Source organism: Desmodus rotundus, chromosome 3, assembly GCF_022682495.2.
Source record: "Desmodus rotundus isolate HL8 chromosome 3, HLdesRot8A.1, whole genome shotgun sequence".
In the NCBI taxonomy this organism is placed as follows: domain Eukaryota; kingdom Metazoa; phylum Chordata; class Mammalia; order Chiroptera; family Phyllostomidae; genus Desmodus; species Desmodus rotundus.
In genome coordinates, this window is record NC_071389.1 from 124710521 (window position 1) to 124782609 (window position 72089).

Sequence of the window (72089 nt, forward strand, 5' to 3'; positions counted from 1 at the left end):
ACAAAGAGTTTTAATATGCATTAATGATCCTTGCCTGAATCAGTTAGTTATATTGGTGGTTAAAAAATGGTGTCTTTTTAATTCTATCCTTCCATCTAATTTATTAATTCTATTATTCTATAATTCATTCTATTCATTATTCTTTTGACTTTTCAAACTGTCCTACACTTGGACAGTATGAGTCTAGAATGGGGCCTACCCCTTTTCATGTGATCCCATTCACCTGTAGGTTCATCTTTGGTTTCTGGCATAATAATATATTTCAAATTCACCCTATTGTTTCCCTGCCCCAAACTTGAAATCATTAATTTCATCTTGCTGCACTGTTTACTTTTAGTGGACATGGATTTTATTTTTTATTATTATTACCTTGTTACTCTATTATAGTTGTCCTAATTTTTCCCCCTTTGCCCTCTTCTGCCCAACCCACACCTCCCCTCCCACTGTCAGTCCCCACCCTGTTGTCCATGTCCATGGGTCACTCGTACATGTTCTTTGTCTAGTCCCTTCCCCTTTTTACCCCATTATCCCCCTCCCCCCACCCTGTGCTCACTCAGTTTATTCTTTATTTCAATGTCTCTGGTTCTATTTTGCTCGCTTGTTTGTTTTATTGATTAGGTTCCTCATAGGTGAGGTTATGTGGTATTTCTTTCATCAACTGGCTTATTTCACTTAGCATAATGCTCTCCAGTTCCATCCATGCTGTCATGAAGGATAGGAGCTCCTCTTTCTTTCTGCTGTGTAGTACTAAATTGTGTAAATGTACCACAGTTTTTTAGTCCATTCATCTACAGATGGGCATTTGAGCTGTTTCCAACTCTTAGCTATTATAAATAGCACTGTTATGAACATTGGGGTGCATAAGTTCTTTTGAATTGTTGTTTCGGGATTCTCAGGGTATATTCCCAGCAGTGGAATTGCTGGGTCAAAAGGCAGTTCCATTTTTAACTTTTTGAGGAAATTCCATGCTGTTTTCCACAGTGGCTGCACCAGTCTGCATTCCCACCAATAGTGCACTAGGGTTCCCTTTTCCCCACATCCTTGCCAGCACTTGTTGTTTGCTGATTTGTTAATAATCATCATACTGACAGGTGATATCTCGTTGTGGTTTTAATTTGTATCTCTCTGATGGAGATGATGTTTAGCATTTTCTCATATGTCTGTGGGCTCCTTTGCATGTCCTCCTCAGAGAAGTGTCTGTTTAGGTCTCTCTTCCATTTTTCAAATTTGTCTCCTTGGCATTGAGTCATATGAGTTCTTCATATATTTTGGAGATTAAACCATTGCCAGATGTATCATTAGCAAATATGTTCCCCTCTATAGTTGGTTCCCTTTCCATTTTGATGATGGTTTCTTTAGCTGTGCTGAAGCTTCTTAATTTGATGTAGTCCCATTTGTTTATTTTTTCCATGTTTTCCCTTGCCAAAGGAGATATATTGGCAAAAGTATTGCTATGTGGGATATCATAAATTTTACTGCCTATGTTTTTATCTAGGACTTTATGGTATCATGATATATTTAAGTCTTTTATTCATTTTTAGTTTATTCTGGTGTATGGTGTAAGTTGGTGGTCTAGTTTCTTTCTTTCTTTTTTTTCTTTCTTTTTTTTTTTTTTTTTTTGCATGTACCAGTCCAGTTCTCCCAACACCAATTACTGAAGAGGCTCTTTTTACTCCATTGTATGCTTGTGCTCCTTTTGTCAAATATTAATTGACCATAAAAGCATGGGTTTATTTCTGTCCTCTCTATTCTGTTCCATTGATCTATGTGTCTGTTCTTATGCCAGTACCAGACTGTATTGATTACATTGGCCTTGTAGTATAGTTTGATATCAGATATTGTGATCCCTTTAACTTTGTTCTTTTATCTCAAAATTGTTGAGGCTACTGGGCTCTTTTTAGTTTCATATACATTTTTGAAATATTTGTTCTAGATCTGTGAAATGTGCCATTGGTATTTTAATAGGAATTGCATTGAAGCTATAGATTGCTTTCGGTAGTATGGACATTATAATGGTGTTAATTCTTCCAATCCATGAACACAGCACGTGCTTCTATTTATTTATATCTTCCTCAATTTCTTTCTTCAGTATTTTATAGTTTTCTAAGTACAGGTCTTTTACCTCTCTGGTTAAGTTTATTTATAGGTACTTTATTTTTCTTGTTGCCATAGTAAATGGGATTTTCCCCCTAGTTTCTCTTCTTGATACTTCATTGTTGGTGTATGAAAATGCCACTGATTTCTGAATACTGACTTTGTATTCTACCATTTTGCCAAATTCACTTATTAGGTTGAATAGGGTTTTTGTTGTTGTTTTTGTTGTTTTGTAGTGTGTTTTTTTGTGGAGACTATAGGGTTTTCTATGTATACTATCATGTCATCTGCAATTAATGATAGTTTTACTTCCTCCTTTCCAGTTTGGATGTCTTTTATTTCTTTTTCTTGCCTGTGGCTAGAAATTCCAGTACTATGTTGAGTAGAAATGGTGAAAGCAGACACACTTGTCTTATTCCTGATCTTAAAGGGAAAGCTTTTAGCTTTTGCCCATTGAGTATGACGTTGGCAGTAGGTTTCTCGCATATGGTCTTTAATACGTTGAGTTATATTCCCTCTGTTTCCACTTTGCTGAGTGTTTTCATCATAAATGGGTGCTGGATTTTATCAATGATTTTTCAGTCATTTATTGATATGATCATATGAATTTTGTCCTTCATTTTTTATGTGGTGTATTACATTTATTGATTTGCAAATATTGTATCATCCTTGCATCCTTGGGATAAATTCCACTTGATCATGGCATATGATCTTTTTAATGTGTAGCTGGATCCAGATTACCAATATTTTTATTGAGGATTTTAGCATCTATGTTCATCAGTGATATTGGCTTGTAATTTTCTTTCTTTGTTGGGTCTTTATATGGTTTTGGAATTAGGATAATACTGGCCTTGTTAAAAGAGTTTGGGAGACTTTCCTCTTCTTCAGTTTTTTTTGGAATAGTTTAAGAAGGATAGGTGTTAGTTCTTCTTTGAATATTTGGTAAAATTCACCTCTGCAGACTTCCAGTCCAGGCTTCTGTGTGCCAGGAGTTTTTTGATTACCACTCCAATTTCACTAGTTGTTATTGGTCTATTCAGGCTTTGTGCTTCTTCTTGATTTAGTTTTAGTAGATTGTATGTTTCTAGAAATTCATCCATTCTGCCAGGTTGTCAAATTTCTTACAATATAGTTGTCCATAGTAATTTCTTACATTCCATTGCATTTCTGTAGTACGGATTGTAACTTCTCCTTTATTTCTGATTTTATTTACTTTGGTCCTCTCTCTTTTTCTCTGGATGAATCTGGTTAAATAGTTGTCAATTTTGTTTCAGGACTTGCATGACCTCTTCCCTCATCAAGTTAGGGAAGTTTTCTGTCTTTATTTTTCCAAATAGGTTTCCTACCCCTTGCTCCCTTTCTTCTCTCCTTCCAGTACCCCTACAATGCGAATGTTGTTACATTTCATGTTGTCCTGAAGCTCCCTTAAACTATTTTTGAGTCTTTGTTTTGTTGCTCTGAGTGGGTGTTTTTTTCTACTTTATCTTCCAACTCACTGATTTGATCCTCTGCTTTTGTCTATCCTGCTTTTAATTCCTTCTAATGAATTCTTCATTTCAGACATTGTATTCTTCATTTCCTCCTAACTCTTATTCATAGTTTCTATGTCTTTTTTTCACGCTGATATAGTTTCCAATAAGTTCCTTGTAGCTCTCATAAAGTTCCTTGTAGTTCTCACTGAGTTCCTTGAGCATTCTTATAACCATTATTTTGAACTCTATGTCTGATAGATTGTTTGCCTCATTTTCACTTAGCATTCTTCTTGTGGATTCCTCCTTTCCTTTTGATTGGGGATTGTTTCTTTGTCTCCCCATTTGAGGAAATTCTTTTGTTTCTTTCTGATATGATTGATCTGCTTTGATTCCCTGTCTTCATAGGTGGACTTCTGTGACCTGTGAGACTCGGTGGTACACTGTCCTTCACCTCCTGAGCTGGATGACCTTAGGATGCCTTTCATGCTATTTACGAGGGCTCTCTTGTTGTAACTAGCTTTTGGTGGTTGTGGGGTCATTCTTTGTTGGGTTCTTCCCTGTAGCTGGCTTACTGACAGTCACACCGCCCACTACATCCTGTATGCTGTTTTACAGGTGCAGGCAGTGCAAAGCATCCTCTGTGCTCCTTGGATTCAAAAATTCACATCAGCTGAGATTCCATTAATTGTTCAGGTCACTTGTCTGAAGATCAGCCAAATATCTATGCTGGGCGCATAGACAAGCGGGCTCAGTTTCTGGACATGTACTATAGAAACTAAGATCTGGAACTGGGGTAGTCTTTGCTATTTTATATTATATTATTTCATTGCTTTTATATCCTTTTGTGAATAGAGCTAGGAATTATGTATTTATATGTATATGTATACATACATAATTTATATATATGTAATTTTCTGTATATAATTATAAAATATATAAATTTATAAAATATGAGTTCATATTTATAGTTACATATGTAAATATATATATATATATACTATACATACATATATATATATATATATATATATATATATATATATATATACTATACATATATATATATATATGTGAGTTCATACTTACAGGTCCATCACCATGAATTTCATTCTCAAATTCCCCCTTTCCAAATGTGCATTTCCCTTTTCCCACTTGAAAATACTGGTTTACGACAGTATCTATATATTTACTCATTTGCTGTAACCTGTAACTCATCAGAAATTACTTAGTAACCACTATACCAATGCTGCTGCAAACACACACTTTCTAAATAAAGTTTAGTATCTCTGTGAATTTGTGTGTGCATGTGTTTGTAATCAAAACACTATATTGAGAAACCAGCTAAATTAATATTTTTCTTCTGAATGATAATGTTATCAATCTGAAATAATGTCATCTTCATTTGTTTTTGGTTTTTAGATTTTCTTGATCTATTTAGTTTTTTATTAGCTATTGTATTAGTTTATGTAATATAGAAAATGTTTGCATTGTTCAAAACCAAAACTTTATTTTTAAAAAACAGTTTGTTTAAAGAAGTCTCATCTCCTTTTTCTTTCCCTTCCACTTTCTCTTCATTCATTTCAGGTTTCCTGTCTGAATTTCATTTTTGCAATAATAAAAGCTAGGCATAGTTGTGTGATTCTTGATCATTTACACTTTATTTGTTTGAGTGTTTATTTTATTTTTAAAAGATACCAATCTTAAAAAAATTATTACATGTATATAATGATCTAATGTGCTTTTATTTGTCTTGTTTAGAAAATAAAGTAAATAAAAGTAAAATTAGAATACATTGTTTTGACGTTTGTATTCTAACACAGTATTTGTAACGCTTCACATGTTTATTTATACAACCAAAGCAAACTTTCTTACACAATCATCTCCTAACTGTTGTTCAAATGCCGTGAAACTTCTGAAGGAAATCCAAATAATCCACTTTGAAAAATAGTCTAAAAATATTTTGACTCATAAACAGCCTCTTTATACTTATTTTATTGTTATAAAATAACAATTTTACTTTTTCCATTTGAATAGATAGTAAGGTCACCTAGCTAGTAAGCTTCCTCAGGACTGAGATGATGACTTACACAACCTCCGTGGGCCCAACTGGGCCTGGTATAATTATGCATGGATGGAAAACCTTTCTGAAGGTATTTTAAGAATGAAGAAGTAAATTAATGAATTTTAGAATGAAGTCTGTCAAAGGCTGACAAATTTATATTCTTTAACAAATTATATCTATAATTATCTCATCTCTTTTCTTTAAAGGTATTTACATCATCAATTACATAATTAATCAGTCCGTAGACAATTCTGTCCGATAAGGGTAATTAAATGCATGTTTATTTGAATTGTTCAGTTGCCTGATGGACTGATTGGTTCTGGCAGTTATTTTAGCACCAAGTAGACACAACTTTATGCAAATAAACTCATAAATTTGGGTGAATTTTCAAAGTATTATTGTATGATTTCAGAATTCAAATCCTTTAGATTGCAGAAATTTGTACATTTTTACCCACAAGATGGTGCTATTTTCCCAGCAGAAAATGTATAAATAGTTAAGCAGGATCTATATACAGCTACAGAATGCACTAACTACATAGGATTGAGGGGAAAATAGCTTCCTATTTGAACTGAAATCACATTAATGTCTCTAAAACTGCTTTGAATGTCTGCTTTCCCAAATATTCTTTTACTAGAAGTCTATTTCCTAATATTTTAGCTTCATGTATCCAAGTAACTTACTCAATGTTCCATCTAAGTGTGTAAGTCATCTCAAACACAAGTCCACACTCAACCCTTGGCCTCCACCATTGCCGTCACCCAAACCTGTTTCACACAACAACTGTATCTCCCCCACTGCTTGGGCCAAAAACCTTGGAATCATAGACACTCCTCTGGTCTCTCGTTCTCTCTCTCTCTCTCTCCACCCCCTGCCCCTTGGTCTGCCTGTTGACTCTGCATTCAGAATCTAACCATTTCTCACCCCAACTGCTCTTGTTAGCCTGTTCTCACCCACCATCACCTCAAAACCGATCTTGCTTCAGTCCTTGCATCTCTACAGTTTATTCTGCTATTGATCTAGCAGCTGGTGATTCTTTTAATCACCATTCAGATCATGTCACTCTCCTGTTCAAAACTTGCACACTCTCCCTATTTCACTCAGAGCAAAAGTCAAAGTCCTGGTTTGCTCTTAGGCTGCAGGCCTCAGCTCCTACAGTCCCTCTCTTCTCTAACTCAGTTCAAGCCACACTGGCCTCCTTGCTTTGCTTTCCATTTTTTATTGAATTTATTAGTGTTACATGGGTTAATAAAATTGTGTAGGTTTCAGGTGTACAATTCTATAATTCATCATTTGTATATTGTATGTTTACCACTCCAAGCCACGCCTCCATCCACTGCCATTTATTCCCTCTTTACCCTTCTATTGCCACCACCCCCCACCCCGATTTTCCTCCAGTAATGGCCATACTGTTGTTTGTCTATGAGGGTTTTGTTTGTTTTTTGTTTATTTTTGTTTAATATCTTCACCCCTTTCATCCAGCCCCCATACCCCGGACAGCTATAAGCTTATTTCTACCTTGTTTGTTAGTTTATTTTATTTTTCTGCAAACACAGGAGATACACACCAGTCAGGGGCCTCTTCTTTAGCTCTTCCCTTCACTTGAAATGCTGTTCTACAAATTATCACTCAGCTACTGCCATGGCATTTTCAAGTTTTTATTCCACAGTGCCTTCTCAATGAGACCTCACCTGCACCATATGCCTCTGAGAACTTCCATGACATTTATTTCCTAGTGCATCTATACATGACCAATTTACAAGGATAACATCTATTTCCCCTATTCCATGAAGGGAATCAATGATCTAGAATAACAGCATTAGTATGTGCTCAGTAAATGCTGGAATGAATTATACTCTAGACATTAGCAATGAGTGATCAGTCAAAGCAGATTTGATTTGCAGTTTACAGAGCATTTTCCACATAGAAATACAAAAAAAAAAAAAAAAAGAATGTGGTTGTATCATATAATTGGTGTCAATCTCCATTCAAAAGATAATTACTAAAAAACCCAGAAAACATATTTTCAATAAATGGCTAAACAATAAACAAAATAGGCATCTCTAAACTTTGCTAAAATTAACTAGACATTACATGCTATATAATTTGATGCAAAGCTTCCTTCTGTAGAGAAGGAATTAGGATAATGCAACAAGCCAAACTAAGTTTCCTAGAGTATTTCTATATCATAAATGTACTTGTCACACACACGCATACACATGTTTATATTTGATTTCAGTATTTGGTTTTATGTATGAACATTTTAATATGGCTTTTATGCCTACTCTGTATATGTGTAATTGTGGTTGAATTGGATGTGGCTAAGAGAGTCAGTTTCTGATTCAGTAAGACATCCCTGTAAGAAATTGATCCAGAGTATGTAGGTTTCTAACATTTACCCCCAAAAAGGGGCCAGAAAGTTCAAGCCGAAACAACTTTTGGTCACACTCATTTCTGTCAGAAACTTTTAGGTATGACTTGGAGTTAAACAGTGTGTTCCACCAGTTTGACTGCTTTTTGTTTTAGTTGTACTAACTACCTTGGATAAACACACTTATTAGTGAGTTATTTGACTAAATTGAAAAATAAGTAGTTATAGTAAGCTCCAAAATTAGTGAATATGTCAAAACTGATCATGTAGACTCAATGCAAGGCCCTCCATGAAAATCTATGTTCCGATTTCCATGAGTAGTCACTTCGGTTCCGCAGCACGGAAGTGTGCTTGCCACACGCCCCTTCCGTTTCCCGAATCATGGACACAGCCTCCACTATGGTCACTATTATCCTCTATTTGAAATAATTTCAAAACAATGACTGAATGATTTTATCAAGTACTATTAGCTCATAATTTTTGTATACATTTGTCACTTATGTTTTTAACCTGTAAAAGTTATAATTTAAAAAAAAACATAAAATCTGTCTTGTTTCTGCTTTTTCATGACCTATGTGACTAGTTTATAAATTACAAGCTTTCAAATCTATTATTCAAAAGAAAGAGAAAAAGAAGAAGGAAAGATGAAAGAAGATCTTAATTTAACAGTGTTACTGCCAGATGATGGTTGGGGCTCAGATGATAAACTGAATTCTAGGCACCTTGTCTCTTACATGATATTCTCTGGTCAAGTCTTGTTGCTTTACAGGAGTGAGTGATCTACTTACCCAGTTATTATTACACAGGTAATTCTTTATTCAAACTCCTGAAATAAACAATGCCTCATATAAAAATTTAACTTAACAGTATATTTGCTTAGTTCTTACCACATCTACTTTACCTCTCTTTCCTTTGCATAAAAGAAGATTGTCAAGACCCCTGCATTTATGCAGGGCCATCTGATGCTTGTCATTTCCAGTCCAGGACTTTCAAGAGTGGCACTGAGTTGCCCATGCCCTATTTCCTTCATGCAGTGACCTTGGAAGCCATGCTTTGAGATAGTATGTCCCAACACAGGGGAACTCCCCTCCCACCTGGTGTCCCTAAGTAACCTGTGGAGCAAGTACTCCCACTGCTCTCACTAGACATGTTGCATTTGGGAGACAGATCTGTAGTGTAGCATAGCCTAGCCTATAGTCAATAATTAAGCTAGTGAAGTAGACCATTGTAAAGTTATATTCTATTGCAAATAAACCCAAGGTAACATTTGCTATTTTATTAGTAGTCATCCCATGACTATCAATATCTCTCATATATTGTGCTTTTTAAGTACAATATATGAGATATTTAGTACAATAGTCCCACTGAAGCAGACAGCTTCACGTTAATTAGTCAGTAAACAAATTCACAGTACCTCCCATTCACCAAGTAATGTAACAGAGTTGGAAGAACCGACAGGCATGGTTTCTACTACAACCAAGTTTACAGTCTATGGGGAAGACAGCTGATAAAAAAGGAAAAGAAAATCAACTTTATCATGGCCAATGTCTGGGAGGAAGAAAACGGAGGGCCGTGAAGGGATGAGACCTAGTCTGGGAATTTAAGGAGGGCTGGCAGGGGAGGCCTGAATCCGAGCTGACACTCTGTGCTTGAGCCTGGATCAAGAGCAATTATAAAGGACTTAACCTTTGCAAACATGGCCATCTTCCCAAAGAATGTGTGTGAGAGAACGACACTGTGCAGATCACGTGAACACAGGTAAATTTGTCAGCAGCATTTTAATTGCCAACAACTCAATCCAGGGAATGAGTACTTCAACTTAACATTTTAGGGGGAAAATCAGCTTATTTTCTTGCTTGTAAATAGAAGTCTAAAGTTAGAAACAAGCATGAGCCCAGAAAATTAATTCTCTCCCACCAACTGAAAGTCAAGAAACTGCACATTTGGCAGGAAAATTCTAAACAACCTACAAGTGCCAATATCAGAAGAACAATCTTTACACTATGTAGAAAATTGCTAGTTAACCCTTCTCCAAAGACGTAATTTTATAAAATGAAAGCAAGTTCTATGTTTTAGCTCTAGTGGAGTATATAGTTTTCTCAGATTGTTGAAAAATGTAAGAGAGATTTCAAGCCAATTATTTTAAACTACAATCTCCTTAATATACTACTTAATCTCCTGCATTTATAGAGTGACTTAGTCTTTCCAAAGCATTTTATATGCATTATCTCATTTGATTCTAATAGATGAAATATATATAATTAAGTATAAATATTTAAAATCTATGACAACTCCTCAAACCTTCAAAATTAAATGTGAATTTAAAATAAACCCAGCCTGTCTGGGGCCAGAGCAAGTAAAATGAAAATCAGATTTAAGATAGTATTAAATGGCAAAAGAGAATATATAAAGCAGAGAAAATAAGAATTGGAAAGAACCTTCCCAGGCCATCTAGGTCAAACTCCCCATTATAGTAATGATACTAACTTCATATAGTTTATAAGGCATTGTTTTTAATATGTGCAAGACTTTTGGATTACAGTTTATTAGTGGTTCGTTGACGTGCAGTAACTCTGTTTCAGGACCTGCAGCCTACAAGCAAATGATACTTCATAACAAGTCTTTCTTCCTTTTGTTCCTAAACTGTCATCTAAAAGTATTGAAACCTATAAGCCCTTAATTTAAAACAGGAAAATACAATGATATTTTAAATTTAGGACCAGATGTTACCCTACCAGTAACAGTTTTCCTTACACTGACCACTCTGTTTTCACCTTCGATCCACTCGGTCCATTACCAACACAGCAGTTGGCCTGATCCCACTCAATCAGGACTCAGGTCTTTGACGCGCATGCAGGTGCGTGGCCCCCCAGAGCCCTGACGTCTCCTGGTCTCCATCTTGCTCGCTCCGCTCTAACCAGGGGGTCTCATTACTACTCACTGCAGTGTCTTAAGGCCAGGGCTGGCTATCTATGTTGAGGGGTGCAGCGCAAAATAGAAATTCAAGGTTCTTTGTTAAAATTTTATGAAGAATTTCAAGATGGTGTGGGTCTTGTGCAAGAGCACAGACTGTACAACCCTGCTTTAGGGATATGAACTTACTGTCTCTCTGCCAGGACACTCTTCCCCCGCATGCTGCATTCTAAGCTCTTCCCCACACCCCCTTTCCTCTCAGCCCTATTCTCTAAACCTTTAGTCCTTCCTTTCAATGCCATATCCACAAGCCTTTCTGCCCTCCTTACTTAAACTTGAAGCCAACCCCCATTCTCTACCTTATTTTTGTCCATAGCTCATATTACTACCTAGCACACAGTACACCTTACTTATCTAACCTGCTTAAATTAACTTCTGCCTTCCCTCATTAGAATGCAAGCTTCATGAGAAAGATTTTTTATTTTTGTTGCTATTCCCTTGCATTTAGACAATGACAGATAGATACTCAGTAAAGATGTTGGGTGAATAAATGAATAAATGAGAATATGATTGCCTCTCAGCAATAAAATGCTAAGGAATGGCACATGGATAACCCATGAGTTGAATCCCAGTCCCCTGCACACAGACAGGTTCCCAGGAATTACTGTGGAGCAGCCAGAGGTAGCAGGTTATGTACTCCAGCAGGTATGCCACTGACTGAAATGTGTCGGTAGTACTGTGTCCCTAAAGATCTAATAAAAAACCCTCAGGGAAACATGGTTGTTACAACACCAGCCTCGGTCCTCCACCTCTCTACTCCCAGCATGCACCCTGCTCTCTTCCCTGCTCCCCTCACCCTCACTGGCCTGGCGGGGTGAGATCTGAAACCCTTAACATTGCCCTGCCTGGGGATCTTCAGTTTCCACTCCTTCATGAAAGTTTGGCTGGTAGTCAGCATTAAATGCATTAACAGTTGTTATCTTATATTCATTTTTGGTAAGTCTTCTCTCTAAACATCTACCAATTGAGAAGATTTAAAAAACTGTTCTCTACACCACCTTTAGAATTCGGAATGTGGGTTTAACCAGACTATTGCAAGTATCATTTGTAGTTTCAAACCACAGTGCAGTGATTCAAATCTGATGCTTTTGTGATTCATGTTTGACAATGAATGAATGTAGTTGCCTACCTTCCTCCTCCAGGTGCCTCACTAAGTAACTCAAAATTGTCTGGGCACAGCTTTTTTCTGGGCTAAGCACAAGGCAGTCTCTGTGACTTTTATCCATTAACACCGGATAAGCCCTCTGGACCATCCATTAGACGGCGCTACAAATCTCTGGACAGAGTCATCTTCTTAGAGTCTAATTAATCTTGTTTTATTTTCCAATTACATATGAGTTAAGAGCATCACCTGAAAGTCAGAAGATTATTGGAGGTTTGTGAAGAGGGGCAAGTGTTGGTCACAGTACTCTGAGAGAATGAGGAGGAAAGAAAATAAGAGTATCACGGCTGGTTTGTCCGTGTTCAGCGCACATACGCTGTGCTTTTGAAGGCCTCTCATCTCTTTCTACCACCTTCTCTTTAGAAGCCTCAGGCCATTTCTTCAAAATGTCTTAGCTGAACTTTCCGGAAATTTTTTTTTTCCAATCAGATGTCCATTTCTTACTAGGACTTTTTTTTGGCTAGAGTCAACTTACATGAAACAATAATTTTTCCTTAAGATTGTGCTAAATTCTAATTCTCCAACTGATTATTAACATAGAAGTCCAGAGGCAGATCGACATAGGAAAACTTTATGAACCTGGATGCTCAGAAAATTTTTATTTCTATTTCAAGTCTGCCTTTAAACAACAGAATGCTCTTTTCTTGCTTATCTAATAATTCAGGAAGATTTGTTTATTCAAGAAATATTTATTAAGTATTTTATGATATGCCTGTCAGTATTCTTGATACTAGAGATAGAACTATAAACAAAATCAGCAAAAATCACTTAGAGTGACACAGTTTGTGTAATTAATTTAATTTATACTTTGTCTTACCTAATTTATTAAGGATATTTGCATTTCTCTTTATAACAAAAATAAAGTAGGTCAGGTGTACTGAGGGGAAATAAAAGACACATGAGCAGTGAACTGTTAGCAGGAAAATATCTAGAATGGAGCTGACAATTCTAGTTGGTGTAGACAGACAATAAAAGTAAACGATAAACAAGAAAATTTCAGATAGTTGAAAGTCGGAGGAGAAAATAAAGCAGATGATGATGGAGAATGAGATCAGTGGAGGGAATTGGCTAGCTTTTGGAGATGCTAACGAAGATTAAATATGCTAAGCTGGTGTGAGAGATTTGCACTGAGCAAACTTTCAAGAAATGTTTTGATGACCAGCAACTTCCTATATAAAGTATATTGCTTTGGTCTGTATTTCTAATAAATTTTATTCATAGCATAACTACATAATCACTCCAGGGATTTGCTTCTGTGTGAGCTATATATTAGGGGTGAAGAATAACCAGTGAGATCAAAGGACTGACGGCAAACTACAACAGCTCATATTGCCACTAATAACACATTTCTCCCAAAATTCTTTAGAGAACTATTACATGAGTGTGTATTCCATTTTCATATTTTACCCATCATTAGGAGAGTTCATAGACAGTAGAGAATATAGAAATCATTTTGATGCCATCATAATGAGCTTAGAACTTCAGTGTTAGAGAACAAACTGAGACCCAAATTTTATCAATCAAATAAGTTCAGAAAAACAGTCAAAATTCAATGGTTGAGTAGAAATGTGAAAAACTTCAAATAAAATACAACTCAAGAACTCTAAGCACTTTCCCATGCCTTAAACTCCATAAAACATGAAGTTTATTGGTGAAAATATGTTTTCTTTCTCAAATACACAATTTGTCTTACAAAGAGAGTGATGTTGAGGTTCAAAGGCCATTGGGACTAGGCAAAACTGAGAAGTCACTTGCTCCAGTAACAGGCCAGGGATTTTTAATCCATAAAGCTAGCATTTTCAAATAAGTAGCGGTAGAATGTTGAAGGCTATAACCAAGGCCCTAAAAACACAACTAAATATACAGGTTGCTTCCCAAATGAAACTACAGTACACTATTTTCTTGTGGCCACAAAATCAAATAAAGTATGTTTTGATGATACTTAGCTCAAATAAAAAATTGAAGTTTAATCACAAGAAAATATTTTGGACTATTTTCCATGTCCTTATACTTTCTCTTTTTTATTTTATTTTATTTAGTTATTTTTAGAGAGAGGGGAAGGAGAAAGAGAGGGAGAGAAATATCAATGTGTGATTGTTTCTCACACGCCCTCTACTGGGGACCTGGCCCGCAACCCAGGCAAGTGCCTTGACTGGGAATTGAACCAGCATCCCTTTGGTTCGCAGGCCAGCACTCAATCCACTGAGCCATGCCAACTAGGCTTTCCCTATACTTTCATCTAAAGAAAAAATAGACTTTTCCATAATGTTATTTTTTTAATATCATATCTATTGAACATACATTCAGATCACAACCATTATAATTAGCATTTATTGAATTTCCACCAAGATCAACACTAGCTCATAATACTATGGAGAAGAAAAATCTTATTTTTTCAAGGAATATCTTTATAATCTTGACGTTGGCAAAGTTTTACTAAATGGACACAAAAAATGTTAACCATAAAAGGGGAAAAATGGGTAAGTTGAAGTACATTAAAATTAAAAATTCCTGTTCTCCAAACATACCATTAAGAAAATGATGAGGGATCAAAGGCAAAAAAATGGGATAATATACTTAGAGATAAGGATAAGCATTCTAGAACAGTACTGTACAATAGAACATTCTGCAATGTTCTAACTGAATTGTCCAATGGTAGCCACTAACTCTATGTGAATATCGAACACTTTATATATGACTACATATGTGACTAGTATGACTAAGTTTTAATTTTAGTCATACTAGTATGACTAAATTTTAAAATGTAAATGTAAATATCCACATGTGGCTATTGGCTACTATGTTGCACAGTGTGTTGCTCGATGGTCCTGGAGACTTATAGATAGTTGTTTGGGTGGTTAGAAGCCAGGCCTCCTGACTCCCAGTTCACCCCTCTGTGATACCATAGCAAGTGCACACAACAGTCCAGTTTGATGGCCATATAGAAGACCTGTAAACATTACTGGAAATGTTTGTACTTTACTAACTTTATTTTTATTTGAGCCGTTTGGGTTATTTTTACAAATTTTTCTCAATCCATGGGGTATTATTTTTAATACAGTTAAAATAAATAAATTTTTCATAAATCTTTTAATCTAATTTTCTCAATTTAAAATTTTTACTTTGGGGTGGGGGAGTGATGAGGGGGAAATGGAGACAACTGTATTTGAACAACAATAATAAAAAGAAAAAAATAAAATTTTTACTTTCTTAAAGAGGCATCATAAAATAGTGAGAAAAATTTAAATTGAAGATCAAATCTTGCAGGGTTTTTTTTTTTAAGGTTTGGTTAAATTTGGTTTTTTTTGTTTGTTTTAAATTTGTTCAAGCTCGTATAAGCCACTTTGCAAGTAAGTGTGGTAAACAAATCTCTTTACAATGATTTGAGAGACAGCAGAAAGGAATTCTGTCGTAACCTCTCCCTCCAGCAGGCTGGGATCGCTGTCATTGGTCTTCACCATAAATCATATTTGCACCATCACGGACTTAATAAATAGTAATTAGAGTAATCAATTGCAGCATTAGAGATCTATTTTTTAAAATTGAAATATTGTTATCATCAGAAAGACCAGGCAATCTATCCTAAAGGCAAGGAGAAGAAAAGCACTGTAGAAATTAAGATCACAAAGAAAGATTTTAAGAGGAATATGAAATTAGAGAAAAGAGTGACTCTCAGAAAAAAAAACCTGGAGGCACCAGTATAGCCATGAAGATATTAGCTTTTGCAGAAAATGTGATAGAAGAAATTTGGATCAATATTTCTTTGTAATTCAAAGATAAGGGTAACCCCAAGGTGACATCTAGGCTTTCACTATGCAGCCCTCTTTGTTCATGATACACATCATAACTGTAATTAAGAGGTTATTTGAATAATGTGTTTTTATTCAGAGTCTGTCTCTTCCACCAAACTACAAATTCATGGAAGGCAATGCTCATGCCTCTTTTGTTCATTATTATAACATCATCATCAAAACGCCCTGTTGTATATAGTAGGCATTCAATAAATATTTGCTGATGAATCAAGGAATGAACAAATGAATGATTATCCCAACTAGACTTTGTAGATCTTAGGGAAGGATATCCTACAATTTTTTTTCACCTCAGTCTATCGCAATGCCATACAAATAGAGTTAGGTTTATAAAATGCTTATTCTTGCTGACAATAGTTACCACCTATAAGTTATCACAGGCCAGACCATTAAGTGCTTCACATGTTTGACAAAACTTAATATTTAAACCCCCCTTAGTTATGGGAACTATTATTCCAATATTTCAAATTGGGTAATAGAGGTACAGAGATATTAACTAAATTATCCAAGGTCATGCAATCTATAAATAGTAATATCAACATTTGCCCCCAAATCTGTTTAATGCCTGTGTTTTAGTTTTCTGAACTATACTACATGTGATGTGGATATAAGGTCACGGAAAGAGAAGATAATTATCGATCAAAACCAATATCGCCTGCTGCACAGTCGTGCACATAGTGGTCTGGTTAGTGATAAAAGGTGTGTGGTGGGGCAGGGCACATACAACTCGGTCCTGGGGGCTGCAAGAGCGCAGCCCCACCTATGCCTCTCCTACACTGGCGGTGCTGCTCGTTTCTGTAGCCTAGAAAGACCTGAGGTAGGGTCTGTGCAGCAAACATGAGGAAGGACATAAGAATTAATGCTAAAAGGGAGAAGAAAAGACCAACTGGGGAAGGTAAAATTCAAGCACATGTAATAGAAACCTTGACTACACCCCACTGGAACCCAAACTCCACACAAGATTTCCTGTTTAGTCAACAGCACACAATAGCTGAATATTATTAAACTGAAAAGAAAGAACCATGTAGTCCCAAAAATTCCAGTTAGAGAAATAATCAGGATAGTTCATAAGTACTCTTAATAAGAGGACATCACCAACTTTTGAAGATTATTTGGGACAAGAAATGCCTTCCTTTAAAATTGTGAATAATGGAACAAGAAGAAAATCTACTTGATTGTAGAGAAATTATTGTGAATATTTGATCACTTGATCATTTGGCCATTTGATCATTTGTATTGACTTATACATTGAGTAGGAAATATTTCATTCTCAAAAAATTTCAGTTTACCCACGTAAACTCTCTTCTATATCTCAAAAGTTTCTACGTGCCCTCTGTGATGTGGAATTTTTATCGACCATTCAGCAGGCATTTGAGACTATAAGCTTGTAATCTGATTAGAAGAGTAGTAGTTGTGAATTAATCCACTTTTAAAATATTTAAAAAACTAGATTTTGTTTCCCGTTTGTAAATTACCTTAGTATTATGGCCTTTTGCGCCACCTAGTGGAGAAACGCATATAGTGTGTAAAGCTTTAAAATGGTAATTTTCCTTCAAGTCCAAGACTCATTATTTAAATATATAACCTTATGAGCATCTGGATGAAATCTCATAATGGGACAACTCAGACTTTTTATTTTCTTCTGCAGCCTGGGACGCCAGTAGGACACTCTGTGGGCACCCCAGAGGAAACTCCTCCATGCACTTCTGCACGCAGCCATATGGTTAGAATCAGCGGGTTTGCCTAGTGCCAGTTTAAAACAATGGGCGTGTAGATGAATAACATGCAAGCAATCAGACTAGCTCTGGGTTTCATAGTCTCCCTTTGTATAGGGTGCTTTTTACACCTCATGGAAAAGGTAGGTTGGACAAGGGCTAATATTTTTCTCCCCAGTGAAGGCAGCGGGACTGCAGCTAAAATGATGTCAGAGTTTCCATTTCAGCTCCTTGTTTCAATGCGTTAGCCCTCTGCTGTAAACATTAACTCTATGAATATATATATATTTAGTTATATTGCATCTCAGGCCAGGAGAACATTCTTCTTATTTAATAAATGGTCTTAAAAATAAATTATATTGCATATCATAAAATTCTATTTTTAGAGGAGGTGCTACAAACAGAAGGGGAAATAAAGAAAAAAAAAGTTTAAACTACAATGTGCTTTCTTTCAAATGCCTTGGAAGCAAACAGCAGGAAGAGTCAGAATGTAAAGTTGGTCCGGCCCTATCATACTTGATTCCCTCCTTGCCTATAAGAGCATATCTGGTTACTCAGATAATTATAACACTACTCTGGGACGTTACTCCATGAAAATCCACCCAAAGCAGCATTCTCCAGTTCTATCCTCTTAATTGACACAAACAAGAAACTTAGAAAATACGTGAGAACAAACAAGCAAATGCTCTTTCTGCCTGCCCCAAAGTACTGCAGCTCTCGAAAGCAAGGCCCCGCAGAGAGCGGTTTCCAACAGACGTGTGCAGTAGCTATTACCATGATAAAAAAAAAAAAAAAAGCCAGGCTCCTTTGCCATCAGAAAAGTTCCAGTTCTGCATATTCAGTTCATTTGGGGAAATTTGTATTTTAAAGATGGAGAAAAGTCAGCTGTCTGATCAAAGATCAAGGCCGAAGTTTACTTTTGCATGATCTGCAACTTGTTGTATAAAAGGAAGGAGGAGTGAACCTCAGATCTCTGGCTCGGGAGCTAAAAACGAAAACCCATGAATTAAGCAAAAAAAAAAAAAAAAAAGTGTTTTTGGCATGAAAACTGCTCTTTACCTTGTGATAATTTTTTTTTACTAGCTTGGAAAAGAAATAAAGAAGTTAGTTTTGTTTTTTGATGAAAGGATTTATAGAGAGGACTAACTTGATATTCTGAGTGGATTTATTTCAACTTCCATTTCAAACAAGGAATATTTGTCATATATTTAACTTGTTTTATAGTATTAGTGCAATGCCACAAGCAGACAAAAATGATCACATTCTAAGAATCACGTCTAACTTGCTACCCAATCCCACCTTAACCTCAAGAATTCCAACACACCCGGCATAAATGTAAATCTCCTCGCTCGTGAGGAAGGCTGTTAGTCCCAGCGTCATCTGTACTTTTTCCTCATGTCGCTCTGAATTTCCTCACGCCCACCAATGAGGCTTACAAATGCTTTAAGTTTTTAAATGTTTGTTTTTTATTTTCACATCCTTGACTTTTTTTATCTGTCTAAGAAATGAAGAATCTACATAATTCTACTTGGAATTATTTTAGAACAGGGGCTGTCCAGGAAGGCTGATTCAAGACTTCAGAGGTAGGGCAGGGAGTTAGGACACAATATTTCTATCATCTTCCTGAACCTCAGACGTTATCAGTCTGCAAACGAAACTTAATCCTGAACATAAATTGCATTTCCTAAAAAAACACAATCTTGCCTTAAGATACCAACCTTCCTGATTACAGGGAATGTCTGTGTTTACACATTTGTACAGAGCATGCTGACTGTATTAGTGTCCTAGGAAACAAACTGTGTGCCTCTTGCTCCCAGACCTGCTGCAAGCGCTGAGGACAGAAAGAAAAAGACATTTTGAAATCAGACCCCCGATCTCTAACTTCTTTCAAATTCCTGAAGCACATTAGCTTTACTACTGCATGGTGTGCACGGTAGTATTTCTTCTAATGAAATCTGACTAAAAGTTTAAATGAGTTTAATGCATGAAATGTATAAATAAAATGTGGTCTTAATTAAATTTAGACTTGATACATAACTTAAATGGGTAGCACAAGAACAGCTTTGGTATCATGTGTCCAGACTATTTTGGGCTTTGCAAAAGTAGTTTGGATTTTATCAATTAGTGTAGAGCGCTTTCTATCTGGAACACAATGTATGTGCAGAGCTAAAATGTGCAAAAGAACTGGGGAAAATACAGTGTGATTGAAAAGAGGGAAGAGAGAAAATAAAACATAGATATTAGAAGGCGATCACAGAATGGAATCGGAAGTGTTGATTCGTGAAGAGCAGTTTACATAGGTAGAGGATTTGACTTGGAGTTTCTCTGGATGTCTTAGTTTCGTGGCTGTGGGAAAACACCTTAATTTCATGGAGCCTCAATTTTCTTCATTTGTACCAGTAGATCGAGATGCCTTATCTGCCTACCTCCTGGTTTGCTGGAAGGATCTGAAGATAACAAACAAAAGATCTTTGTATATAGAACAGTGCTTTATAAATCTTAGACATTATCTTGATAACAGACTTTCTTAACTAGAGAAATTTCCTGTTCCCATTTAAGATGTATAAAACAAGTATTCTTTCCAGCTAGGCTGCTGCCATAAAGAAGAGATTCTTGTTGGAATAGACAAAGGGTGTGTGGGTGTGTGGGTGTGTAGGGGTGTAGGTGTGTGTGTATTTAGAATTAAAATTATTAGCAAGCGATAATTGGGCTTTAAAAAACCTCTTGGGAAAACCTGAACAACTATACAGGACACTTCATAAAGTAGTAGTAAAATGTGGGGTCTTTGAAGTTAGACATCCTTGGCTTCAACCTTTCCTCTGCTACTTACTAGCTACAAGTAATAGAGCTACACAATTGGGCAAGTGACCATAGCTTTACAAACCACTTCTTTATCACTTGTAAAATGGAGGTAGTAACACCTGCATAATGGTTTTGCTCTACCAATAACATAATATGATATAAGTAAAAGTTTTAACTGGTATTCAATAATTATTAAAAAAACCCTTCTTTTTTATGTTATATACATCATGCAAATACCATGATATGTGCTTCAAGGAGATCGCAGCCATAAACAAACGGAAATTATTTCACTTCAAAGAAGGTCAAATAGTTAGTCTTCGTTAGTAGCTCAAAAGTCGAAGTGCAATACAGAAGTCTCCCAAACTCAAAACAAAGAGAAAAAATGGTTAAGTTATTGAAAAATGAGGACTAAGAAGAACAGACAGACAGAAAGTTTTCTTAAACCTCCTCAGCAGGAATTTTTGATGATTCTAGGCTAAACCACAGCCAAACTCTGATTTTTCTTCTTTTTTTAAATATTGCACAATGCCACTCAGTTTCAGGCATTTAACAGAATGAAACCAGGTGAGTCTGAGCCAATTTTGCCTTTCATTTTTCAAGTTTGTTTATTACTTTACTTAAACCACAACATTCTGAGATCTCACAAGAAAATCTGTTTCTGTGAAATTTTCAGCCTGATTTCCAAACCAGAAAAGAGGTTCAAATAAACTTGGGCCCATTTCAAAACAGCATCTGAGATTCTGGATGTTTATTTGAAGCAATATGGACTCCTGACCTTTAGAGGTTCCCCCACCACCAATAAAGAGAGCGTACAATGAATTTACTGTGCAAGGATCTAGTGCTTCAGCATCTGAATGGATCAAAATCCCATGGGGCTCAAGGAGAGCTGTTTCCAAACACATGCAGTGGAATCAAGCCTCAAGCAAATACATTGATACCCTCCTTTTAGGAAAATGTACCAACCAATCAGCGTCCTACCTCAGAAAATCTGTAAATAGGTTATTTATTCGATATGCTTTATGAGTTTAAAAACTATTCCTAGGTTGACGCCATTAAGAAGAGATTCTTGTTGGGGTAGGCAAAGGGTTTAGTATTTCCTGGAACACTATAGAAAAATTCAGACCAAACTGCGCTCCCCCATACAGAGCTGCCTTTAACATCAGTGTGGGGCTTTAGAAAGGGTGCCAATTCTCCCCAAGTTCTTGAACCTTTTCAAAAACTGAATTCGACCACTTTTGAAATGATGAACACTGAGAAATTGGATTTGAAACCACAGCATTAAATGCTTAAAATCTGATCCTTCTGTCAGGACCTGGGATAAATTAAACTGATGTACATTATTTTTAAAGAGAGGAAAAAAAATATGGGAAGCGGATTTTCAAGCCTGAAGGCATAGAACAAAACAAGTTATGCAGGTGATACAAACCATCTTAGTTCGTTCCTATAATGGCTTTCTACTTCCATATGGTGGCTCGCACTGGAAATAATTCTTAGGAAAACACATTTGTATGTGATAAATAAAACATTATTTTAGAGGTTTCTGTTTTTATTTTCAGAGTATGCTACTTTTTAATTCAGTGTTTGGACTGCTTTTTTTTTTTACTTTGGTTTTAACTTTATTATTTCAAGGAGTGATAAGTAGAGAGTGCTAGAGAATGTGTAGATGATAAAAGTATAAGGTGAATAATTATCAAGTGTTTTCATCAAGTGAATTCAGTGCAGCTGGGTGGTATGGATTAGGGTGAAATCAACGCTTTAGGAATTTCAACACAAAATGGGTTGAGCTTCACTTTAGCATATTTTAAACTTGTTATTTTACTAATATTAGTAGATTTTATTAATTTCTGACTCCCAAATAATAGCATTGCTCTAAAGACATGTACACTGTTAAGAGCAAAAGCCCCTACCTTATTCATTTTGGTTATTGTCAATGGACGGATTTGATTTTATAATAGGAGCACAATTGATAAAAAGCTTCCCAAGTTAGACATATTTTTTAAAAGGCATTTATTTCTTGATAATGATTCAGGCAATAATGATAAAGCTAGTTCAAACTTCAGAAGAGATTGGGCTGTAGATAATCATCATTCAAATATTTTAAAAATCTGCTAATTTAAGCCTACTGCGTGTATTTCTCCCAGACTCACGGCTTTTTTCTCTAATGAGGATACATTGTGATACAAGGAATACACTTGTTTCCAATTCTGGACATTTGCAAAGTGAGAATTAGAGGAAAATAAGATGTCTCTTCATTTTCATTTTGGAAAAGATGCACATATACATATACAATAACATTATTATTATAAGTGACATAATTTGTCAATGAAATTATAATTATTTCACTAGACTTCAAGATTTAGTGTGAGTTCTTGAACGTTTTCATTAACTTCACCTAGAAGCCTTATTACATGGCTTAATAAAATAACTAAAACATGGATTATCTGTATACTATAGACAAAATAAATAATAAGATACTGCGGAATATAGACCCAAATGCCCCTACAGGCTACAGAATATTTAGGACTGGATACAAACTGAAGTGAAGACATTAGAAAGTAACTTGGAAAACTTAGCTGAAATAAATTTTATGAAATATGTAGACATTTGAGACAATGAAATGCTCAAAACTTAACTGAGCACCTTATCTTTTTCACACAGTCCTTTTTATATTTTCTCAAAAATACTCCTAGAACAAAGCGCAGCTATGAGAGGGGAACAGATGAACGCTGACTGGCGCCTTGAAACCTAACTTAGGCTCTGCTTGCCACGCCCATGGAACCCCTTGCTTCAGTTTGCATTGAAACTGTTGCATTTCATTTTATAACATCAAAAGTGAGCAGAAAACATACTCCCGAACCAATTAACACAACATGCAACCCTTTTCTACCTCTGATCTTAAACAGTGCCTGTGAACTGAAGCGAAAATGTAAGGCGGCTTTCTGGTAAATTTGACCTCTGAATACAGTCACCAATTAACCCTAATCATTCGAGATATCATATACTCAGTTTTATGATTCGAAGCATAAAGTGTTTAAGTGTTTTACTACAATTACTTCATTCAGTTAGGTCTGAGTTTCAGGGGAAAGCTAAGAAATGCTGCAAATATGAAAGCTGTAAACACTAGTGTAAGACCAGGTCATTTTTAGCAGAAAATGTTTTCTTGGATTCTTTTTTCTTCTGTCATTTTTTATTGTTTATTTTATTACAGTTGTCCCAATTTTTTTCCCTTTTGCCCCCCCTCCAGCCAGCCCACCCCTCTAGCCCACAGTCAGTCTCCTCTCCACTGTTCATGTCCGTGGGTCCTTCATACACGTTCTTTGACTAGTCCCTTCCCCTTCTTTCCACCATTCCCCACTTCCTGCCTCCCCTCCTATAGCTATCAGTCTGTTCCATGTTTCCATGTCTCTGGTTCTATTTTTCTCATTAGTTTATTTTGTTTGTAGATTCCAGTTATAAGTGAGGTCATATGGTATTTGTCTTTCACCACCTGGCTTATTTCACTTAGCATAATATTCTCCAGTTCCATCCATGATGTTGTAAAAGGTGGGACTTCCTTCTTTCTTTCTGTTGCATAGTATTCCATTGTGTTAATGTACCACAGTTTTTTAATTCACTAATCTACAGATGGGCACTTCAGCTGTTTCCAACATTTGGCTATTATAAATAGCCAAATTTAGGGGTACATAAGTTCTTTTAAATTGGTGTTTCAGGATTCTTAGGATATATTCCCAGCAGTGCAATCACTAGGTCATAATACAGTTCCATGTTTGATTTTTTGAGGAAATTCTACACTGTTTTCCACAGTGGCTGCACCAGTCTGCATTCCCACCAACAGTGAACTAGGGTTCCCTTTTCTCCACATCCTTGCCAGCACTTGTTGTTTTTGATATATTAATGATAGTCATTCTGACAGGTGTGAGCTGGTAACTCATTGTGGTTTCAATTTGCATCTCTCTGATAGTGATGGAGAGCATCTTTTCATATGTCTATGGGCCCTCTGTATGTCCTCCTTGGAGAAGTGTCTGTTCAGGTCCTTTGTCCATTTTTTCATTGTGGTGTTTGTCTTCCTGGTGTTGAGTCATATGAGTTCTTTATATATTTTGGATATTAAACCCTTGTCCAATGTATCATTGGCAAATATATCCTCCCATATATCCATTCTCTTTTCATTTTGATGATGGTTTCTTTAGCTGTGCAGAAGCTTTTTAATTTGATGTACTCCCATTTGTTTATTTTTTCCTTGATTTCTCTTGCCCTAGGAGATATATTGGCAAAAATATTGCTAGGGAGATGCCTCAAATTTTACTGCCTATGTTTTCCATATTTCTAGTTTATTCTAGCATATGGTATAACTCAAAATGGATAAAGGACTTAAATATAAGCTGTGATAGCATAAAAGTCCTAGGATTTTTTTTTTTTTTGAGACAACTGGGCTTTCTCCTCTCATCTCTCTTGAACCTCAGTTCAAAGGGTACACTCCTTTAAGAAGAGGCTTATTTATCAGTATATTTTTCCTTTTTCCCAGAAGTGACAGATAAGGATTTTTAATAAACCTTTGTTGTTTACATTTTGCTAATCTATTTTTGTTATTATCATTTGGCACTATATTGTATACATTGAAAATTTTAAATTAAATTTATTGGGGTGACAATGGTTGATAAGATATAGATTTCAAGTGTACATTTCTATGACACATGGCCTGTATCTTCTTGAGTTTGAAAAGAAACATTCTAAACTGAAAATAAATGGGTTCTCAAAATTTCTTTCTCACATATGTGATATCAAAGTGACATGAGCTTTCTGAAAACTTACTATATGAGAGGATGTGTTTCAGTCTATTATACATCTAAAATCATGTGATAACAATTTTATTATTTAAATACTTTATAATGAAAATGGCATACAAATGGCATTCTTATCTTTTTTTCACAAAAACAATTCTCAAATACTTGTTTCTATAGAATCATTTAAATAATTTAGTTTTCATCTGAAGCTATTTTTTTCTCCATTGAATTTGATGTGAAAATTAGGCAAGTAAATGATCACAACTGAATACTTTGTCCTTACACAGATAGAAACATATCTCATGAATTCTTTTTTTTTAAGATTTTATTTCTTTTTAGAGAGAGCAGAAGGGATGGAGACAGGGAGAGAAACATCGATGTGTGAGAGAATCATCGATTGGTTGCCTCTCCCACGGCCCCAACCAGGGACCTGGCCTGCAACCCAGGCATGTGCCCTGATGGGGAATCAAACCAGCGACTTCTTTGGTTCTCAGGTCAGCACTCAATCCACTGAGCCATGCCAGCAAGGGCCACATCTCATGAGTTCTTAAAGGGCTGCTTCCTACTACGGCAACACATCACACAATGGATGTTGTTGACTGACTCTTAGCTGAGGAAAGAACTATTTTTGTACTAATTTTTATCCAGAGGGACTCAAAGTACTTTCAAATTAAACACTAGCATTAGGTTGAAATGCAGCCCCACTGGAGGGATTGCACGGTCTGTCATTCATTGCGGGGCCACTACACAGTTGACGGGGAAACAAAATTTTTGGCAACCATGGTAAAACCCTTTTCATACCAAAGTACAGTGGTGTCTTTGATCTAATAGAGGGAAGGAAAGACTTTTTGGCTTTTTCCTCAAGGATTCATCCAAAACTTTGTAAGACCGAATCCATTACTCATACAAAACTAACTGTAGTTGACCACGACTTAGAAAAGAGATCTTTTTCAGAAACATTTGATAGGGAATTTTCCTCTCATTCTAAAGTTTGCAGAATTCTTGAGAGATATTTCAGGATATCTGAGGAATATAATCATCACCAAATTTACATTCATTGAGTACGTCAAAGGCAAACTTCCAATTGAAACTTTGCTTTCTTATTTTGATAATAGTACTCATTTAATTTTTTTATGTTTTTTTGTTTTATGTGGGCATATATGTGTATTTATGTATATTTCTAAAAAGTTAGGAATTCCTAAGTTTAGAATGTACTTTTAAAAACCAGTTTTAGTTTATCAATTCTTCATCAAGAGTAAATTAAGAAGACTAAGATCTTTCTAACTTACTGTGGTTTTTAAAACTATGACTTTAATTCTTCCTGAATTACCAGTCTTTAATGAGAAACATAGTAATTTACTCAGTTTTAATTCTCTCAATTACTTAAAAAGTGCCATAGACAAAATGGACCCTGGAAGAGAGTTACATACAGCTCAATACTTCATGAGTCTGGGCTTTGTTTGGCTTGACTCTGGATCTCCAACAGGAAAGGAAAGTGAAGTAAAATTTCTATGTACTCTGCTTGGAGCTTCACTTTTCGTATTTAATCATCACAACAACCCTGTGGGCATTGTGGCAGACTTAGAATTGTCTCCCATTACCCACTGTCCTTGCCTGTGAGACGATGCCATTTTCCTGCCTCACTCATAAGAGGCTTGGGTGTGTGACCTCCTCTGGGCTATTGACGGGCAGTGAGAGTGATGCAAGAACCGTTCAAGCAGACCCTCTGAGAGCCATCCCGTGGTTCCTGTATCTCCCTTTTCCCTCTGCCATAAGACAGGCACATGCCAGAAGGGACAACTTATTTTTTGTCAGAAGAAAGAAAACAGGGAGCAAAGCTATAGCCTGAAAGGGATCTATGATCCAGGCAAGAAATGGGCCTTTGTTGTTGTGAGCCATTAGGTTTGGGGCAATTTTTGTCACTGCAGTATAATTTAACAGAATGCAGGTAAGGAATGTTGGTGCTTACTTTGCTGAGGAGTGCATAATGGATCAATGAGCGGAATGAAGTTGCCCACAGTAACACAGGTAGACAGCTTCAGAGACATCTGACTTCATGTCCCATGTTCTCTCCCCCTTACAGTATTGTCAGTCAAAAATGCCTGCCAACTCATTATCCAGGAGATCTCTAACTCAACTAGCTAATGAAAATGATCTGACACCCAGCTGTAACACACAAATCTTCCTGAATAGGCTCTTACAAATGCTAGACTACCTACCAATTTGAAAAACTCCTTTGTTCTCTTCACTTTTATATTCTCTGTCACTTATCATCTACTTATACTTCTTCCAAGATTAATATGCAAATTCTCCAATATTTTCAGTGTTCAGATGTCAACTTTATAACTGGGTTGAAATCCCTACACTGTTACTATATTGCTTGGAATAAGTCAATCTCTGTGAGCTTCAGTTCTTGGTGTATATAATAGGATAATAACTTTCACAGGCTTTCTGTGGGAACTAATAATCCATGAAAAACATAGACATAGCAAGCACATAGCAAACATTAAAATCTTGCTTCTAGTATCATATCTTTTCTTGTGATGAGGCAACACCTATCTAGAATAGACGGCCCAGGATCACTGATATCTGAATCCATAAAACGTTCACATAACATTCTGGAAACGAACCCAGTGAATAAAGCACTTTGCTTGACCTTGATTGTCCTTAGTTTATACTTTTTACTCTTGAGTTTCCTCCAGTATAGTTTTATTTGGTTTTGGTTTTCTAATGGGCTTTTTAAATTGTTTTCTAGCAGTGGTAAGTTTGGCAATATTTTCATTTGTTTCTATTAAATCAAAAATATAAGATATTCCATATTAGAGTCATTGGGTATTACTATGTCTTTTTTCCAACACGTCTATCATATAGCACTAAGCACAGCACACTATGAAGTTCTCAGCTACAGCCTTCTTTTCATCGAGTTACCCAGCGGAATTTGAGAGGCCATTTCCGTGTGCACCGTTCGTGTTGTCAGAGTAAGACATCAGGGTGACAGATTCACCCTCCATCCAACGTCACATGTCTCATCTACATTAAATGTTCGCATTGGTTAGTGTGCCTCGCGTCCCTTCAACAAACTTCTCATTTTATGGGAAATCATAAAAAGAAAGGGTAGTAGATGTCAAGTTTGAAACTGGGATTGAAATTAGAATTCCACCAATTACTAGAATATCCTTGGGTCTCAATATTCCTTTCTGTTAAATGGGATAAAATTATCTAAATTCATAATACACAATATAATTTTGAGTTTCAAAGGAGAAAGTATTGGAAAAACATTACTATAAACTATAAGAGTGGCATTAAATATTAGAAATTCTTTCTACTGTACCTAAGATAATTTAAAAAACAGCATTTTCTTCCTATGCCCTATGTCATCACAGTTGTTCAGGAATCTCTATTTAATATTTTTAAAATATATGTGCAAACAGTAATGAAAATGTATTTATATATTCATATATGCATAAAGTATATGTATTTTTGATTTACAAGAAAGTGAATAGTTTACCACAATTAACTAAATCATATTAATAGATTAGCACAGAAATTACTTAAATATTTTGACTTACATGGACACATAAAAAGAGTTTTTTATGAACTAAGGATATTTTAAATATAATTGAGTAAGCCAATACTATATTACAACGTTCAGTTGTAAATCTACAAAAAGCAGCTTTGCTGACCCTTTACATTGTAGTTCAAGTTTACCTTTTCATTCTAAGATGTACACATTATGTTCAATTTCCCTCTCCATCCTCTATCACATTTAGTGTCCAGGTTATTTTCATTTCTGTAACTCATCACTATTCATCAGGTACTATTAGTGCTAGTTTTTCTGCTAAAATAAATGTGAAACAAATTTAAAACCAAAGGAGCTGATCTTGAGGTAATCCTAGAAGAAAACATGGTTTTCAAATTCTCCACAGCTTACACAATAAATTAAGCTGAGGACAGAAAGACTTTTTACAGAGAAACTCAGCAACATATGTAGAAAACATATTTTCCCCTTTGCACTCATGTTTCTCGATTGTTTTTCCTCTAACACTAATGATACTTGATTTGATCTGAGCACCACTTTTATCAAATAGTCAATAACTAGGTACCAAATGCCTACTAGTCACCTCTTTACATATTCCTAGATACAATGTGCATCTCTGCATTACCTTTTCACATACCTGTAATCATGCATGATCACATCTCTTTGGTGGCTGTTTTTCCAAAGTATAAACTCACCATCAAGAAAAGATTATACGCTAGTATTTGTTAGAGTCTACCAGGTTGGAATTCACCCTTTAATTATCACAGAACTTTGCTTTTGTGGTTGTTCAAAATGCAAGCAGCAGAGTCCACGGTCTTGGCTCTCCATGCTATCTGTCCACGGTCTTTGAGAGATGGCATATTTTCAAATATTCCAGACTGGTTCAAAATGCTATCATATGTCACATCGGATTACCTTAGCCAGCTTGTGTTATGTTACATCAAGGATGTGACTAACATCAACCACATGTAATGCAGCAGAGCGATGTTGTCCGCCAGATAAATTTCAAAATGGCACGGTTTTTAGAAACCAGGATTTAGGAATTTCTGGTCATTAAGGCAGAAAAAGAGATCTTTAAATTATTTTGAAAGAGATTTCTATTTTTTTCACTCTCACTTTCAAAGGAGTTGGCATTTATAGGCAAATTACAGCTCGTCATACTGAATATTCCAAACAAAAGGTAACAGCAAAAAACTCTAAAATTTATAATAGTAACAGCATTCTAGAGTATAGACAATCAGGTGAAAGTTAAAGGCAAGTACTTTAAAAAAACACTAGTCAGCTGATTATTTGTAAATTAAAAAATAATGAAAAAGGAACAGATGTTGCACAATTTAACTGTAGCTCAGACTCCACTGGTTTCATTTTGTGAAATGATTATATATTTGCATATTTTTCAGGAAGTAAAAGGGATTCTCACCAACAAAATAATCAGAATAATAATGCAAATATTTCTAATGTACAGAGTCTAAATTTATGCAAGTCAGTTAGCAAAAAATTATATAATGAAAATGCTGTTGATAATATCATGTAACTAATACTACTTTATATAGAAGTCCTAATATTCTATCAGCCTTCAAAGATACTAAGAGTCTCATGATGCCACTAGAGTTCATTGTTATTAGAAGGACCAAAAACCCAAGTGAGGAGATTCTGATCTGATTCATGTCCACCTCAACACTGAACAAGCAATCAGCCTTTTTTTCCCCTGACGATGGAGTCGGCAAGAACATTCTCTCTCAGTTAAGCCTATTCATGGATATGCAGAATTAACTAACTACAAAAAGAGGATATACCACATTCAAATTAAATTTTACAAATGTTGCATACCTTTTTTTAAATTTTCTTACCTGTGGTAAGTTCAATCTTCAACCACCTTGAAATCTTTAATCCTTCTGACTTCATTCCTCCATCTACCCTGCGTGCTACCTGAACTAGTCTTACAATAGCACATACAAATACATTGTGTTCCTGTTCATGTTAGTCCCTCTTATGTCATGATAAGTTTTTCAACTAAGGAAAATTGCCTCAGCCATATATTTTAGAAGAAAATTACTAGTCTCGGTAGGGTTGTATGGTTTTCTTATTACTCTATACTCTCTCCTTAGTCACTATTGAGTTTTTCTTCTTTTATTGTATTTTTTTCCATTACCATTTAGTCCTGTTACGCTCCCTCCCCCAACTGTGAAGCCAGTGTGTCTGAGTGGGGTGATTTTACCACCCATAAGGTATTTGCCACAACTACAGACATTTTTGATTATCAAGCCTAGATGGTTGCTACCAGTCTCTGGGGAGTGGCGGTTAGAAGCACTCTAAACACCCTGCCATACGCGGCACACCCTGGACAATAAAGAGTTATTGGCCTAAAATGTCCATGGTGCCAAAGTTGAGAAATTCAGGTTTAAGCTTTAATTATACCACCTATATGACTGAACATTATCAATTTCACTACAAATAGCCCCTTTGAATCTTTGAGCTATAATCCAAATGTCTATAGAACCTCTCCACCATCATGTCCCAAGGTTACACAAACTCATTGTCAGTCCTCAATCCCAATCGTAATGAGTGGCATCAGTACCTACCACCTACTGTCACAAGACAGACACCCAGCCCAGAGTCACCACACACCTCTCCCTGCTATATCCACATGCCCAATCCATTACTAGGTTCACTACTTCTACAGGCTAATTATCCTCAAATGCATCAATTTCTCTCAACTCTAATGCCTAACACACCTGGGGTGGGCCACAAGCATTTCTTCCCTAAACAACTTAAATAGCCCATTAACTGGACTCACCTCTCGTAGATTTCTCATGTTCATTTACCAAAATCATCTAGAATGATTTTTTGAAAGCTCTGATCTTATCATGCATCCCTCCTTTCTAACATAGGCATTCTTAAAAAACTCAATATTCTTCCCGATATACTGAGAAAGACTCTCCTTTTTCAGTCCCTGCTCGGCCTTCAGCCTTATCCCACACCGCACTGCTCCTGCCAGTCTCAGCAAAGCAGCCTCCATTGAACCTTCTCTCGCGTTTCTCCTTTATTCAAACAACCCCATGCTTTAGATGGAGCTCATTAATTTCACAACATGTCCATTATCTTTCAATGCCTTCTCTTAAACTTTAGATTATTCTGGACCAATATTTATAATAACCCTTAACTCAAAAAGTTAGAATTAATCACCTTCCTTTTTATCCAGTGTCATCTTCATTCTTGAGTTCAGATTTGTAGAATATATTATGTGTTTTTTTCTAAATCAACATGTGTATCTATGTTTTCCATGTAACTGTGTACATAAACATGTCTTACTATTGCCTTATATATGAGTCCAGCTACCAAATTCTTAACCACATTTTTTTTTCTTTTTATGTTAGGTAGAGGTCTGAGACAAAGACCTATTTTTTCTATAGATAACTTTTTTCCTGTTTCTTGGATTTCTTTTAAGAATTATTAAATGTAATTACAAGTAATTAAAATATTTTATAACATATGCCTAGTTGTATGTCTTTTCTAAAACTAAAAATGGCAATTATGATGAGTATTATTATTAATTAAGCCCTTGGTATAAGTCAGAAGCCAAGCTAAGTGTTTTGTGTATAGTATTTAACCTTCACAATTACCTTGTAAGCTGATGACTATTGTTATCCCCATTTGAAAAGTGGAAAAACTGAAACTCAGGATGGTTAACGTTGTAAAAATCAGGCTTAGTTAAGGCCATCTGACTAGTTCTTGCTAACAAAATGGTGGTAGAAGTTGTCAGTTTGGAGACAAGACCAAAATGTGGTAAGTTCTCCACCCTATTTTTATCAACTCGCCAATTGGATGTTCATATCCAGGGTGACCACGGAAGCCATTATCAAAGATGGCAGAGCTCTGTTGGCCTGGGTCCCTGAAAGTACGGGGTAAACAAGAGTAGGTTTGCCATTGTGAGCATGTGAAAGAGTTTATTTTTGTATTATCATTTATTAATTATTATATTATTTTCCATACAAACAACTGTAATTTTATTTTTGCCCCACCCTGTATCTATTCAGGATGCTTTTCCTGGTGATGATATATATTTAGCAACACAATGCCTCTAACTATACAGATTACAAATGCAAAATATTTTCAGTGTTAACAATTATTCAAAGCTAATTACATTAAAGTAAAAAAAAAATTATAAGTGAAATAAGCCAGGCAGTGAAAGACAAATACCATATGATCTCATCTATAAGTGGAACCTAATCAACAAAATAAGCAAGCAAGCAAAATATAACCAGAGACATGGAAATAAAGAACAAACTGACAGTGACCAGAGGGGAGGGGGGAGAGAGATAATGGGGGAAAATAGAGGAAGGGTCATCAAGGAACATGTATAAAGGACACATGGACAAAGCCAAAGGTGGGTAGGATTGAGGGTGGGAGGTGGGAGTTGGTGGGGTGGGGGTGGGGGGAAATGGAGACAATTGTACTTGAAAGACAATTCAAAAAATTTAAAAAATTTAAAAAACATTAAATTCACAATCTTCTCTTTAAATAATGAATAAAGTTGACTTTACATGTAAAGAAAAAAAATGTAGTGAAGAATTGATAGAATTAAACATTTCTGTATCTAGTGGGCCCTTTACCATATTTAAAAGTATACTATGTTTTATTAAAAACATTAAAATGCTTAAGTTCTCTGACTTCAGCTTTAATTTTAATGATCTATCTAAAACAAATTATGTTAAACACATACAAAATTATGCCCCCAAATATTTATGCTATAAAATTAGTTCATGTAAAAGTTGAAACAAACTACATGTCCAGAAAAAGGCATATATTAGGAAAATTATGGCACAAATTTTGTTTAAATATTATTGAACGATTTTATTTATTGCTCAAAAACATATAATACAAAGATACTGAATTATAAAGACAGTGTAAGTATTGTACAAAACTGAAAGTTTGGAAAAATTATGCTAGACCATTAGTTTTGTGTCTATGTATGTACTTATGCTACGTATATATTTACATTTATAGTAATATCCAAAATTCTGCTTTTGCAGTTTTATCTTCCTTCTATTATATTTACTAAAATATTTCTTATTCTTTAAAAGGTTAATTATATGAAATAGTTACATTAAACCTATCAATATATTTATTTTAAGGAGTGTGTTGAGGATATATTTCTATTACATCATAAATGTCCCTATTAGTAGGACTTATGGAAAAAATTCTCTCATCCCAGGCACAACAGAAACTGCTCCAAGGAGAGAATTTAATTTTCATTTTGGGCTATAAATCAAGTAAGTGATGGTTTCCACTTTGGCAACTAAGAAGCCGAGAGCCCAAATCGGGTCTTGCTTTTGGCATGTGTGCAGAACTTTGTGGGACATGTTTATGTTCTAACTTCCACCCGGCACCTTTTCATTTTTAATCCTTACTTTACTCTCTTCAAGTTTCATTGTTTATTTTCAATTAGCTTCGTGTAACTCTATTGTTTCATCTTAGTACTGTAGTACCTGAAGCTCATTGCATTTATTATATGCCAGAACTGTACTATGCATTGAAAGTATGAATTACTGAATCCTCCTAATTACCTTAAGAGGTATATATAACTATGGTAGTATCTACATTGTACAAATAAGACAACTGAGACAGGAAGAAGTTAAGTCATTTGAACAAGTTCACACAGCTAATAAGACTGCAAATATAGGCAGTGTGAATTCAGGTTTAAAGCTCTCAAACTCTATGCTTGTGTCTTAAGTACATCACCTTAAATCATTTCTGGAGCAAACTAAAATACAAATATACTGTCAATTAAATAGCTTTTAAAATAGAGAATTTTGTCAGAAACTAGAAAATAGCCACATTTAAAATGAGAATTCACAGCAAAGAAATCACCAACAAAATGAAAAGGCAACTTAATAATAGAAAATATTTGCACATGATATAACTGACTAGAGGTTAATATCCAAACCAAATAAAGAACTCATACAATAGCAAAAAAAAAATCTGATTAAAAAATGGGCAGAGGATCTGAACAGACATTTTTCCAAAGACACGGATGTCCAAAAAGTACATGAAAAGGTTAACATCACTTATCATCAGGGAAATGCAAATAGAACCTCAATGAGATAACGTCTCACACCTGTTGGAATAGCTATTGCCAAAAAGACAAGAAGTGTTGTTAAGGATGAGAAAGGGGAACCCTTGTGCATTGTCAGTAGGAATATATTTAAATTGGTGCAACCACTATGGAAAACAGTAGGAAAGTACTTCAAAAAAAATTTTTTTAAAGACCTATCATATGAATCAGAAATTTTACTTCTGGTTGTTTATCCAAAGGAAAGAAAAACACAAATGAAAGATACATGCATTCCATGTTCATTGCAACAAGGCATAGCCAAGGTATGGAAACAACCTAAGTGTTCATTGATGGATGAATGGATAAAGAAACTGTTGTATTTATGTTCAATGGAATGTTAGTCAGCTATAAAAAAGGAGGAAATCTTGTTATTTGCAACAATATGAGTGGATCTTGAGGGTATTATGCTAAGTGATATGTCTGACAGGGAAAGACAAATATTGTATGATCTCACTTATATGTGGAATCTAAAAACAAACAAAAACGAGGTCATAAATACACAGAACAGATTGGTTGTTGGGTGAGGGGAGGCCAAAATGAGCATAAGGGAACAGTAGGTGCAAATTTCCAGTGATACAATAAATAAGCCATGGGGATGTAACGTAGAGCATGGTAAATATAGATAATAATACTGTATTGCATATTTAAAAGTTGCTAAGAGTAAAAATTCAAAGTTCTCATCACATGAGAGAAAAATGTGTAATTATGTATGGTAACAAACATTAACTAGACTTATTGAGATGATCATTTCACTTATATACAAGTATTTCATCATTATGTTGTACACCTGAAAATAATATAATTTTGTATATTAATTATAGCTCAATTTTTTTAAAAAAAAGAATGAACTCGACTGCCTCACACATACCTGGAAAGTCCATGGGAAAGATTCAAAACTGTGACTGGATCCAGGTGTCCAACAAACGTCGCTAAGAATCTCTCTGTTTCTTGGGTCTGCTTTTTTCTCTGTTGGTTTCCTTCTCAGGCAGCATCATCCACCCATAACGTGACAACCACGGTTAACAGAAGAAGCTCCAGGCTTCCTGGTCTTTAGTGATTGCCAGGGCTTGGCATCTCAGCAAGAGGGAGCAGCGTTTTTCAGAACAGCGCAGGGGAAAGCCCTGGGAAAGCTCTCATTGGTCATTGTGAGGTCATGTGCCAAGCCTGGCCCAATCATTATGGATTATTATTGGCGGAGGCAGTATCTAGGATCCACCCTTTGATTTGGGTGGGGGGAGAGGTGAGACTAATCACACTGAACCACAAGGACTAGAAATGGGGAAGGAGTGTGTTTTCAGGAAGGAGTAGGATACTGGGGAAGGTAAAATCACAGATGTGCATAGTTAACAACACTATAAAGCCTACTCCCACTTTTATTTCTGAAAAATAATAAAAGACAATAAAAATAAAATTAGAATATCCTTGGTTAATCTGCCTGTGATACCATATTTATTTTCTGTTTAGATTTACTCTGTTTTCTTCAGTACAAGCAGTGGAGAGATGAGAATACATGCAATTCTTATCTTATGAAACGTGAAACCACAGTTTTATTTCCCCTTTAAATAGCCGATTTGAACCACTTCAAGCTATATGTGCATAGAAATCACCTGGGTTATCCCTTTAAAAGTGCAGATTCTGATTCAATAGGTTTGAGTTTTGCAACCTAAGATTCCACAGCTCCAAGAAGCTCCTAGGTGATGCTGACGCTGACTGATGATAACCATATGAGGGTAGCAAGGATTTAAACAACAGACTAGGCTTTGAGTAAAACTGTAGCACTATTTAAATTGATTACATTAGCATACACCTAAAAGAATTAATGAAGCTTTCAAAAGTTCTTAATTTGTGGCCCAAGAATATCGTACCTCAGCGAACAGCAGAATCTAGCAGTAAAGCATGTTGATAACCACACTGAGAAATAGTGGTTATCAACATTTTTAACTTTTCTCGGAGGAAAATGTTCTCTGAGATGAAATGAAGCACAAATTTATTACTGAGTTAGCACCACTTTTTCTGCCAGCAGGTGTGTTCCGGTTAATTGTCTAAAATTGTTTACTAGCTAATTTTTATTTATTTACATCCATATTTTTAGTGGAGAAGGCAAGGCACAGAGCCCAGACTGATGGCCTATATTCAAACGTCATCTCCGTGGCTCAGTAATCTTGGTGCTTAGGACAAGCTGCTCCATTTCATCATCTGTAGATTCGGAAAAATATTAATACATACCTCAAATGCAGTTTGTAAAGGCTAAATTAGCTAATGTATGTAAAAATACTTAGGACAGAGTCTAGCTTTTTTTTTTTTTTTTTTTTTAGTTTTATGTTCAAGTAGAGTTTTCTGCCTTTTCCTCCAACCCCAGCCCAACCCCCCAGCCCTCCCCACCTCCCTCCCATGTCCACCCCCTCCTCCGCCTCCTGTTATTGTCCATGCGTCCTACAAACCCTTGTTCCTGCAAACCCTTCACCCTTTTCCCCTGAAATTCCCTCCCCTCTCCCCTCTGGTCCCTGTCAGCCTGTTCTCAGCTTCAGTGTCTTTGGTTATATTTTGCTTGTTTGTTTGTTTTGTTGATTAGGTTCCTGTTAAAGGTGAGATCATACAGTATTGGTCTTTTACTGACAGGCTTACACCACCCTGAACCCTCCCGATCATCTGATCTCTGAAGCTAAGCTGGATCTGGCCTGGTTAGTACTTGGATGGGAGTCTCGCATTTTATTGGCTCTAGTATATGTGTTAATATTATTTGTTTGTCTCCTAGTAGTTAAAAAATAGTTTCAAGATCATTGAATGTTGTTGGCTCCTTATAAGGACACATAGCAATACTGACTGAGCAGAGAGAATTAGGTCTTGTCTTTTGCCAATTATAAATTATAGGTTACTGCTTAAACACGAGATACTAACTAGTATTCACAGCAGGGCAAAATAGTTAGCAGAATCTCCATTTAGAGTTTTGTTTACACTTCCACTGGGAGGGATGATTTGTTAGTTTGAAAGAGACCTTTCGTGTTGATTACAGGTGTCAGCACATCCAAGTTCTGGCTGTGCTTGAATGCCTGCTGTGAGATGGAAGGCGCAAGAAAATGAAGCCTAATTGTTTTAATTCAAGAATATTTTCATTTACAACTGTGTTGATTGCTTTAATCTAGGCGGAGTAACATATGTGGGGGGGAAACTTTAAAAGCAAGGTTTTTTAACATGAATACTTAGACCTAGATCAAGGAGCTTCTTTGTTTCTTCCTTTGCTACTAAAATCTACCTGATCTTTAGTAATGAAACACTGACAACGTATTACATTCCTCTTATGTAAGTCAGGTGAGATGTGAGTTTAATTTTATCTGTAGAAAGGAATAGAATGTATATGTGCTTATGGAAATGATAACACTTTTGAAGTCAAAGAATTCAGGAATAAAAAGACTCACATAGAGACATAAAAAACATCACCAAAAGTAGATTGATAAAAACTGATGTCATTTTAGATCCCCCACATGTATTCCTCATTCTTGGATGTGAATGTAGGGATGGGTTTGAGGGGGAGATGGATTGTGATGTTTTCAAATGTTCTGATTTCTATGAAATCTCCCAAAAGTTGTTATAGGGACATGCGAATCCTGAAAGTGACCTAAATGGACACACAATTATGTTCCCTTTATAATTTCATAGTATGCTTAAGATATTTAATATTGAAATATATTAGGGTATTTTTTTTATTTTTTGGTAACTGGCTTCTCAGGATTTAACTTCAAATAACAAAATCACCCAGATATTTTTGACTTTATGACACTAATACAAGCTACCATTTACTGCCACTATTTTATTGAGTGACTAGAAATGGAAAACATTACATTAAGTGAAAAAATTAAATAATGCTAAAAACAGTGTCTGTTTATCAACTTTAACTTCTGGGACTTTCAGCTCAGGCTATAACAAAATAAGCAAAGACGGATCGTCTTCCCTGTTGAAGTTAATTTAAATCAGAACAGAGTATTTACCTTTTCTTCGAGTTTGTGTGATTCAAGGTTGGTGTATTTTGGAAAAACCAAGTAAGGCAAAACTAATCCTTTTCTGAAGCTCATTAATTGGAAGCAGGACCACACTGCAACAGCCTTTTCTAAACTAGAGGGACTAATTAAGAATGTTAATGAGGTGAAAACTCTGAAACCAGACTCTCCTAGTGGCTTCTTCTGTTTATACAGTTATACCCTAAACATAAAGCTGACACCATGCGTGTTAAATTTCACTATTACCTGATAAGCTACAGCAGAGAGTACATTAGCACTCCGGGGAGTCTCGTCAGGCACTCAGACAGAGCTCACACGTAATGTGTGAGGGTTTCCACTTCACTGGCAAAACCCTGTCTCTTTAAAGCAATGTACGAATGGATAGATGGATAGATAAATAGATAAATACATGGGTTAATGATTTGATTTAATCACTCCTCTCAGTATTACTATCAGATCTTGAAGATTGAAATATTATTTAAGCTTTTCCAAGTGAATGAATATACCACTGACATTGTGTACTGTTTGTACAAAGACCTGGAACATATAACATCCCTTGCAATTGTGCGATTGATTGTAATGTCACAATCTTGCATTGTTATTTCAGCCGTCTCTGCAATGAAACCAATTTGTAGATTAAAGTGAGTTGCATAATGGAATAAAATTCTTCCACTGGCATTTAACTGTCTAGATTTTTAAGCTCCCAATTAACCATCAAATATTTTTTCATCAGTTATAATTAACCAGCAAATTTTCAAACCCATGAATTAGTTACAAAATGATTTTTTGGCATGTTTCAGGAATATAAAACAATTTTCCAGTGCAAAACACTGTCTATTATTTATATTTGGCATACATTTTGATACTAAAATCGCTAATATCTTGTATGCGGAAACACATTGAGAACAGCTCACAAGCTTGGAAAGATAACCTAGCTTTTCTGAAGAGGTAGCATGGTCAGGTCGAAGTAGCATAGGGCTTGAATTATGACACCTGGGATTTAGTCCCTGCTCTGCTACTAGCCATTTGGGTACAGGGGCAAACAACTGGGGCACATCTGGGCCTTCCACAGTTGCAAGTGCAAATGAGGTGCTAGATGATCTACTTTGTCACTTCCATCTTGACTCCATGAGACTATGATGTGTGAATGACTTAGGCCTAACAGAACAGTCAGACTTTAGCCTTTAGATCTGAAGAAACACTTGCCCTCCTTTTACATTTACTCTGAAAATTCCCCAAAGACTAGTCTGAACAATCTATTTCCAAATTCATCCTCTCCCACCATCTTTTATCCCTTTCAGCTAGAGCACAAAATAAAGTCTATACCTTACATGAAATATTACACAAGACTGTGGCACGTGCTTATATGTGCTTTGAGAAGTGGGAGAATTCATGACCTGTAAAAGGCCGAGTCCCCCCTCTAGTGCCCATCCCTAGTTTATTGATATAATGTAGCCACTATGTAATCCCTGTCGTTTCAAATATTTCTCTTTGAAGATTTCCAACTCAACATTGGGATTTAAATCTCCATAAAATAACTAGCATTTTGGGGTCAGAAATAATTGGATTCAAATTCTAGCTCTATAACTTACAGATATGAAATTTTTGGAAATTTATTTAAGCCACAGAGTAGTTGTTTTCTGTACATAGACTATTCTTGGAAATATTGAATATTCATTCAGATATTTTTATGCACCTACTATATGCCAGTAATGGGTTCAAGAGGCTTGGGTTTCTTGTTTTGTTTTGTTTTTATATAGGACGGTTAAGCAAAGGCTATTTGATTAGGTCACATTTGAGAAGAGACCTAGAGGCAGAGAAAGGGTGAACTCTGAAATGTAAGAGAGAAGCCCTGGCTGGTGTGGCTCAGTAGATTGAGCACTAGCCTGTGAACCAAAGGGTTGCTGGTTTGATTCCCAGTCAGTGCACATGCCTGGCTTGCAGGCCAGGTGCCCAGTAGGGGTGTGGGAGAGGCAACCACACATTGATGTTCCTCTCCCTCTCTTTCTCCTTCTCTCCCCCTCTCTCTAAAAATAAATAAGTAAGTAAGTAAGTAAAAGAGAGAAAAGCATTCCATGCAAAAGAAACAGCAAACGTGAAGGCCATGAGGTGAACCCTGCTCAGTGAGTTCCAGGAATAGCAAGAAATTCATCGTTGGTTGGAACAAGGGGTAGAGAAGTCAGTTAGAGGGGGTGAGAGAGGTCATGAGGCATTTTGTTAAGGACTTCGGCTTTTTTATTCCGAGGATTACTAGCGGTGGAGCAGCATGAAATGACACACGGTTTAAAGAACAGCTCTGGCTTTTCTATGGGTCCTAGACTGAAAAGGGGTAAGAGTGAAAGTGGATCATTTAGAGAATGATCGTATTAATCAATCCAGGTGAGACATAATGTTGGTTTATACAGGGTTGTAACAGTAAAGGTGGCTAGAAATAGATAAGTTCTGAATTTATTTTGAAAGTTGAGCTTATAGACTTACTTATGGATTGGATGTAAAGTGTGAGAGAGAAAAATAAGTATAGCACAGCTCCTTTTTTTGGTTTGGTTTTGTTTGCTTCTGTAATTGCGTGGGTAGAGTTGCCATTTTCTAATATGAAAGAGCAGAAAAAGATGTGGGCGAGGAGAGTGAAATCAGGACTTTGTGTTGGGCTATGTTAGGTCTGAGATATCTATCAGGCATGCAGAGTTCTGCAAAAGTCTGGCCCAGTACATTTACATCAGTGCATTCAACATGAAAATTATGCTTTCAGACAAGACTACATGCAAGATCCCTTAGGGAATGAGTGTAGGTAGAGGAGAAAACAGGGTCAAAGACGGAGCCTTAGAATGTTCTTACATTTAGAGGTCAGGGACATAGGACCAGCCACAGAGACTAAAAAGCACCTCATAGGATAGATATTCACTGTAAGAATATATGGGAGGTAATGGTATATACATGTATTGGGCTTTTTAAACAATGGTTTGTGTATCTTAAACCACCAATAAAACATATTCCATTCATAGTAACCTCTCTAGCTTTAGGCTTAATCAAATTTTTTAGTATCAATCTCCCAATGGATGTTAGCATCTGGTTGTTCTGCTAGCACCTCTGATTGAACATATCTGGCGCTGAGATCAGTCACCTCCATAAACCAGGTGATCCAGTGCATGCTTTACCTTAGTCTTGAGTGTGAGTGCTGTCCAGACTACGTAGGGTAAAACCAATTTCAAAAAGGAGATTTTTTATGTTTATTCTATGGCTTTGCTGAAGTGCAAAGTTTCAAGAACTTGCTTTCTGAAATATGATTCTATAACAAAAATCCAAATTTTTTAATGATGGCCTTCCAGGTCTTCAGTGATTTACACCAAACCTTTTCCAAACCATCCCATATCCCTACTGGTTTCTAAGAACAGCTTGTAAGTCCATTTTATCAAACTTGTTTTGTATCATTGCTAAGTCACCTTTTTAAATTATCTTTCTTCCCATCTCTGTTTGGTTCAATAATATTTAGACTGTGTGTTGCCGCAATAGTACAACTCCAACTTATTGAAAGCTAACCCATCCCTGAAGGATGTCTCCAAAAAGTTGTTCATCCAAAGCTTTGCCGTCACCTGTGAGAAGAGTGCTCACTGTCCTCTCGTTGTATTTGGCTTTTACCCTGCTTATAGTATATTCCACTTTTACCTAGAACTCCTTTAAAAATTATTTGTGCGTGACCTCATTTCTCTTCTAGAATTTATTTTATCTTTATTATTTTTTATCCTCACCCGAGAACATGCGTATTGATTTTAGAGAGAAGGGAAGGGAGAGAGAGAGAGAGAGAGAGAGAGAGAGAGAGAGAGAGAGAGAGAGAGATGGAGGGAGAGAGAAACATCAGTGTGAGAGAGAAACATTGATCAGTTGCTTCTCCTGAACCCCAACTGGGGGACCAAACCCACAACCCAGACATGTGCTCCAAACAGGAATTGAACCTGCAACCTTTGAGTTTACGAGATGACACTTCAACCAAGTGAAGCACACAGCCAGGGTTCTTCTAGATTTTTAACTCCTTAAGAGTTCCAAATAGTATTTACTGTTAAAGTAATTAAACAAGAGGCCATTAGAAGGAAATGTCTTTAATGTTTGGTAGCTTATGTATACAAAATGAAACCTGAGCCAGAGCCAGTCCCTATATATGAACATGTATGGGAGAAAACAAAATTTGAGAACAACCAATCACAACCAGTCTACTAAACTTTCCCCCCAAAAGTCAACAACTTAAGCTCTAACCGATCAAATAATTTTTCTGGCTTTGTTTCTGTCACTGCTTGAAGGAGGTCATGGGGAGCATGTGATCTTAGGTTGACCTGCAAGCTGGACCTGGGCAATTGAAGGCTCCTCAGCCCCTCCTCAGTCCTTGGAATCTATACTCTGCCCACTCTTCTCACAGCCAGATTACAACCTTGAGAGAACAATGCATTTATTGTTAAGACCAACTGGATGGTATACATGACTGACCCCTGTTAAGGGCTCTGCCTGAACTTTTAAGATTCTGGTGGGCAGGTGCAAGATCTACTCATCTTGTGGCCATCCAGACAAGCCTCCTATATGCATATAAGTTCCCTCGTTTATTAAAACTGTCACCTACTGATCTAGAGAGATCTGCTTTTCTCTTCAGTCTCTGCTTGGCCTCCACGTATGGCGGCCCATTTCAGATTTCACCTGGGAAGTTCTGCGGGTGGAAGCCAGCACTGCTTTTTGAAGCCTTCCCTTGGATCCTGTTGATGGAGCCTGCTCCTAACCACTTTTGAGTTTGGTGCTCCCGGATTTGAATGAGTGTTTGCTCAAATAAACTTGAAAATTTTAATGTACCTCAGTTAATCCTTTAACACTTTGACCACTAGCATCTTTCCCAATTGCCTCAATATGTGTTGAACTGTGTTCACTTACACCAACAGCCTTGTTCTACAAACTGAAGTGCTGATGCCCAAGTTTAAACTACCTGCCTGGGGACCACATAGTGACCTTGGTAGAAGTGTGAGAATTATGCTAAGTTCCATTTATTTTTCCTTATTATACCATAGTAAATATAGATTTTAATACAGTAGAATATTGTCTGGCTTTACAGTATTTCAAATCAATAATCTTTTTAGTCTTAAAAAAGAAAAATATGTACTGTCAAATATGTCAATAAATACATGTACTTATCCAGTTATGCACGAAGAAAACCAATGACATCTATTTGTAAATTCCATGTAAATGCCTTTTCAATATGATTTTGACTTCTTTTTTTCCTTTTAAAAGAGCTTTATTTAGATATAATTGACTCAGAAAAAAATCTTCACATATTTAAAATATACCATTTGTTGCTTTTATATGTTTATACACATGAAACAATCACCAAAATCAAGATAGTGAATATATCCATCACCCTCAGACATCAATTCCCTTTGCAATCATGCCCTCCTGTTACTTTCCTCTATTCTCCAGTGCTTGCCCGACTCCTGCCCCAGCAACCACCATACTTTCCGTCACTGTAGAAGAGTTTGCAGGCCCTGGCCGGATGCTCAGTTGGTTACAGCATTGTCCCAATACACCAAGATTGTGGGTTTGATTGTGGGCACAAAAAGGAATCAACCAATGAATACATAAGCAAATGGAACAATAAATGGATGTTTCTCTTTCTCCTTCCCTCTCTCTCTCAAAAAAATGAATGAATGAATGAATGAATGAAGTTTGTATTTTAAAATTTTGTGGCATGATATCAAATTAAAAATCAATCCTTATGGGATGTATCTGTTTTTATCTGGTTTCTTTCACTTAGCATAATTATTTTGAGATTCATTCACATTATTGGATTTTGCACAGTTCCCTCTGTGTGTTACTGTAAGTAGTATTCCATTGTGGGGATATATCAGTTTGTTTACCTATTCACCTGTTAATGAAAATTTGGGTTATTTCCAGTTTAGAGTTATTAAAATAAAACTACTATACACATTCATGTACAAGTTTTTGTATGGACCTATGCTTGAGTATCTGGGGGTAAAATGGCCTGATCATTCAGAAGTGGATGAAATTGCCAAACTGTTTTCCAGAGCGGCTGTACTATTTTCCACTCCCACCCACAGTGTATGGGACTTCCAGTTCTTCCACATCCTTATCTCAGCTGACTTGGTTTGCCTAGTCTTTTTCATATTAGCCATTGTACTTGGTGGCTCCCCTTTGAATTTCAAAACACTTTGAAATTTAGTACAATGTGGTTAACCCATTAATGTGAAGAACACAAGGAAGTGAAGTCAAAAGAAGGTTAGAGAAGATTTTTAAAGATTTACCATTTGAAAGATATCTTGACATTACCCAGCTAGGAAAGAAAAAAAGAAAAAGCAGCAGCAAAGACATACAGGAAAAGCTGTGTGTAGATGTGCATGGGTGGTGGGAACATTGCTGGAAAGAAGGGTAGAGAGCAGATGTTAAAAGACTTTTTCTGCCATGGTAAGGGGTCAAGAATCTTGAAGCTGGGGACAGTCATCTCCCTGCCTGTACTTTTGAAAATAAAAAACAAAGTTCTGAAAATGGGATGGAAAAAAGACTGTAAGCAGAAAGACACTTAGGGAGCTAATCAAAAGAAAATGATGAGGGCTTAAATTTATGTTTTAGTTTTCAAACAAAGAAAAACTTAACATGATATAGATTTGAAAAACATAATTTAAAAATCCACCCCACCCCCCATCCCTGCCTCTCTCTCAGAAAGACACTGATTTCCCTAAGGCCCAAATCCTTTATTATATACACTTATGATGGAATTCCCTGAGGAGGAAAGCTTTGGAATCCTTAGCACCCTTTATTCTCTTACAGATTTCAACTGCTAGTATTTAATAAGAGAAAACCCACAAAACTCAAAGCTCTTAGCATAAGCTTTTAGAGAGATTACAGAGGGTTTTCATTAGATTACATACGTTTTGCCATATAGCGCCACATTCCCTTCAGTAACTCCATTAGGCAGGAATAATTATTCTTAGAGTATATTTGAGAGTTCCATAGGGTAAAAGCCACAGCATATGGTTTTGACTCTGATCACTCCCCTTAACGATAAAAAAAAAGTTTGAGTTAAAGCTCTGTATGGTATAAATTTATAAGTAATATTATGCCTGGGGCATATAAAATTTTTATCATTTATGCCTGAAAATTGCAAAAAGGCCCTTCCTATAAATTTTATTTTTCCATAAGAAAGAGCAATAATTTTACAGTACAATAAAATGGCTATATTATGTTTTTCCAAATGTATCTTAATATGTCTTATACTAGAACAAGCTGAAACATTTCAACTCTCCATTTACATGAATTCTGGAGTATGTCATAAACAGAACCCTAAAAATGCTCCCCATACATTAAATAGGATAGATTGCCCTCCAGGGGTGATTGCTAACTTGCTTGGGTATAAAAACATAATTACTTGTATCCTTTTACATACAAAAAACTGTGCAAGTCTTCAGGTCTTCAGGAACAATTGTCTGTATTTCACCTGTTTATTTATTTGTTTATTCAACAAATATTCACTGAGTTTCTACAATGTACAGGCATAGTGGTTAGATAGCCAGATCCAGCCTGTAACTTCATAATACTTGCATTCTTATCATCTAATTTTTAAGGTACTCTGTAGTATTAAGGTTCTTTAATACACCTCTACTCCAGGATTTTTCAAACTTGGCACCAGTGACAACCACCAAAACAGTTTGCACATATCAAAAACTGGGCGCTTGGGAACAAAATCAGCTCCCCATAGAGAAGCGCTGTTCTAGTCAAACAAGAAGAGAGTGCTATGTTCTTTACTCTAAATAATGCTGTTTTAAATATATGTTGATATAGACATATACATGACCGTTTCTAAATGATGCCCAAAATGTATGTAAAAATTAAAATAGGTATAAAAATGAAACTAGGATAGATCCAGTGTGGCAGAGGAGTGAGTGCAAGCTACACTAACCTCCTCCCAGGACAAATCTGGAATTGTAAATAAATTGCAGAGAAATCATCCAGAATATACAACCGCACAATAATGGGAGAGAAGCTTTATAACCACGGACTCACAGAAGAAACAGCTTCACAATAATGTGACTGGTATGGAGTGTGGAAGAGATGTGAGAGGGCTGGCTGGGCTCCCATGGGTGGCAGCTGAAGTGATGGAGAAATATTTCAGCAGCCAAGGGGATCTCACTGAGAAGTGTGCGGTCTAAACCCCAAGCTGAACTCCCCAACATCCAGCACCAGAGCCTGAAAAATACCCAGTTAACATCCAGCTGTGAAAAGTGGTAGGGTTTCTCCCTGCCAGGGACAGACTGGTAGAGACACAGAGAGCCTATTAAAGGGACAGTGCATAGATTTTCATTTGCAACCACTTACACTGGGATCTGGCAAAGAGAGGGCAGAGAGAACGAGAGACACTTGAGTAGAGACTGGGACTGGTGCCTTTGAGGAGAAAACTGAGCAAGCAGACACCAGGATCCTGGTGCTGAGTCATCCCCCATACTGCAGGGGCCATCTTGCTCAGGCAGATCACCCCCCTCTGAGTGGCATCAGCCTGAGGGGAAACAATAACCCCGCCTGCAGGAATTACTCTGCCCTACCTTGTGGTGCTTAAACCTGACTGCTGATTACCAAGTGACCAGATTGACAATGGAAGGAGTCAGCCCCAGACGGTAGATCCCTGGTAGTCTTGAACAGGCTGCCTAAGGCCAGACTAGGATACCACCTGATGTCACCAGCAGGGGATCCAGAAAAAAAAGAAACAGTGGTAAATTCTAGATGCTACCACTACCAAGATGAAAACCACCGTGGTCTTCTTCATCATTTAAGATATTTTCTCTCCTGCACAGTGTGTGTTTTAACATTCATTTCTCATCCTTCAATTTTGTGCATATTAAGTCACTAGTTTTTATATCACGATTTATTTCAAATCTCATATTTTGCCCTTCCCTTCTTTTACCACAATTCACCTTCTTCTTTCCTCTTATTTTCGTTTTAATCTTTGTTTTCTCTCTTGCTACAACTTGTTTCCATTCTGCACTTTCACTATTTCTCCCCACTTCAGCCTCTCAAAACCATTTTTCTTGTCATTGGTCATCTCACATTCTCTTCCCGTTCTTAAAATACCTGTGTTCTCTTTCCACCTTTATCAATCTTTGCTCATAGATAGTGGGTAAGGTGGTCGATGTTGCAGTTCTTCAATCTTATTTCTAGATAGTGACTACCTTTGCATTTCAAATCTCAGATTTCACTGGTCCCCTCTCCCACTCCATTTTGTCTTCCTCCTGTGTTTCTCTTTTTTTCAGTTTAAATATTAATTTTGACCTGTCTTAGTCAGGTTTTCACCCAGAACTCTTAGTATTCCTTCTTCCTCTACCTACTAAAAAATATTTTTTCTTTCCTCTAAACATCTCTTAAGCTCTTCTTTCTTTCTTTGTGCCCTCTTACTCCCATTCCACCTATACAAATCTTAGCTCATTGGTTGTTGATATCTCTGTGGTGGAGATTTTTCTAAATTAGGGACATATTATTTTTTGTATATATATTTTTGTTTCGTTTTGTTTTTGTGGTTGTTTTTTCTCTCACTGGAGATATTTTAAATTCTGGTTTTAACCCAATACTACATGCTTTTCCTCTCTTTTTCAATTCTGCCTTCTCTCCTCTCTTTCTTAGTTACAAAGTGAATTTTATTTTCTTTCCCACTTTGTCTTGTCTCTAGTCCCTCTTTTACTCTTATTATTGCCTCCTCCTACTCTTGCAAAATCTTTTTTCTTTCAATTAGTCATCTCATATTAATTTTTCCTTTCTTATAATAGTCTTAATCTCTTTACATCTTTATTAATAATGGCACATTGGCTGTTGCTAGTGTAATTGGCTGGGGGATATCTTTGCGTGTGTGGATCTATTTTCCTGGGCTGTTTGATATTTGTTTTGGCAGCACCTGTACAACAGTATACAAGACATGGAGAGCAGAGTGAGTCTGCTTCAGGACTCTCTTCTAATATGGCCCAAAACCACTATACAAGGAAGACCATAGCAATGATTCATAGATGAAGCTGCACCAAGTTCACAGAAGAGCCCTTGCAAATCTTTACCAAAGTAATCAACCAAAAGCTTACCCAGGTTACACTACCAAACAAAAGCCTCATTTAGAAATCAAAACTTAAGAGCCCAGAATCCATAGTTGGTTTCAGAAGTGAAGAGCTAGGCACCAAGACCAGAAAAATCAGAATCTGAGGGCTTAAAAGCCAGTCAAGACCGAGATCACCCTGAAGAGAAGGTTCAAAGCAGAGTAGATAGATGGTGTACACTTCCTCTAAATTACATATTTAAAAAAATTTATTTTATTATTTTATTGTTCTTCAATTATAGTTGCCTGCATTTTCTCCCCACCCCTCCACCCCACCCCAGCCAAACCCACCTCCCTTCCCCGCCTCCACCCTCCCCCTTGATTTTGTCCATGTGTCCTTTATAGTAGTTCCTGAAAACCCCTCTCCCCAGTATCCCCTCCCCACTCCCCTCTGGCTATTGTTACATTGTTCTTAACTTCAATGTCTCTGGTTATATTTTGTTTGCTTTTTTCTTTTGTTGATTAGGTTCTAGTTAAAGGTGAGATAATATGGTATCAGCAAATGAGTGGATAAAAAAACTATAGTACATTTACACAGTAGAATTCTATGCAGCAGAGAGAAAGAAGGAGCTTATACCCTTTGCAACAGCATGGTTGCAACTGGAGAGCATTATGCTAAGTGAAATTAGCCAGGCAGTGAGGGACAAATACCATATGATCTCACCTTTAACTGGAACCTAATCAATTATACATCTTTATCATGGCATTTAGGAATAACCCTTGTGATGCTACTGGTTAGAAAGAGCAACTTGCTAAGAAAATTGGGGTTTCATAGTCAAGAATCCAAATTTTGTTTCAAAGTCAAAGATCTGGATTCCATGGCCAGCAAAAAAGAAAACCTGACAAGTCCTCAATACAGAAATAAGAACAAGAGCAAGATCTCTGAGACAGGAGAGTTCAAGGTACAGAAACTACACAAAATGGTGCCAATCTCAGCAGCAACTGTCTTATTTCTCTGAAGCTGTAACAGGATGGACTGAGAGAGAAATTCAATGTACTTGATATCTAACTGGGCTCCAAATCTCTCAGTCTCTCCGGCATCCTACCTTTCTAAAGATACCTTCAGCTTTCCCAGAAGCTGAGCCTCCTGGAAACAGTAAACAAGACTGCAGAAGGCAGACAGACGCAGAGCACCACACAGTCCTACCGACAGAACCCATCTCCACAGTTCAGCAGATATCAGATACCAAGGATGATGAAAATAAAATTATTGACATTATTTTTAAGTCATCATTATTTTGAGTGATTCAGGCAAAAATCAATGGATGAAGAATATTGTGCTTTATAAGAAATATATATTTGCTCTACATCTACAGAGCTCCTAAGGCCATTGGAATTTCCTGTGATGAGTGCCATAAAGGGTCTTATTATAAAATAGTCATTTGTGACAACATAGATGGATTGTGAGGTATCATGCTAAGCAAAATAAGTTAGACAGGAAAAGTTAAGAACCATAAGATTTTACTCATACGTAGGAAAACAAAAAGCAACAAATAAACAAGAAAAACAAATGAACAAAAACTCATAGATACAAACAACAGTATGGTGGTTGCCAGAGGGAAGGGTGGTGAGGAGGTAGTAAAGGATAAGGGGGGTCAAATACATGGTGGTGGAGGGAGATTTGACTTTGGGTGGTGGGCACACAATGTAATATATAGATTATGTACCATAGAAATGTATACTTGAAACCTATATAATCTTATTAATCAATGTCACCCCAAACATTTTAATTAAAAAAACACTAAATTGTCTTATTAAGTTTAACTGAATTATGAAAGACTAATTATTATATAATAAACATTTATCAATTCTGATAGAATAACCCTCTCCTTTTCCCAAGTGTTGAATTCAGCTTCATAGTGGTCGAAAAACATAGCTTTTAAAGCTTACATAACATGTTTCAAAATACTCACAAGGTTTTTCCAATATTAGATAAGCATTTATGAGAAGTAAATTTAAGTTATTTAACTAAATCTAAGTTATATTACTTTCCAGTAGCAAAAATAGAAAATCAAGAGAGAAAATATAAATTACATCCTGCAATTCTAAACAGGATGTAATTTTTCATCAAATTTGTTTCATCCTTTTAAAAGCCAATTACAGTATAGATTTGTTTTTGTAATATAGATAAAGTTTAATGTTTTAAACTTTATTTTAAGCTAGCTAAAGTGGTTGTATTCTTAAAATTTTCTATGTTCCAAGAGAAAACCATTTTGAATTTAGGCACTGTTTAAACTAACCCTTTCATTATGTACTAATCCAAAATCCAAATAAACACCTTAGTGGGCAATTTGATTTATACACATGGGCTGACTTCTTGCCTTTTCTATGAAAAGTAATTTCAAGTTACTTACCTCAGTGGGCTAAGATTGCAATCAGAAAACCAGCCAAGAAGAAAATAGGGTACCATAATCTACTCTTTGTCTGAAAGAGGTTCTTGGCATAGTGCAACAAGGGAAGTCCACAATGGTTTTTCAACTCTTAGTTCAGGAAGTGTGTCCAAATCAGCCTTCATGGGTACTGTACATGCATCATTCTTTTCTTATGCTCTTATCTTATGGGGCCATGGAGGGAGAAGCTAGTAAACAGGATCAGTCTGTGATTTGAGCCATTCTGCTTTAGCCATTGTATAATTCTATTTGAAGATAAGGGGATCATAGTGACCAATGCAGCTTCATGGCACCACAAAGTATTTACAAACTGGGTGCAAAGTCATAATCTCCAGATTTTCAGTGTTTGAAAGACACTAACCCAGGTACATATTATAAAGCATGTAGTATCCATTGTACATGTGAATAGGAACACAACTACATATTATTAATCATCACTCTGTGTTCCTTTTTTCCTTGAAATAAGGTTCTTATATTTCACATTCATATTCTATGGCATATTTTCTAAGAATGATGATCTTAACACTGGTTAAAACCATAGATTTTTACTTATTAATACTTCTCTCTACAATTGTAATCATATACGGGAGCATGCTTCTCGTTGATGATGACATCTGCCAAGATCCCATTGACTGACAAAAAAGAGTAAGTGCTTCACTGAAAGCACAGCTCTATGTATTGAAAAAGCAGAAGGTTTTTTTGTTAGAAAATCTGTGGCTCATACCCTGGCTCTACTACTTAGCAACTGATCAATTTATTGACTCCTTTCAGCCTTTAATTTATTATTTGTAAATAAGAACAATATTTTTCATTCAATTTTTAGGATAAATTAAATCAGCCCCAATTATTATAATATTGTGGTAGATCTTTCAGCAACTATTATTATAGATATTATTACATTTATTATAAGCCATGATTTATTATCAGATACATTTATGCAAATAAAACTTATTCTATCATGATTATGTAAGGTTTCAAGAAGGTACAGCAATAGATACATAGAATAGGATCTAGAGAGAAAAAGCAGCATCTCAAGGAGCAGAGGCAAGGGATTGTTCATTGTACACATGAAGAGCCAGTTGAAAACAAAATGAATGAGAATGACTTAACCCCAAAAAATAATCCAGTAAAAAGTGGGCAGAGTACCTGAATAGACACTTCTCCAAAGAGGACATGCAGATGGCCAATGGACACATGAAAAAATGCTCAACATCACTAATCATCAGAAAAAGGCAAATTAAAACCACAATGAGATATCATCTCACAGCTGTCAGAATAGCCATCATCAATAAGTCAACAAACAAGTGCTGGCGAAATGTGGAGAAAGGGAAACCTTCACGCAGTTTGGTAGGAATGCAAATTAGTGCAGCTGCTGTGAAAACAGTGTGCAGTTTCCTCAAAAAAATAAAAATAGAACTACCTTGTGACCCAGCAGTTCCACTTCTGGTATTTATCTGAAGAAATCCAAAATATTACTTTGAAAAGATATGTGCATCCCTATATTCATTGCAGCATTATTTGTAATAGCCAAGATATTGAAGCAATCTTAGTGGCCATTGTCAGATGAATGAAAAAAGGAGATTGTGGGGGAGCCCCGCCCGCAGGCCCCCCCACCCCCCAGCTGCCCAAGGATGAGAATAAGTCTACCAAGACATGATCTGTTTGGGGAGGAAAGGTGGTCCATCTCTCAAAGGGAAAGGGCCAAGGGCCTTTTCCTCAAGGGGCTTTCATTGGGTTCAATTTGCACAGGAATACAGGTAAAGCTCATCAATCATTGTCAGGCAGTAAGGATCAAACAATAGATAACAAATAAAGAACTCTGAGGGTTTATTCTGAGTCAGGGTCAGTTAGCTAAAGGGCTATAAAATTTTGGGAAACAAACTCATTTCATGCTTGGACCCTTATCAGAAAATTGAGGACATTTTAGCAAAGCAGGTTTCACAGGGTTTTATGCATTCTTTCTCAGGCCTGATCTCCTGGGGAACCTGCCCTTTCCTGCCCAGGGCTGCACCGCCCTCTGTCATTGTTTCAGGGTTAAGTCAGGCAGGGGAAGTAAGGCAGCCAAGAGATTAGGAGACTTCTTGCAGACAGAATGAGGACTCAGGCTATGTCAAAGCTGAGGGGTGAGGGTCCATCTCCCCCTTTTTCTATAGCCCCCCAAGTCCTTCCCTGAGGGTGTCTTCGTGACCATGACTGTCTTAGGTCATCCCTCCCTTGAGGAATTTTACCCACCATTGGCTAACTGGTCAGGCTCAGGGCCAAGCAGGGTAAAGTAAAGTGAGCAGAGGCGGCGCCCCTGCCAGGGAGATAAGCTTTGTCTCCTTAGTGGCTTATGGTCCCAACATCTCTCAGTCAGCCTTAGCCATGGGGGGTTTATAGCTTCTGAAACCAGGCAGGGCGGTTCCCAACAGGAGATGTGGTGCATAATACAATAAATATTACTCAGCTACAAAAAAAAAAAAAAGAAATCTTACCTTTTGCAACAACATGGTTGGACCTAGAGGGTATTATGCTAAGCAAAACGTCAGACAGAGAAAGACAAGCAGCAGATGATTTCACCTATATAAGGAACCTAAAGAACAAAACAAACAAACAAACAAAACAGAAACAGACTGATAGATACAAAGGGTTGACAGAAGGGAGGGAGGTTGGGGGAACTGGGTAAAAAGAGTGAAGGTATTAAGAAGTACAAATTGGGAGTTACAAAATAGTCACGGGGATGTGAAGTACCACATAGGGAGTATAGTCAATGACACTGTCCTGTGTGTTTCTGGTGCCAGGTGGGTCTAGATTTAACAGGGTCATGGCTTCATAAATTACATAAATGTCTAACCACTATGCTCTACACTTGAAAGTACTATGATATTGAATGTCAACTTCAATTGAAAAATAAAAATTAGAAAATAAGATAGTAACTAAAATTTACAGTCATAAAGTCCCAAACTATTTTTTAGGAGTATAAATTCGGTCTAAAACTAATAAATGTCAAAGAAAAAATACATAATAAATAATTACGAACAGACTAATGTTTTCAGAACCCCATCATATACAAAAGGCCCTCTCCTAGTGTGGGTTGTCCCACACAGTCTGCCCTACAGCAAAGCGATTGGAAAACTTCCTCAACTACTGGAGGGATCTTTTAAAAAAACATAAATGAAATCGTATTACTTCTCTCCTTAAAAATCTTCTAAGGACTTTCCATCACAGATAAAGAAAAGTCAACCCTCCTGCCCTGGCCTGTGTGGTAGTACGTGGTCTGGCATGGCTTTCCTCTCTGCTACCTCCTCCCACTAGGTTCTAGCCAAGGGCACTTTTATTTCAATTCCTCAAACACACCAAGTTTCTTCCCTCAGGGCCTCTGCATCCTTTGCCTGGATTTTTTAGTCATATCACTGGTGTCATCATGTCGTTCAGGTCCCAGCTAAAAAGTCACCTCCATGGGGAAGCTTATCATTTTCTAATACATTTTACTGTACTTATGTATGATCCATTTCTCATCACTAGACACGAGGCTTCAGGACAACAGGTCCATGGTGGGCTCCTTCACCGCTACATCCTCGAGACCTAGCCTAGTGTGTCATCGCGATTGGTGCTCGGTAAAGATCCGCAGTGGGGAAGATGGATGAATGAACGCTATGAGTGCATAAGGACATTTTTTAAAGCCAAATTCCTTTGTGGAGGGAGAGGCACAAAGCATGTTGCTGATTCACTTCAGTCATTGAGGAGGACTTTTAAAACACTGCCGGGTAATTTACATTTTTAATATCTGTTTCTGGTTTTACCCCCCAAATATAAAAAGAAATACTAACAACAATCTTATTGAGCCAATTATTTGTACATTCCAATTATTGGAATTTAACCAACAGTTTTAAAAATCCACACCCAGAACACTGGATTTATTTATAAAGTACAATATTTTGGAAATGGTCAAATACTGAAGGCATGGATATAGGACTTGGCCAAATAACTAAAATAAACAACCACTAAAATTCATAAGAACTACTTTTTCATAAAAGTAGGAAGCAACACCATAACTCTTCTTACTTAAAGAAAAAGGTGCCTTATCACAAAACCTATAACTCATTTCCTTTGTGATATTAACAGCAAAGAGCTTTATTTCAACACATATATACAACACACTCTAATTCACAAATCCTGTTCAATTTAATGGAAAAGAAGGTTTTAACCTGCATTCTTATGAATGGCTGCTCTTTCTTCAAATATCTCTTGTTTGATTATCTTAAACTGGGGTTACCGCAAGGACCAAAACCATGACATGCTAGGGCCTTTGTTCTTACGGCCCAGGGCTGTTTAACTTAACTATATAGCTTTGACACATTATTTTATTGCTTTGAAGCAAGGAGGGCAAGTGGAGCTCTTCAAAAAAATCAAAACTAGGAGTTAACTTGTAGTTATAAAATAAGGGAGAAATTTTTCGGATTATTTCATTCGTTAGGCCTGTCTATCCTCACGTCATCACATTTTCAGGAAGAAGGATTGGCTGAAAGTTGGCTCCCACTAAATCCCTTTAGTGCCGTTCCACTGAGGGACTGGAAAGTGACAATTCCTATCAAGCAGCTGTTTTTTTCCTCCCTTGCCAGACTCCAGGGCAATCATATTAAATTGAGAAAAACCACAACTCAGTCGTGGGTCTTCCACTTAATTTTTCATACAAATTTAAGGTCAGACTGTGGCGTAACACCCAGTGAGGTACTTGTAACATGGAAAACGTTACACACCCTGCAGCACCTCTGAACACCATCACCATGCTACCTGACAAGACAATGCTTTTAAGATGGTGGTAGTGATGGAATTCAGTGCAATGGTACATTTGGAAGACTGTACTAATTCTATAAAAAGTTAGTTGGTGTTTCCTGTGGATTGTAAAGTTTTGTCAGTAAGCAAAGTTGAAGAGTTGAATTAATTTTTGGAAAAGCATACATTTCTTTTAGAAAATCAACAATTACAATCAAATAACCTATTATAGGTAATTATTTAGCTATAGGTATTTATAGGCAAAAAAGAAGATAAGAGGGCAAACTATGTGTGTTCTTGAGTCTGGAGTTTCCATTTAAAAGCAAACTATTGTGTTGGCCCTACTTTTTATTTGCTGAAGCATATGATTATTATTTTTAAGAAATTGAATAAAAATGGTCCTTATACAAATTTTTTTTCAGGACACGTGCAGTGCTTGCTTACTGAATTTTTAATAGAACCTTAAATACTTTTTTCCTAAAGTTGATAACTCCTGTTCCATCTGGAGGGAAAGGCAAATATTAAACTGCATTTATTATGAGTCAGCTCTTAAGCGGCTCTTGAGTCTTTGGTTGACATCTTCTACGAATTGACCATGTGATGCCTGATAGAGTCCTGAACTCTATGTTTTTCTGATGACTAGATTGGCCTTTTGGTAACATTTGCTCATCATCAATATTCTGTGAATGAGGTGATGTTTCATTGGAAGAAACAAATTAAAAACTTGTGTCTCCAATTTTGTCACATCTGGGTGAAACTCTCAATGCAATTGTTTTTACTTCATTTTAATCATACCAAGAAATGTTAAAATTGAAGGACTGACCCTGTGTTTAAAGTCATTTTCAGAAACAGTGAAGTCATAGGCTTCTGTTTTTAATAATCCTTCACAAAACACAGAGGATCATTAATCATAAATGACTGCAGATTTCCTAGATTCTGGCATTGCTACGGGGCCTAAGAATTTTTAAAGGTCTTATAAATTTAAGCAAACAACAGCCTCATGACATTGCATAAAAATTTGGCTGTGATGAAAAGATGAAAAAACAGTTGAAAGCATTAAAATACTTAGAAACCGAAGATAGTTTTATGGCATTCCAATAAAATATTAGTCTAATTTTCATCTACTGTCAGTTTTTATGTTTCACTAACATATCAATCAATCAACAGCTATTTATTGAGTGACAATGTGTTCAGCACCATTAAGCACTGTAGGGAATACAGAGACTTATGAAAAATGTATCCATTCATGAAACATTATATTCAGCATATGAATGCAAGTCTCTATTTTGAGTGCTTTGGAAGTACTCTTTGCTTTCTGAAGCTGAGGAAGAAATAATTCCTTTCTTCAAGAAACCTACATCCAGTTAGGGAGGTGCAATTTTTTTGCATACCTTTTTGACATTTCAGATAAGTAAAACACACTAAAGTTCAGACAAAGAAACTCTCCTTTGGCTCTTATTTTCAGGGAATATTTTTCTGCTTGAGATGGAAACTAGCTTTGGTGTTCAATGTGGGATTCAGATAAGAGAAAAATAGATGAATGCTACAGTCTGATGTTTGTGTCCTCCCAAAACAGATATGGTACCATACTAATCCACTAGATGAAATGGACCTCTGGGAGCTGGTTAGTTAGGTTGTGAGGGATGCCCTCTCATGAATAGGATTCCTCAGAGAGCCTGCTGGCCCCTTCCACCATGTGAGGACAAGGTGGGAAGGCACCGGCTGTGAACCAGGAAGAGGTTCCTCTTCAAAATTACATCATATTTGCACCTTATCTTGGATTTTCTATCCTCCAGAACCATAAAAGGTAAATTTCTGTTGTTTATAAGCTATGCAGTTTATGGTATTTTGCTATAGCAGCCTGGACAAACTAAGACAAGGAACTTTCAGTTAGAGAATTAACAAGGACTAGGCACATGCATGAAGCTGCATGCATGTAAAATACATGTCAAGATACTTACATGTATGTTTCATGGGAAAGAGAACAGATCAGTATGACTAAAGGGAGTTCATATGGAAGAAATAAGGTTCACAAAAATTTCCTAGCAATTTTAATTGCATGGTGCTTTTTCAACTTCATCAGTAAATGCATCAAATGTTATACATGACATATGGCTAGATCTCAAAAGGAGTGAAAAATGGAAGAGATAGAGCATGTATCCTCAAAGAACTTTTAATGAAGCATTGGGGGATATATAATGAACGCTGACTGATTTGGGAATATAAAAACTGTGGGTATGTATGGTATAAACTTGAATTGTCAATGTGAGCTAAATCTTAGAGATTGTATAGGGTAACGATAAGTGGACATAGACTGTGAAGTCATTCCATGTTGAAGAAGCAACTTGGACACAGCGAGTTGAGAAAAGTGAAAGGTACACTCACTGAAGAAAACATACTCACTTTAACTGAATGCGTACACATGAAGGGGAGAAAGCTAGAAATAGACTTTTGTACACTGGTCTACTGGCAAGTGTTTAACAACCAGCTCTCTATAAATATATGCAGGTATATATACAGACCTATTGATACACATTGATTTGTAATAAACTTTATAATGTAAAAATGTGTAACTCACTGTTTCATAAAGAATAATAAAATATAAAATACTTTTATTGAATTCCCATATAGTCAAATGATTTTTCACAGAGAACTTTCATCAGTTTTGGCTGCACTCTTGGGTCAAAAGCCAAACTGTAGTTGTAATGGACACTCCCGGGTAGTTCCAACATAAACGTTAGCTTGATATTTTTGCTTACGTTAATTAGTAAGACAAAAGTAAAACAGTAAAGAGGTATGCTGGCCTTTCATTCATTTATCAATGACATAAGCCCCTTCTTTGTTTAATCAGACAACAGTTTTTGAATATTGGGAGAATATTTCCTCAATTTGTTATGGTATTTATGATTGGAGGGTCACAGGCATGACATGTGCTTCAGTTTGAACTGTATTAGAAACATTTTTCTACCACTTTCTTAAGTTTAGACTGGGGGTCAGCAAAGTACAATACAGGTCAAAGCTTTTTTAGTGCTATCTGTATCTTGTTTTGGAATCAAGATATTAGCATCACAAAATGTACATAGCAGGTTTTTTTATGCTTCTAGTCTCTGGAAAAACTTGTGTAAGAAAAGAATTTTCTGTTTTTTGGAATTCTATACAATACTTTGTTGCTGGGACATTCTTTACTGGTTAATTTTTTTTTAATTGTTAATACTTTCTAGATTTTTGCTTAGTTCATCATATTTTTAAAAATTTTAGTGCATGGTTTTTCACATTTGCTTAAATTTTATCATTTATCATCTAGATATGTATTATGTCTAGTTATTTATATTTTTACCCTGTATTTTAATTGATTACAATCTCTTTTTTATGATAAGTATTAAGAAATGTCTATTTTGTTGATCTTTAAAATAAAAACATGTTTTGGTTTTCTTATTTTGTTCTGTATTTTTCTCAAGAGTACTTTTTATTATACAGGTTTCATATATACAACAATCAGTTTGTAAAAAACATTCAAAGACACGGAGTTCAATTCCAAATCATGTGCATGGCACCCCGTGCACTGTACTGCGTACTCGTGTTGGGATCAGCCCAGTGGAAATGAGACGTAGTTATTGCTTTGCGAACAGAGAGCTTCAGTTAAACAGAATCTTCTGCATTTTTGTTCTTGATGTCTATTTTTGTTCATATGTCTGTATGTTAAATATATATATATATATATATATATATACACACACACTTGCTCAATCCCTTCACCTTCTTTTGAACAAGTTTTTTTTTAATCCAATACCACCTACTAGTTAGTTGCTAAACAGATAAAATCTGCCTCCTACTGTATGTAGGATTTGATATCTGAAGACGCTTCAGATGAATACATATTCAGACGCTAGATAAATACATTTTTAAGGTAAATATTTGATGGGCAAAAAAGCCAGCAATTACCTTAACAGTGAAAGTTAACTGTTGATTTGAATCACATCAGTTTGACATTTCAACAGCTAAGCATGTGGGGGGTTGTTAGCCCAGGGGGTGGATTTGAAAGGTACGAACTTGCAGCACCACTTTCAGAAACAGGAAGAATGGGCTTCAAAACAATAAAACATACGCTTAGTGAGTAAAGAACCAGTGCTTGTCACCTTCCCATAACTTGCCCAGAGTGAAGGAGAGGCGTCAGCGCCAGGGAAGCACTAAGGATTCCAGAGCTCAGATCACGATCGGGAAACCAACGGAGGCCTTTTTAATAGTAACGCTGGTAACAAACTCAACTGGCCTCCCAGATACAGGCGGTCCCCCACCGGTGTGGGGTGGAGAGTGGTGGTTTGGTTTTTGCTTTCCTCCCGACTCTTCGGCCCTTTGCTCCCGCCCGTTATATTTTCCCGTTTTGTCCGTTTTCTTCAGCGCCTCACTGAAATCGGCTGGACCCTGGTTCACGCAGGATCGTCTGTGATGAACAAAACTTGTTGTACACAGTTCTGCGCGGCACACGCAGCGGCACAGACGGCCTGGCTGCCAAGCCCGCGGGTAATCAGGCTGAAAGGAGACAGGCAGTTCTGAAAGTTTGCCTCCAAGACCCGGGCAGGCCGCTGTGTTCCTGTTGGGTGTTCGGTCTCGGTGTGAGAAGATTCGTGAATTCTTTGCACACTCGTTGTGAGGCCAGCAGCATGCTCTTCTTCGTTGCCATTTCATTCTCTCCTTCGAGATGAGGTTTGATGAAGTGCTCAGCCACCAGTTTGCTGGGAAACTCTGCTTCACCCTTAGGCAAAGTCCCGAGCCTTCCCCCCCCCCCCCCCCCCCCCCCCCCGTTCTCCACGCAGACGGCGGGCCCCCAACAGGAGGGTAGCAGGCAGCCCCGTTCTCCTCACCCCGACCTCTAAAGACACATAAAAAGGCGGGCCCGGGCCCTGCCAAGTCTCATTTTTTTATTTTTTAAAATTTATTTCTCTACATTTTTTCAATTCTTCTATCATTTGCTCTTTCTTGTTGCTTTAGTTTGTTGCTTTTACTTTTAAAAAATATTTTCTTTTTTCTTATGTTAGTACTGTTTCTCAAATTTTGGTGGGTTTTTTTTGTTTGTTTGGTTTTTGGCTTGTTTTTCTGTTAAGATTTTATTTATTTATTTTTAGAAAGAGAGGAAGGGAGGAAGAAAGAGAGGGAGAGACACATCAGTGTGGGGTTGCCTCTCTTGCAACCCAGGCGTGTACCCTGACTGGGAGTCGAACTGGCAACCCTTTGGTTCGCAGGCTGGTGCTCAGTTCACTGAGCCATGCCAGCCAGGGCTTTGGTTTGTTTTTCACTGTGGTTCAGTTCTAGGCATTTAATCACCACCCTTGTATTTTTTTAACCCAATGGTACCTTAACAGGTTTTAGAACTTTCAATATATTCAATTTTTTAAAGCTATACATTTTTTGTTTGCTTTGGTTAGACGACATATTGTATAAGATGTTAATTCCCTGGAATTTATTTAATATTTATCTGTGACCTAGAATATAATAAATGTTTGCAAATTGTCCCATGCATTATTTTAAAGTATGTACATTTGTTCCTTGTTGGGTGTTGAGTTTTTTATGCATTTATGGTTTGAATGTATAAGTTATATAGCTCTTTCAAATATCTACTTATTTTTTCAATTTCTGAGAGGTGTGTGTAAATACTTCAAACTGTAAGTATTGAGTGGAACCTGTGATCACCTTATGCAGAATCTACACAGTACAAGATCCCACACTGTTGGTTGTTGAGCGGACAGAAGGATGTGAGGGATGGAAGATACAGCCAGATCCTGGCCCATGGTCTACACAACAAGCTCTGAGAAGACCTGGAGAGGCTGAAGAAAATTCAAACCCACAAAAGGCTGGGCCACTTTGGGGGTCTTTGTGTTTGAGGCCAGCATGCCAAGACCACCAAGAAGAAATAAATATGTAGGCCTTGTCTGTTAATAAATAGTTTGTAAAACTGAAAATATAAATAAAGTCAAAAATGCTAAATGGCAGGATAGACCCTGTAAAATGTAGCTCAAAACATCTTTTTACAGTGGGCTTAGCTCCTAAAGACACCATCTTAACATAGAAAATACACATATATTAAAAAAGAACAATGCGATAGAGACAGTAAAGACTATTAAAAATTAAAAGATTTGGGGTCTGGGTAAAGAGTTCAGAGAAAAGTGTGAAAGGAAGTCAAAGCAGCAATGAGAGTTTGTTCCTAACAAGGTTAGTAAGTTTTATTAACAAAACCTAACAGTGAGGGAGAAGGTGAAGAAAAGACACTTCGAAAGCATAAAAAATTGAGGATCAGTTAGGAAAGCTACATAATATCACAAAACATGATAATATCTAAGAGGAAAGAACATATATCACCAGAACACAGAAAAATCTTTGCAATAATCTGCTGTGTAGTTTCAGTGATATAACACCATATGCTCTCACCTTTAACTGGACACTGATCAACAAAACAAACAAGCAAGCAAAATATAACCAGAGACATGGAAATTAAGAACAATCTGACAGTAACCAGAGGGGATGAGGGAGAGGATAATGGGGGGAGGGGGGAGGGTTTTCAGGAACATCTATAAAGGACACAGGGACAAAACCAAGGTGGGATGAAAGCAGGGGAGGGAGGTGGGGATGGCTGGGGTGGGGGGAGTGGTGAGGAGTAAATACAGACAACTGTAATGAACAACAATAAAATAATTTTTAAAAATTTGAGAAGAATATTTTTAAATACTCTGTATTAGACTTGGAAGCAAAAATATTCTATTGAATTCACAGATAACTAGGAATATATTGTGTGACTGGCACAACACTAGGACTTGAGATGGATAAAAAAAAGAATTATAATTGTTAAGTACTTATATATCATTGGGTAAAGGGATAGATGGATAGGAAACAAAATAAAAGTAATAAAGACAGACAAAAATCACGTGGGCTAACAAATGGCATCCATTCAGCAGTCTGTGAGGTGAATTGAGGTGCCAAAACTTAAGAGCCGTGGGTCATCATTTCAACTCAGTGAGTAAATTGAAAGGTGAGGAATGGCAAGTTCCCAGATGGCTTTAGTTTGGTTTGGCTCTAAAACACAAATACTGTACTCTTAAAGGGAAAATGATATTTCAGCATTTCTCTTCCCGTGGAAAAAAAAGTGAAGAATTGTAAATCTTTGAACAGGAAGTTGGTTTTCACCAAGCTTTTAGCCTTAGTTTCAAAGCACAAAGATAAATTCATTTCTGTTTAGATAATCCTTAATGAATATTTCAATTTCCAACAAATTTATATTTTTTTAAAGTTTCTTATGTTTTCCTCCTTAAAAATTCTTTAATGAAATAGTTGTTTCTTAAGCAAGTTACTGAAATACAGTAGCCATAGCACATAAATTTTAGTGCTCAGTCTCTTTTGAGCTGCCAAGTTTAATTTTTAAAATTATCCAAGTTTACTCAAGTGTACACTGGAAGATATTTACTAAAAGTGTCTGAAGTGTGTGTATGTTATTATTAAAATTTGTCAATAAATATCTTGTTTCTTAATGTAGCAAGATGACATAATTCTCCATGAAGACGTGGAGAGGTACACAGAATAATTTCACATAGTTAATACTAGGATAATTTAATTAGATTCACTTTTTTAAATTTAGAAATCTATTTTTTTCAATTCTTAACCTCCCCCTGTCTATTTTCTATCTACCATTTGCTACTTATTCGTTGTACCTTTTCCTCCTCTCTCCTCCTCCCACTCCTCCCCCTGAAAACCCTCCACGTGATCTCCATTTCTGTAATTCAGTTCCTGTTCTAGTTGTTTGCTTAGCTTATTTTTGTTTTTTAGGTTCAGTTGTTGATAATTGTAAGTTTGTTGTCATTTTACTGGTCATAGTTTTGATCATCTTTTTCTTAGATAAGTCCCTTGAACATTTCATATAATAAGGGCTCAGTGATGATGAACTCCTTTAACTTGACTTTATCTGGGAAGCACTTTATCTGCCCTTCCATTCTAAATGATAGCTTTGCTAGATAGAGTAATCTTGGATGTAGGTCCTTGCCTTTCATGACTTGGAATACTTCCTTCCAGCCCTTTCTTGCCTGCAAGGTTTCTTTTGAGAAATCAGCTGATAGTCTAATGGGAACTCCTTTGTAGGTAACTCTCTCCTTTTGTCTTGCTGCTTTTAAGATTCTCTCTTTATCTTTAATCTTGGGTAATAATTATAATGTGCCTTGGTGTGTGCTTCCTTGGGTCCAACTTCTTTGAAACTTTCTGAGCTTCCTGGAAGTCTATTTCCTTTGTCAGATTGGGGAAGTTCTCCTTCATTATTTGTTCTAATAAGTTTTCAATTTCTTGCTCTTCATCTTCTCCCTCTGGCACCACTATGATTCAGATGTTGGAATGCTTAAAGTTGTCCTGGAGGTTCCTAAGCCTCTCCTCATATTTTTGAATTCTTGTAGAAATCTATTTTTCAATAAAAGAGAAATAACTTTTTTATTGCAGTATAGATACTAATTTTATCTTTACATGTATTTTAAAAATTTAGATAGTTTTAATTAATTTGAATTTTTTTTGTGGATTTAACTAAGCCATTCTAATATCAAATACAAAAAAGACTTTTATTTATTAAATGTATACAAATATGCTTTTAACTAAAGGGATACAGTTGAATAGCTGATTATCTCATACGATAGTCAAAAACTTATAATCTTCAATGTCATGAAAACTGTACTAGTATTTTCCACTGAACTGTCATAGAAAATGCAACACATGATCACTACACACATCCTTAAAAGGCACTGAAAGTCAAGAGAATCTTTCACTACATGAACTCAAGGGTCTTGTTTATGATATCTGAGATGAGGATTGATAATTTAAGATATTCATCCACCCCTCTTCCAGCATCTATAGTTTCCAATCACAGAGATGATTAAGAAGTATCAAAGAGTTCCCTTAAGGAGCAAGCCAACGCTGGCATCTGCTTTCTGTCCAACACAATGAGATTAATACCAAAAAGAAAGGTACACAGAATTATCAAGTCTAGGTTCTGGCTACTCACACTTCAATACTTACTTGCTTTCTGTGCTTAAATGTATGCTACAGTAGAAGACAATCATTTCCTACCTTTTATAGCACAAATTGGGTCAGAGATCAGCTAGAACCAGAATTTCTATACATGTTCGTTATGTAAACAGAACTGTGCTTGATATTTTTCTCACAGCAAAGCAGTGAAATAAGCACAATTATACAAAGGCCAGAGTATTAAAATAAGTGCAGAATACTACCTACCTCAAGGAACAAGAAATCAGGATTATAAATTTGGAGGCTATCCTGACCTATTTGCTCCCAAATCCATCTCCTGCCGCCCCAGTACACACACATAGAAATCATTAGCTAATAGTTTAGTCAGATGAACCCATCTCTCTTAAATAAAAACATTTTATTTAAATTTTCAAAAATTCATATACTTATAAAAACAAAGAGTTATAAAACTGTCATAAATAATAAAAATGCACTAGAATAAAATTCACTAGAAGGAAAAATTATCACAGAGCATTTGGAGTATAACTCAACATTACAAGCAAACATTATCACCAACATTAAAAGTAACAGAATGTAGCAATTCCTGTTGCAATGGAAGACCAAAAATAGAAGAACTAAGAATGGTAGTATAGGCTGGAGTAGGTGACAAGCATACAACAAGAGAAAGAAATATGGGAAACTAGTAGAAGAAAGGAAATAGAAGTTAAATAGTGAAAAAAAAATCAGAAAAAAGTCTTACATTACAGAAACGAAAAGGAGACTAGATCCCAAGGAAACCATATATGCATATATATGGGATAGACAATGTAATAAACATAAAAGCCAGGAAGAAAGGATTCATTCATTATACATATAATTGAAATTCCTGAAGAAAATAAAACTATAAAACCAAACAAAAATTTTAGTATGTAATTAAAGAAAACGTTCTGAAATACAAGAACCGTGACCTTTTCGTATATTGGAAGATCACATTGTGTGCTAATGAGACATTATTCAGAGCAATGAGACATCTCTTTGGAAAGTTATTGACCTTCCAGATTTAAAAAGCTCAGCAAAAAAAAAAAAATTATATGATACAAATGAAAAAGAAGCTGGCATCAGACTTCCAATATTTCACATAAACCTCATTCACATTTCCTCCAGCTCCCCTTCAAATATAAGGACTAAAGACAAATGTTTCTGACCGTGATAATACTCAGATAGTGTTCACTTAAGTCGTTCTTAAAGACATCACTAGAAGAATAATTCCATCCAAACATTAGCAAAAGGATGCGCTGTGCGTATTGACTGTATTTTATTGTTGATCTAAGGAAAAAAGGAGACTTGAGTGACATGATGGAATTGAATGCTATGTAATTTGAAAATATCGAAATTTTCAACAAACAAAATTTGACTTTTATACCTATGTCAGTCTAAAGCCAGCATCAGAGTTAATAGAGAAAAAACACTGGAAGCATTTGTGTCAAAGTTAGTAAGAAGATAAGGATGTCACTAGTACAACTATATATTTTATATTTTTGGAGATTTAGTAAAAATAAATGAAGGAAAAAGTAAAGGTATTTAAAATAAAAGGAAATCAAAGCTTTTATTACTTGTAAAAACAATTATTATTTAGCTGGAATACTCAAAACATTCAACTGAAAATAAGATTATTCAGTAAGGTAGTGATTTTAAAATAGTATGGAGATATATAGTCATCATAATTGACAAGAACTAATTAAAAGATACAATGGAAGAGAAGACCCTCTGTACCGTATAAATAAGAAAGATTAAAATTAATATATTCAATATAATTACAATGAAGATTCCAACTGATTTTATTTTCTACTCCAGGAAAATTAGATGTGTTGATTCTAAAATTCAATAAAAAAATAGCAATAATATCCAGTACAATTCTAAATAAAATAACTAGTTCTACCTGACAGTACAATAGCAAAATAATAATAATGATAAAGCTTTGATGATTAAGATAGTGTGGTCTTAGAACATGAATAGTTAGATAGACCTAAAGAACATAATGGAAAGTCAAAAAGTGACCCAAATGCATCTGCTACTTACATTTATTGTATAAGAAAGACTTCATCTAAAATAATGGACAAATAAAAACATTTTAATTAATAGTGTTAGGACAACTGAGTAGCCATCTGAAAAAAGATAAATTTTGACCTATGCTACATACACACCGTATGGCAGGAAAAAATTCCAAGGGTTTCAATCTTCAAAAGTTAAAAGTGAAACAAGAATACTGGAAGAAATTGTAGGTGAACTTGTTTATAGTCTTGGAGTGGGAAGAACTTTCTAACTATGGTTAATGTCACAGTTATTAGGACTGTGTAAAAATTACACAAAAGTTAGGCATATAAAGCAACCATTTATTATATTCATGGTCTCAGTGGGTAAAAATTCTGACCGAGCACAGATAAGAAGATTTTACAATGTCTACATCTAAGGCAAAGATTGGAAAGCTGGGGCTGAGATCTTTTAAAGGTTTCTTTACCCTCCTGAAAGGGGTTTGATGTTATCTGGGATCTCCGTTCCTCAACACAGGCCTCTCTGTTTGGTAATCTGGGCTTCCTCAAGCATAATGGTCGGCTTCCATAGAGGAGCATTCCGAAATGGGTGGTTCACGTAGGAACTATATATAACCAAGCCTTGGAAGTCATATAATACTACTTGGTCATATTCTAATGATCGAAGCAGTCAAAGCACCCATAGAGATTTAAAGGGAAGAAACCAATTCCACTTCTCAGGAACAACAATGTCAAAGTTACTGTCATGGGCTGAACCGTGTTCCCCCGAAATTCACTGATTCCCCCATACCATAGAACATGACTATATTTGCATATAAGGCCTTTAAAAAGGTAATTACATTTAAATAATGTTATTAAGGTGGGTCATAAACCAATATAAATAGTTTCCTTGTAAAGGGAGATTAGGACAAAGAGCAAGTAAAGACAGAGGAAGAAGACAGCCATGTACAAGCCAACGATAGTGTCCTTGGAATAAATCAGCCCTGCCAGCACCTCCTCTAGCTTCCAGAATTGTGGGACAATAAACTTCTGTTGTTTAAGCTACCAAGCCTACGGTAATTTGTTATGGCAGCCCTAGCAAGCAATTCAGTCATGTTTTAAGAAGAATGTATGGGATGATAGATCTTTTGATCATTTAAGAAAATACAATCTTCCATAACCAAAAGTTAGAAAAAAATAATGGCAAAAAGGAGTAAACATTTTTGAGTACACAAATATCAAAAATTTTTGCATGGTGAAAATAATTATCAGAAGCAAAATCAGGAGATAAACGGCAAGCAGGGAGAATAATGGGGACTCTTATCACACACAAAGGGCCCATCATTAATAAATAAATCTAGAAGAAAATAGACAAAGGATGTGAATTCATATTTCCCAGAATAATAAATACAAATGATTCTTAATCATATTAAAAGATGCTCCACCTCAAATATAGTAAGAAAAATATAAATCAAATGATCATATTCTAACTATAATGTTTGCAAAATTCAAAATTTAAGAACATTCTATTGTCAAGGCTACAGTGAAACAGCCTGTGGAAGCAGAGAATGTGATTTTTATGGAGAGTAAGTTGCTAATGTCTAAAACAATTGCAACCTTATTCACCCTTTGACCAGCTAATCCTTGGAAAGTTTCCTACATCTGTGTTGGCATTTCTATGAAATGACACCCATAAAGTTTATTCAGTGTGCTTTTTTTTTTTTGTAATAGCAAAAATTTTAAAACAGTCTATCTATCCAAATTTAGGGGACCAATGAAATAAGCCACAATATATTTACTAAATAGAACATTATGCAGCTGTAAAAAAGAATAAAGAAGTTCTTCACATATATACTCGCTTGGAAAAAAAGTCCATTATATATATATATATAAAGTGAAAAAATGAAGTATAGAATAATACATATTATGCTATTTTGGAATTAAAAGGGGATAGATGAAATATATAGCTGTATCTTAATTTTCTTGTATTTGAAGAAAACACTGGAAGCACACACAAGAAACCAGAATCCTGAGAGTAGTGGACAAGGACAGAGACTGAAGAGAAAAATCTAAATGTAACACTTTTGATTAGTCTGATTTTTGAACCGTATGAATTATTTACTGAAAAAAATTAAACTAAATTTTAAGATGAAAGGGATCAGCATACATTTTTCCACCATATAATGCTATAGAATTTAAGAATTTTGAAGGGAAAATTTATTCTGTGTACAAATAAGTATAGAAAAACGAGACTAAACAAATGTAGCGGTCCTGTGCGTCCAGGTGTGTCAGAGAATTCAGTGTGCTAGTTGCCACTGTTAGCGGCCACTGGTAGTTTCCACTTGACAGCACTTGCCAAATGGATCCAAATTTACTTTATTTCATTATTTCTGAAAGCACCTATTAATACCTTAAGGAGCAAAGTTTGAGAAATTCTATCTATATATTAAAATGTCATGCTAATAAAATGTTCAACCAGGCAGCAACCTTGAAATGATAAATGTTTTGTGGTTATTTACTTAAATTGAAGGTTAAATATTGTGGTATTCCTTTAACATGTCCTCAGTAGTATTTTATAATCCATCCAACAAAAACAAGGGGTCATTTTAAAAGTCCTGGTTTGGGAGTAAGTTGTTTTCCACATTGTGTTTGGATTTTCCCCACCAGCTACCTGTTCTTCCTAAAAATAAGGCACCATAGTCAACCGTCTACAGGAGTTCTCTTCTCATGAAGAATATGTAAGGAGGCATCACAGAGGCACAGAGAAGGTAGGGTCCACTTTGGGTTACAGAGATCAGGAAATGATCATTGGAGAAAATGTAAATTAATGCTTGAAGTAAGATGAGTAAAGTTTTTGAAAATGTCATTCCAAGCAGAACTGTGGGATCTTTGAGAAGCACAGTTGTAACTTAGCTAAGGTATACAGTCGCAAAATGGGTTTCTTTCTGGGGTCTCTATTAAGAATTCTGTTGGCCATTTTTTTTCTTTCCCTGAGCCACGCTGTCTCATTTATTATAGCTTCATATTAAGTTCTGACATGGGCCATGGACAGTCCTCACTTCCCAGTCCTCCTTAGAGACCTCCTAGCTGCTCTTAGACATTTACTTTACCACACAACTATTATCAAGTTCCATGGATTTTTTCAATTACTCAGCTGGATAATTTCAAACTTTTTTCTGGGACTCATCTACTATTTCTTAAGGGCCTGCCTTTAGTAATAATCAATATGGAATGCAGTGTGGCATGGTGAAAAGAACCGTGGGCCTTTCCAGCCTCTGCATTTTCAACCCTGGTGAAGACAGGTAAGGGGCCCTTCAAACTCTCAGAACCTCTGACCTTTTGTTTATAAAACATGCATAATAGTACTTACCCACAGGTTGCTTTGAGGATTATAAAAATAACTTGGCTTATTTTTCTTTACCCAATATATTAAAGGCATTGTGAAAAGATAATACACAAACATACTGATGGCAGTTTTATATTTAGGAAGCATATAATTTAGTAAAGAACCAAAGCATAGATAAGAACACACTTAAATTCTAATATAGAATCTAAAGGATAACAAAAATTTATGTATTTCAGAAGACATAACAATTATTTCCATGTGAATAATATACAGAATAAGCATTATAATCTCAAGTCAGTATTTATAATTAAGGTAGTTACAGTTAAGTCCTTATTCATTTATAAGTAAATGTCCTTGGCATCGAAATCCATGGAAAATTGACTTTCCAATCTCAGGCAGTAATTTACTACCAAAGAAAAATATACAATTTTGATGTCAGAAAGCCCTTATTAATTGTCCATCCAGTCAAAGCCATCATTTAGTTTAATTTTATGGGCATTTCTAAATTTGAAGTGAGATAAATTATCATAGAATAAACTGAAATTTCTTCCCAGAATGATTTGGATTGGATGCTCACGTGAATAAATTAATGATTCCCTTGGCACAGCTAATGAAATTATTATTCTTGAATCCCTGTCTGTTCGAAATAGCTAGTTTTATTTGCAGAAGTTCCTCCACTTTTGTTTTTTCAAAAGATTAACAGTCAACTAGATGCTGGCGGACCAGCCTAAAATGTGGACTGTAGGCCTTAACTTACACCTTATCTAATGGGAGAGCCTGCTGTGTTGGCCTAGGCACGCTGGCAGTAGGAGGTGTCAAATATTTGCCTGTCACCTAATGCTGGGCTCAACAGTCACTAAGTTCTTCCTGGGTTTCTAAGCAAGTTTAGTTAGAGAGGGCCTATCATGGATTCTTAACTCTCTAAGAAAACATTATAAAGTAGCTTTTAATTGACCTCATGCAATGGTAAAAGATTAACCAGAGGGGGGTCTATTTAGACAAAAACATTAAGTTAAACCTGGAAGCATCCTGCAACAATCTGTATAGACTCTTTTAAATGGCGTATGAACTTTAAACTTAACAGACATTATTTTAGATCCTAAAACTTGCCCTTGCTTACCCCTGCCCCTCATGCTCATCAAAATTTTACTAATTATATGTTTTAAATACACACAGAGTAAGAGCACCATTTCCGTTTCCTTTTTTTTTTTTTGGTCTGTTCAGGACTCTGTTTAGTAAATATAATTTGAAGGCCATGAAACTTTAAGTCTTGCATTACATCACAGTTCTAAATACAACAATATTCATTCATTATTTTGTTCAACAAAGATTTAAGTGTTAGCTCTATGCCAAGCCCTGGAAATATAAAAATGTATAAGATAATATCATTCCCCTTATACAAAGTAGAGATGGTGACATCCATCTCTACTTGAATCAGGAGAAGGCAACAGCAGTGAATCAGGAGATACCACCTGAAAGTAATATCCTGACAGTATTAGTAAGATAATAAGAGTTAGCACTTTTTGAGTTAGTACTCACTCTTTGCTGGATAACATTCTAGAATTTTCCACATAATA